The 72,089-nt window shown below is 35.1% G+C and overlaps 1 protein-coding gene and 2 long non-coding RNA genes across 5 annotated transcripts; 1 reads left to right on the forward strand and 2 right to left on the reverse strand.

The window, feature by feature from the left end:
• Positions 1–13,437: 13,437 nt before the first annotated feature.
• LOC121410309 lies at positions 13,438–32,930 on the reverse strand. Of its 2 annotated transcripts, XM_041602346.1 has the most exons (4): positions 31,677–32,930; positions 29,793–29,857; positions 15,109–15,296; positions 13,438–14,205 (listed from the first exon to the last, which is right to left on the reverse strand). In XM_041602346.1, exons 1-2 carry the CDS (start codon positions 32,728–32,730, stop codon positions 29,817–29,819), a joined length of 1,095 nt encoding a protein of 364 aa, XP_041458280.1. In that variant the 5' UTR covers positions 32,731–32,930; the 3' UTR covers positions 13,438–14,205; positions 15,109–15,296; positions 29,793–29,816. The 2 variants fall into 2 exon arrangements, with proteins under 2 accessions (XP_041458280.1, XP_041458362.1); XM_041602428.1 differs by lacking the exon at positions 29,793–29,857.
• A 2,173-nt stretch (positions 32,931–35,103) lies between these two features.
• On the reverse strand, positions 35,104–46,437 carry LOC121410425. The gene is made up of 5 exons (XR_005969336.1): positions 46,152–46,437; positions 39,697–39,796; positions 38,971–39,048; positions 37,549–37,604; positions 35,104–35,510 (listed from the first exon to the last, which is right to left on the reverse strand). It is a non-coding gene; the product is annotated as an uncharacterized LOC121410425 (long non-coding RNA).
• Positions 46,438–48,571: 2,134 nt separating this feature from the next.
• Positions 48,572–53,560, forward strand: LOC121410473. 2 transcript variants are annotated; one of them, XR_005969351.1, is made up of 5 exons: positions 48,572–48,698; positions 49,998–50,096; positions 50,830–50,991; positions 52,047–52,320; positions 52,704–53,560. It is a non-coding gene; the product is annotated as an uncharacterized LOC121410473 (long non-coding RNA). The 2 variants fall into 2 exon arrangements; XR_005969347.1 differs by having other exon boundaries at positions 52,047–53,560.
• Positions 53,561–72,089: the final 18,529 nt, after the last annotated feature.

Below are 72,089 nucleotides of genomic sequence, written 5' to 3' on the forward strand. Positions count from 1 at the left end.
TCTTACGGATGCACACAGCTTGCCTAAGAGTTTAGGTCAAGTGATGAAATCGCTGAAACTCTGAATACATATAAGATATCCAACTCACAAGACCTGCCAATTAAGCGTTGCAAGCTGTTCATTGTTACCTGACAAAGGCACAATTCACTCCAGTGAAAAAAAAGTAAGTCTACTGCATTTGCACTACAACAAGATTTAATTAAAATTAAAACATGAAAAACAACCTCCTAATTATTCAATTTCAAAAAAGTACACTAATGAAAATGCAAATCTGGCTGATATGCAAGTAAGTGACACAACATTCCTAAGTTGGATGCATATTTCATGATGTTTGATCACATCAGTGTTCCAATTTTGGCAGTTTTAATAACATAAAAAATGGCAGCTTACTGTCAGAAGCTTCATCTTTCATGACCTGTTGTATTGTAGCATAATCCTCCTTGGCAGTGGTGATGATGTTCTCCCTGAAGGTAGTCCCCAATTTTTTCAGAAAATTCCCAGACTCCTTAGGAAACATAAGTGCAAATTCAACATTGATCTGGAATAAAATAAAACACAAACTAATTAATACCACCGTTTCATGATTATCTGTGGATTCGCGCAAAACTCCTCTGCGAGAATCCAAATGGATTTACGCAGGGTGCCGCAAACTTATATCCCTGCCTGGCCAAGGTAGAGATTGGGACAATGTGGCATGCTTGCACAACACAGGAGTGTGTTCGAATTGGAGACATGTTTTTAGGCACAGTCTCTGAAAAATGGAGAAGCCATGCCAAAGTCTGACAATGGGAAGACCATGCATGTTTCAGCTAATGGTTAAAGTTTGGATCCTTAGAAATCATGAAGTACCTTTCCAGCAATCGACTGCTGTATTCCTTCACAAGGAATTGCCTAAGTAAAATCCTCCACTCCTTTCACAACTTTTTTGTGATGTGATAGTGCAGTGCATCAAGTTAGCAACTCACACACTACCACGTGATTGGCTGCAAGAGTGCACAGCAAAAAAAGTGAGAGGTTCAATTTTGCATAATAACTTTTAATGAATGCAGTGGCTCTGCCTACTCTGCAAACATTTTGGTACGTTGTAGATTTTTTTAAAGGTGAAATAATGATAAAGAAATTGTAGATGTCCACATTATATGATACAGATTTCTAAAGCACTACATGTACATCGGGGTATAAACTGTATAACTAATTGGCACATTCTACAGAACCATCTATGTTTCTTACCAAGTTGGATTAATCCTTGTATCATGGATACAGGTCTATGAGCTCGGTAACAGAGAGTTCCCCTTTGACCTGTGCCTGCTGATACTCATAAGTTCGCTGAAAGTATTTTCTTATTGTTGGTAAGTTTCCTTTGGTTGGGCTGGCATACTTCATTCATTCAACCTACAAAGTCAAAATACGGTAGATATGAACCAATATAACTATAGGCGGGGAGAGAAGCACTTATAATCTTCAGAATCACAAGGTAGTAAAGCATAATAAAAACTTAATTCTTACAGTTTGATGGATAGCATGGGGTTTAAAAGTTAGAAGGGGAATCAGATTTACCATACAAATTGTATTGATTGGTATTAAACATGAGTTGATTGATTTCCAAGTAACTAGGGTCAGCATATGCTTGGTTAAAATACTAGGTTTTCTGCAGCTGCATCTTTAGTAACTGAGTTACGAGATTTGGCTCTTAAAAAGAAAATCCTGCAAAATGAATTTCCATTGGGCCAGGGTGAATATTCTTCGAGAAAATTGATGTTCCTAAATTGCTTTTGTGATTAGATCAAAATCTTCCACAATCCTATTTCATTAGGTTTCAAAATCTTTAATAGCGAAGTGCAAAATTATCAAGTGATAAAGCAGCTTTTTGGAAGAATATTCACCCCGCTACTGACCCTGTTGTTAATAAGGGCTTACCATTTCCTTTGCATCAGTGTCTTCCAATAGTGCATCATCTATACCTGCTTCATCTTCTTTTTCATCGCTGGTCTTCTTCGGTTTCCTCATTTTCTTCTCCTGTTGCTGTGACATTCTGGAGTTCTTAAGACAAGTTTGGAGGAACCCTTCTCCATCACAATAGAGCACTTCCTGTATTTAGATTTAAAATGAATGTCATTAATTTGTTTAACTACTTTTTTTCCTTTACAAATTACAGATAAAAAAAAACTCCCTTCCTTTCTTTACTAAAAAGGCATTAATGAATAACATTTACGTTTGGGATTGTGTGCCTCATATAGTATTCTAATAAATGATTATTTTAAGTTGTTATTTGATTATAGTAAGGTAAAAAAAAAAGAAAACAGCATGGCATATTTGTTTTAATCTAACCAATGTGTCATGCTGCTCCACAACACACGCAAATCACTTCAATACACACTAGTCTAGAGACATGTCACTCACAAGTCCCGTAATCCACATAAAGGCCATATTTTGATCATTTTGGTTTCATAATTTATGCAAAATAGGCACCATATTTCCAATGTTTCCAAAGCTTATACTGCTAAGAAACATGGTTGCAAAAAATGCGCAAAAAATAAAGAAATCTGCAGTTTGTGACAAGATTTTCATTTATCGCAAGCTCCGAGGGTGATGGTATTGGCGAAAAACAAATAAAAAACCCAAACCCTCCGTATCTGCCGAAGTTAAATGCAAGTCCCCGCTGGCCTGCATTCGACCGCAAGGGGAGTACTGATGGGCGCCGGAACCTCTGCGATGGACAACCATGTATATGGTGCAGCGCATTTAAATATTGCAGAAAAACTTAAGCGGTTGAATTTCGGGTAGTTTACTCTACATGTCAGAAATAGATCTAACTTTATGTACTATCTACAGAAAATCTCATCAAAATGCGAACAAGAATGATGTGATTTTTACCAGAAAAGGCGATGATGTAAATTTGACGCAAAAAAGGACAGTGCCCTTGTCTGCCCACTCATTCACTTTACAATTTACATGCAGTTTGGGATTTTTTCCATGAAAGTGGCATTTTCAAGGCATGCAAGTAAAAAATAAAGTAGTTCTCTTTCCTCATTTTTTCAGTGACATACGTATCGCAAAAATTGATTTAAAGATGATGGTGTCCGTTGCATCTTTATGATGTTACTGTTAGAATTGCAAAGTTACATGTATATGCGCAGACAAGGGGCTTCAGACCATACATGAAGATCTAACGTTAGATCTAGAATCTAGAATAGACTAATCCACTGACTGAAGTGATACCAAAACACTAACAAGTGAGTTCAGCTGATTTCACTACACTAGAGTGACTAGATCTAGTAGATAGGTCTAGTACACACACAGAAAAAAAAATCATACCAATTCCAACAATAACATATTGACCAAGTGCGCATAAAATGAGTGCAATTCCAAGGTCTAGGAGACTGCACGCATGCATGTGTAGCCCCGGGCCGGCCGGGACGCTGCCACGAACGCCAACTACAGTCAAGCGTTCGGGCTGCCGTAGTAGTAGCTCATCATGTAGGAATAGGGGGTGGGTGTCGGGACAGAATAAAATTAAAAAATGAAACTGCCTTCTTGAGTTTGATTAAACAAAAACTACTGTAGTGTAGTCTTTTGTAGATCTAGACTCTATGCGCTGTTTTCAATAACTGTTCTTGGACCTATTTCATAGCTACCAAGTCTCACGCATTATGTGTGAGACTCAAGCATTTTGTACTCTTGTTCATCCCCTCAAATCTCTGTCTCACGCAACTACCACAGCCTATCCCCATAATAGGCCTATATACATTGTACACAATGTCTGTGATCTCACTCAGATTCACAAAAAATCTCACGCATAGCCATAGCATAGGGCCTAGCTGGTCTTTGAACTTGGCATCTCTGCTTAATATTTGTTCTAAAAATTATAAAAGGCATTGCCTGTTACTTTTAAATGACTATTAAAAATTGACTGCCCAGATAAACAACCCGTCCGGACACACAACAAATTAATATACGGTACATCATGTCTAGATCTACAGTAGTCTAACCCAGGGAGCTCCTGCCCGCGAAGCGGGACGGAGCCGCTTCGCGGGCCGGAGCTTCCTGGCCTGGGTTAGGTACCGGTAGAGTCTAACGCTAAGCGGCTAAGTTTAACATCACGTTGTCAATGGTGACACCAAAAACATCTGATTCTAAGAAGTTTTCTACGACGAATCACAATAAAATAAATATCAACATATTCATCATTATACATATATAACTTCGAGCATACCTTTTAATTTTGCAATAATGTCCTCCGGAACGCTTTTGGTCAAATATTCTTCCATCGCAGCCCGGGATCGCAGCCATTATGAGAGAGAAATTATGGCGGCGTTGGAAGTTTTGCTCTGGTCACGTGATTCCAATTCATTGCAATATGATTGGTTAAAGTTTTAAGTCTTTCCAAAAGAATTAAAACATCGATTGTTTTCGCGAAACGTCCGAGAAATTTTAAATCAAGGCATCACTAAAATAAGTCTTTACGACTTAAATAATTACAAGTCTCACATAAGGTTTAAATTTTATAAGTCTCGGGAATTTCATAACCTTTTTACAATATCAATCTGTTTTATATATATATACTGCCTTACCACGACAAAAGGAAGTACTGACCATAGGATAGTTTATGAGTTATAAATCAAAAACTATATTTTGTACGATTCATTCTATTTTGTTGCGAATTCATAGCTCAAATTGGTATATAAACAGATGATGCATAATAAAAAAATATTAGTGGCAAAATATTTCGGTATGTGGAAATTTATGCCAAGTAAAATGGTAAAATTGGTAAAAAATTATGGTCAATACTTCCTTTTGTCGTGGTAATTCAGTAATTGCCCTATCTTATGTGTGTACAAAATGCAAGTAAGCAACAACAGCAATCCAATCAGTGAATGTACATCATTTGGATTTATATCATTTACTAACCTCTAATAATCAGGCCTATATACTAATTCAAGATTTCTTGCCATTTATTTATAAAATATGTTACAGTAAAAGGAGTGATCAATAAGTTTGTGGCAGATGTGTGCAGATCCTCTATTTCATTTAAAGTTAGTGCCATTTCTTGTTTTTTAGGTACAGCTAATTTAAAAAATATATAGTTAGTCATCGGTTTTTAACCTTTTATACCATGAGATTTGGGACAAAATCCCAAAATCTGGCACTGTGTGGTCATCCTCTGCCCTGGTCTTAACACCAACAGAAATCAACAAGAACATGGAGACCATATTTGGAGATACTGCCCCTTCGTACAGAATGGTTAAGAAGTGGACTGGTGAATTCAAACATGGCAGGGAGAGCTCGGAATACGACCCCCGTCTAGGACGGCCAGTCAGAGTCGCCGCACTGGGCACATTTACAACGTTCTCTGAAACCGCTAACTGGCCATGTTAAATTACCTGTAGCTAAAAAACAAAAATTCGAAATAACCTAAAACTTTTGGTGTATTCATGGATTGAGTAGATCTGCACACTTGCCAGATAACAATTTTGTAGTTCATCAGCTTCTATCTCAACCTTATATAACATGGGCTATTTTGAAACTGCATAGCCCAAAGTGGGGGGGGGGGGTGGTGCTTATTCCCCCCCCCCCACTATCTTGGCCATTGATCATGACGAAAATAGGCATGCACGTTTTCCACAACATAATATCAAAAATTGTATAATTACATAATTGTTCAATTTTTTTTCAATTCTGCTAATTTATGCATGACATTATAATTCAGCTGTACATCTGTACATATACAGGTCCAAATCTGCTAAATTATGTCTAAACACTCTTTTAAGGATTCTCATCAAATGTACATCCCAAAAATGGTGGTATCAATTTTTTTGTTCCTATTTATTTTATTAGGTGGTCTGTCTTTGACAGATCACCTCTTAACAGACCACCTCTTAATTTCGTCAGAATTTTCTTTTTATTTCTTTCTTTCTTTCTTTATTTTTACGGATTTTCTTGTCGCCAAGTTATCTCAAAATGGACTTGGTCAATTTCATTGAATTTCATGTCATCTATAGGATCTGTCATGGACACGTCAAAATAAGCTTTTCAAGGTCATCAGGTCATGATGACGTCATCTAGGCGCCATTTTGTAAAATCACATTATCAATCATATCTCCATTATCAATTATCGAAAATCAGTCAAATTAACATCACATCAACTTCAGGTCAAAGGTCATTAGGTCATGTCATCAAAAGTCACCTGGAGGTCACGACGCGCGCGTACGCGCGCGTCAAAATTTCAAAATGCTCAAAATCACTTTTTGACCGAACGAGAGTACGTTTCAGGTCATTTTAAGCATTTCAAAAATTTTGCACACGCGCACGCATGCGCGCGCGTTTCCGCGCGTAACGCCTTAACGCAAAGCAGAAACACCGTTTTTTTACATCATTTCATTGATAATAAAATTCTGAACAATTTGATACCTTGATCAACCTTCTACGACCATTAATAACGAAATTAACACCCGTTAAAGTTTGCAGCACGTGTGCGCGCGAGCTCTCACTATAGGCCATATATGGGCAAAAACATGCCTATTGAAAATTCACTGTAGCTCTTTAAATAATCCGTTGACCCCCAATTTTTTTTCATATATCGATAGAGTATGAGTTGTAGATTTGATTTCATGTCACCATTGTCCCTAAATTATATCGTGACGTCATCAAAATGGCGCCTAAACTAAAAATTTCATTTTTTCAAAAATGACGTCATCAAATTTATGCAAATTTGGTTGTAACTTCTCGAATATAGATCGTTTTCGCCCAGATTTCGATATGTTGTAGTTTAGAATGTATTCTTTCTCCTTAGTATCATGAATTTTCGTTTTGAGAAATGCATCATTGCGTAAAACAGCGATAAAAAGAGGCATGTCATTTTTCCTCATTTTGCGTGTAATCTCTATGGGACATGACTTTTTCTCAAAACTAGATTCGACATTCCGCTATTTCGTAAGCCATATCTCCATTTTTTCTTGTCAGTTTTCCTTAAGCTTTTAGTATGTTGTAGCTGAGATTCTAAGCTTTCGCAATTGTGCCCTTTATTTTTTGATCAGATGCCGGGATCATGCCCGTATTTCACTTGCAAAATTGGACTTGTAATTCTCAAAATTGCTTACGTGTATTCTCTATGGGGAATATCGTGGCTTTGACTGCTTTCTAAAGGGCGCGGGTTCGAGTCCTGGGGTGAACAAGATGATTTTTTTTCACTTTTTTTTCTTTTTGCCACTTCTTACATGATCCTTTATGATAATTAAAAGGTATAAAAGTTTAAATTTAGCAAGATAAAACAGATTATAATTGCTTTTTTCATATCACATGTGTTTTGCGTGTAATCTCTATTGGACATGACTTTTTCTCAAAACTAGATTCGACATTCCTTTTTTCGTAAGCTATATCCCCATTTTTTTCTTGTCAGTTTTCCCAGAGCTTTGAGTATGTTGTAGCTCAGATTCGAAGCTTTGGTTAGTGTTTCCTCCATTTTTTATCAGATGCCGGGATCATGCCCGTATTTCGCTTGCAAAATTGGACTTCAGTTATTCTCAAATTTGCTTACGTGTTATCTCTATGGGGAATATCGTGGCTCAATGGATAACGCTCTTGACTTACGTTCTCGGGCCCGGGGGCGCAGGTACCATCCAATCTCTTTCCTATCATCCCATCTTTTTCCTACCATCCCATCTCTCTCCTACCATCCCATCTCTTTGTCTGTTTTCTATCCATCTGTCTAATCTCTCTATTATATCTATCTGTTTGAATATGTTTGTCTATTTATCCATTTATCTTTCAATCGAATATCTCATCTCCTATCATCTCATCTCTCCCTACCATCTCTTCTTTCTTTTACTATCCCATCTCTCTCCTACCATCCCATCTCTCTCCTAAAATCTCGTCTATCTCCTACCATCCCATCTTTCTCCTACCATCTCATCTCTCTCTTACCATCTCATCTCTTTGTCTGTTTTATATCCGTCTTATCTCATCTCTCCTACCATCCCATCTCTCTCACTTCTACCATCCCACCTCTCTTATCATCCCATCTCTCTCCTATCATCCCATTTCTTCTCTACCATCTCGTCTCCATCCTTCCATCTCATCTCTCTCTTACTATCCCATCTCTCCTACCATCCCATCTCTCTTCTACCATCTCATCTCTCCTACCATCCCATCTCTCTTCTACCGTCCCATCTCTCTCCTAAAATCTTGTCTATCTCCTACCATCCCATCTCTCTCCTACCATCCCATCTCTCTTCTACCATCCCATCTCTCTCTTACCATCCCATCTCTCTCCTACCATTCATCTCTCTCCTACCATCCCATCTCTCTCCTACCATCTCATCTCTCCTACCATCCCATCTCTCTTCTACCATTCATCTCTCTCCTACCATCCCATCTCTCTTCTACCATTCATCTCTCTTCTACCATTCATTTCTCTCCTACCATCCCATCTCTCTCCTACCATCCCATCTCTCTCCTACCATCCCATCTCTCCTACCATCCCATCTCTCTCCTACCATTCATTTCTCTTCTACCATTCATTTCTCTCCTACCATCCCATCTCTCTCCTACCATCCCATCTCTCCTACCATCCCATCTCTCTCCTACCATCCCATCTCTCTCCTACCATTCATTTCTCTCCTACCATCCCATCTCTCTCCTACCATTCATTTCTCTCCTACCATCCCATCTCTCTCCTACCATCCCATCTCTCTCCTACCATCTCATCTCTCTCCTACCATTCATTTCTCTCCTACCATCCCATCTCTCTTCTACCATTCATTTCTCTCCTACCATCCCATCTCTATCCTACCATTCATTTCTCTCCTACCATCCCATCTCTCTTCTACTATCTCATCTCTCCTATCATCTCATCTCTCTTCTACCATCCCATCTCTCTCTTACTATCCCATCTCTCTTCTACTATCCCATCTCTCCTATCATCTCATCTCTCTTCTACCATCCCATCTCTCTCTTACTATCCCATCTCTCTTCTACTATCTCATCTCTCCTATCATCTTATCTCTCTTCTACTATCCCATCTCTCTTCTACTATCTCATCTCTCCGATCATCTCATCTCTCTTCTACCATCCCATCTCTCTTCTACTATCCCATCTCTCTTATCATCTCATCTCTCTCTTACTATCCCATCTCTCCTACCATCCCATCTCTTGTACCATCTCATCTCTCCTACCATGATACCATCTCATCTCTCTCCTATCATCTCATCTCTTTCTACCATCCCATCTATCTTCTACTATCCCATCTCTCCTATCATCTCATCTCTCTCTTACTATCCCATCTCTCTTGTACCATCTCATCTCTTAATTCCATTTCATCTCTTTCCTTCAATCCCATCTTTCTCCCATCATCTCATCTTTCTACTACCATCCTATCTTTCTCCTCTCATTTCATCTCTCTTCTACACTAACATCTCCTACCATCACTAATCACTATTATTGAACAGAAGAAACGATATAGGCAATAATAATATGCAAGTAACATTACAATACTTTAATAATACACAACATTATACCTATCTATTTTGGTTTAATAATTTCATCCATTCTACATATATAAATACTAGTACATGAATATGAACATCATCATGATCAGTATCATTACACAATTAACATTATCATCATTATCATCCATTTTATTTTCATCATCATTTTCTCATTATGATAATTATTGTATAAAGGTTTGAATAAAGAAAAATAAAAATATCAAAATGTTCTCCATGTACTGCAACTCTTCCATATACTCAAAAGAGTTGTTTTTAAAGATTCCTTAAGAAAATTTGGACTATCACACTTTTAGCTAATTGTTTCAAGCATTAGCCAATTATTGAAATTTGCTGAAGCCCACAAAGTGCGATACATCTTTCTTTTTTGCACACAAGTTGACCATTATGCATCAAGTTTTCCACAATTACATTTAGAATAATTGGATTTGTACTTTCCAATTGAAGATGACTTTTTGCCAAAACTAATAATCAAACAAAGGAAAAACATAAACAAAATTAGTAATGAAGCTAAAAAATAAAATTTAAATGACATAATCTCATATCATTAAAACACATGTGTAACATTCTAATTTACTCAAATTACAATGTCTAGCATTACAATTATATAAAAAATACATTTTATTATGAAGTTTAGAGAATTAAATAAATTATGTTACTGTTGGGATGGGGATCTGAATCAGCCCCCCCCCCCTCCCCTTCAAGATTTTTTTGTGTTAAATCTGTAACGCAAAAAGCGTGCAACAAACTATTAAATGACTTTTCCTTTTCAAGACTTCCCCAATTTCTTAGACCAGGGGCCCGTTTCTCAACACCTGGGCAAGTTAGTCATATCTTTATCCACAAACCAAGGAGTTAGTTCCAATCTTACTTAACCCGTTTCACAAAAGGCTTCCTAACTAAAATACCTTGATATCAATACTATCGGTAAAAAGAGCAGACGAGACGTAGCCTTAGTCACAAAATAGCATAATTTTCAAAAAAAAATTATGACGAAATTGCAAATATTGTGATGAATTGGGAATTACATCTTTTAAAAATAATAGCACAGGTAAATTATGCATCATACATACTTAGTCCATGAAGACTGGGGCATTCAATTGCTGAAAAATGGAATTATGAATAATTTATTTCATGACTAAAACATCACATGTGGACGTTGAGATGGGTACCCACGGGATATCCAATTTTAATAGTTTACGAAAGTAAACCATAACGGTTTTATTTGTAAAATTATGATAATTATACAATATTTTACGATTCCAAACATCATCGAAATATAGTTTAACATTTTTCTTTTATAAATCTTTGATACCGATCTTACGATTTGACAGATTCTATGCATAAATTAGAGATTAGAATTTATCCAAATGTCAATAGGGTCTGAAATCAACAAATACAAATCCAGTTATGGATGGCTTGACGTGGTGGAATTTTTATCGATTAAATTATATTACTATTTCAAAATGAATGGTTTTGCTGCGTTTTGCTAACAGTTTTCATAGTTACTTTGTATTACAATGATCATTACAATGATTACAATGATGCATTATCCCACTTATTTTGGGATGTAATTTCAATCTCTATGATTGATTACATAAGATTATAATTTTCAAATTTCTCGGCACTTTTGCATGTCATAATCTACCCACGTGATGCCATTTCATCATTAAGAGAGAAGTTATGACAGGTTCGGAGGTGTCATAATTATTTAGTGAGGTTGTTGTACCCGATGTTGGGAAAGAGGGCTTCGTGAAACGGTTAGCGGACAACTAGCTCACTATCTCCGATTTAGTCAAGAAGTTAGACTTATGACGGTGTTGAGAAACGGGCCCCAAATTTCCAAAGCCTGGATACGCATTTCTGAAATTATAGAATATTTCATAAATGCATATTTGATTTTGATTTGATTTTATTGTTAACTTCTGCAATCACATCATTCGTATATAATACATTTTCCATAACATAACAAGCATAGTATATTGAGAACTTTTTTTGGCATGAATCATAACTAAACGTACTAAAATTATCATAACAAACAAAACTGATCTCATACCAAATTAGTTAACATTTAAAATTTGCAGAAGGATTGCCATCATAAAATTCTCAAAAACATGAATTTGTGTAAAAATCCAATGCAAATCTTGTGTTAAGTCGAAATTCATAAATGCATCATTATTACAATATTACAAATTAAACTCAAATTAATTTGATGTTAGGTCAAAATAAAGTCACAGATAATTTCAACTAAAAAAACAAAAAAAAAAATAGGCAAAAGCAATTTTGTGTCTCACCTACTTATGAAAATAACTAGAAATATCGTGATTTGCGAAGGCATGCAAGAGAATTATATCGAAACTTCATTATGAAATGACTGGGATGGAAAAACACTTGTCATAAGAGCCTTGCACGTACACTTTAATGTTGACCTGAAAATGACCTTTGACCTTACCATGTGACCTCCGTCTGCAGCATTAAATGCGAGTCATCTACATCTACCATCCAAGATTTGTTGAAAAGTAACTTACGGTTGCGGAGTTAGGTGTCATAAGAGAGTCTTGCATGTAAACTTTTAACGTTGACCCGAAAATGACCTTTGACCTTACCATGTGACCTCAGACTGCAGCATAAAATGCAGGTTCCCCAAGTCCATCTACCATCCAAGTTTGGTTGAAAAGTGACTTACTGTTTGGGATATATGTGTCATTACAGGTTTGTGACGGACGGACGCCAAACGAACGCCTGACGGACACCGAACGACATTTGGATCCTTAAGTCTCGCTTTCACCTCTGGTGGGCGAGACAATAAAATACATAAGAATTGTGATACATTTTTTTAATACTTTAAATATTTCACATTTCATATAATAAAATACAAAAGAAATAGTCACAGGGTTTTGTCATCAGCCCCTCATTTGCATACCAACCAGGATGTGTATATAACTGTTTTGTGTAAAATAAACAAAACTTTAGAATTTCATAACTTTCTTATTTTACATCCAATTTTTATGAAATTGTTGATGTTTAACCCTATCTAGGCCGGGGGGGGGGCCTCGGAGGCCCCCCCCCTCAACGAATCGCGCAATATTTTCGCCGCGCGAATTTTTTTGACCGCGCTGCTCGCTGACTATTTACTTTCAAGTCTTGCGCAACTTTTGAGACCAAATTTGCGTCACCCGGGTACGCGGTTCCGAAATTACGCAACATTATGTAAGTGCATGTCAGACCAAAAATTGCTCAAAAACGTGATTTCGTGTACAAAGTCAATGCAAATTGTGTTTTCAACCAAAATTCATAAATGTATGATTATTTTTAGTTTTGCTGGTCTAAATGTATTTATTTTATGCTTTTTATGATCACAGAAGAGTCACCAACAAATTTCATTGAAAAAAACAATGAAAAACAAAAGGTCAAAAAACAAAGAAATACATAAGAAATTACAAAAAACAATAAAATATATAAGAAAATTATTTGATATCGCAATTTTTTTCATTTACACTTGCTAAGAACACCACAAAGAGTTTCTATACAAAAAAAGTAGTACATTTGGAGCTTTATTTAGGGAGTTAGAGGAAAAGTATGATTTCGCATACTAATTACGCATAAATTAGCATAATCACTTAATAGCGATTCGCATGAAAAAAATTACTATACAATCTTGTAGATTATGTCCCAGGCAACCTGCGTGCCAATTTTCGGCGCAATCGCACGGTCGACGGCCGAGATCTTAGGGGGGGGGGGGGCCTGGGAGGCCCCCCCCCCCCCCGGCCATATGAACTCCAAAAATACCCCGGCCTAGATAGGGTTAATATGCTTTTTTGATTTTTCTATTTTTATTAAATCAATTTTTTGCTGGGGTGGACACCGTAGGAGGCACTCGCATATATTGGTGGTACGGGGACGTGACACTTTGATGACCCCCTTTTTCAGACTCAAGTTTCAGTTCTCTAGATACTCCGAATGACAAAAGTTCAGTTCAGAAGCTGCCCAGCCCCGCTCGCAAGACCCCCGTTACGAGAGATCTCAGTTCTCTAGCCCTACCAAAATTGTCCAGCGCGAGCACCGCTTACGAGAGATGCACGTACATCTTTGCAACTCCCTACATAATAACTAGTAACCGCTCTATGCATGGCGAGCGCATGCACAGCGCTATGTATTGTGCAATGTATAGTGCCGCAATCCCATTCCGTAGACCGTTTTTCACACCGTTCGGTATATTTGGTATATTATGGACCCCTAAGAAAAACAGCATGTGCTGATAGGGTGTTCCATCCCACAAGAGGTAAATAAATAAAAAAACTTCCAAGACCCGTATTTTACCCTTTTATTGAATTCCTTAGACCCCCATTTCAGAGTTTCGGGAGGCACACCCCATCAAAAAACAATTTGAGTGACCCCCCCCCCCCGGGGTGGACTTGTCCTTTAATGAATCGTGAACAAAATCTTATCAAGCAGGAGCCCATGATGAAAACTTAGAATGTAATAAGTCTAATTCCCATAGTCCTGTTCGTGGATGTTGATGAATCATGAGGTAGGTCTAATATGAAGCAGGATTCCATGATGAAAACTTCTTCGTGCCTGGGATAAGAGATTCACCTTCCTTTTCAGACAAAGGTTGATTGGTCATCTTTAAGTCCCCTTTTCACTGTTACGCTGGGGATGTTGTCCCTTTACTTTCCAATGAAAGATAAGTTCTACACCAACACTGATAATAAAACCCCCAAAAAGAACAAAACAACTATCAATTATACAGCTAAAAATCATATTTAAATTTCAAAATCTTATATAATTAAAACATGTGTGTAACGTTTAAAGATAATGCCAGTTCTGGTAATGATTTCAAAATGAGTTTGTACAGAATCCAATGAAATGACCACGAAAGTATTCGTTTGCATAAATAATACGTGCCAAAGGATTCTGGAAGAAATCGTGTAATTGCTGAGAAATTAGCAAATAAGCACAGGATTCGGGTCAAGCGTCGTGCCCGACTTTCAAAGCAATGACAATACACTGTCCCACGTGCGCTTATCTGTGTTGGTGATCTTCAGTGTGAACATTTTTCAGTGTAGATTTCAAGATTTCACAAAGTTCAGTTTATGTAACTCTACCAGATCTAGATCCTCGATGATATAGTGACAATTAGGCCTAGTTTTACAGACGTTCTCGTTATATCAGTGTTAACTGCAATTTCCCTCATTTATCTTTAAGATCACTCAAATTTAAATATATACCATAATAATCATTCAAAAAAAAATCAAAGTTGAAAAGATTAAATAAATAATCTACATGTTAGATTTTGATATAAAAATAATGCACAAAATTTCAATATAGAAAATTTTGTAAAGTGAATATTGCTTATAAATAAAGACGGAAAGAAAATAACTATTAATAATGAAGTTGAAAATGAAATTAGAATTACAAACTCTCAAATCATTAAAAATTCTGTTATATATTTTGTGTGAATTAAATTACAATTTAGCACCACAATTATATAACTAAATGTACTAACCTTCAAAAAGTTAAACCTGTGTACAAGATTTTGAACTATAACGTTTTCATAAGTCATATTGTGTTTGTCAATAAAGTCTACCAAAAAAAGTCAACATACCTTTTACAAACTTGGATGCGCTGATGAATTTTGAATGAAATCCTAATGCAGCTGCAGTCCATAATGGAAACTTTTGTGGCCTGGGAAGGGAGACCTGGGAAGTGAGATTCACTTCCCTCAGCAAAGGTTGACCATCTTTGACTCTCTGGATTACAATAGAAGAGAGTCCCTCAGCCAGGAGCCCAGAACTGATAATATAATATCATAATATAGTTGGGTTCTTCACAATAACTGAACAAATGAATATTAATAAAAGAAATTAAAATCATGATATACCCCACCAAAAAATATGGCCACATCAAAATCATCATTAAGCATATCCATGTTTTTATCATGATATGGTCAATAGCACATTAAAAGTGTATAACTCTGTATTTAAAGGTAAATGCTAGTTTTGGTAACGATATCAAAATGAGTTCGTACAGAATCCAATAAAATGACCACTAAAGTGTCTGTTTGTATAAATAAAACGCATGTGCCAAAGGATTCTGGAAGAAATCGTGTAATTGCTGAGAAATCAGCAAATAAGCACGGGATTCGGGTAGGGCGTCGGGCCCGACGCCCTAAGCAATAATTATACATTGTCCCACGTGCGCTTATCTGTGTTGGGGATTTTCGGTGTGAACATTTTTCAGCGTAGATTTCAAGATTTCACAAAGTCCAGTTAATGTAACTGTACCAGATCTAGATCCTCGATGATATACTGGCAATTAACAAACTTTCTCATGAAATCAGTGTTAACTGCAACTACTGGAATTTCTCTTTAACGAATGAATATTAAAACAAGCATCTCAAAATCCTTTTTTGCTTGATATTCCTTAATCCTTCTATTATCATTTACACTAGTCAATATTTAAAAAAAACATAAATCTATATTATTAGCATTCAAAGCTGTTAACTGTTCATGGTAATGTATTAAATCTTGAAAATATCATACAAATGCATATCTATTTTAAATTTCATTTTGTGAATTATTTTCATAAATCTTTTTCAATATTACAAATCATATAAAAAGATGAATAGAAATGTAATTTATGTTACATGTAAGCCATTTTTTCTGAATGCAAACAATGTATATTTCATGAAAATTACATTGTTCTATAATGGAGTACAGTTATAAAAGATGAATAGAAATGTAATTTAACAAATTACTAATACTTAAGTATTGTTAAGCCATTTTCTTTCTGAATACAAACAAAGTATTGTATATTTGATGCAAATTACGTTTTCTTATAATGGAGTACAGTTGTTTCCTAAGATTTTCAAACATGATCATTTAGTACAATACATGAATGTACATGTATGATTACTGTATAAAGAATTCCCTTGCTTTCATTCATTATAATCTATTATTGTGAATATGTGAAAATTTTAGATTGTATCACCTATGATTTGTGTATATTTTTATCAGAAATAAACAAATTGCAATAATTTCAAAAATACAGTTGTATCGATGGATGCCCTAGTGACAATGTTATTTGAATGTCTTTAAAATCATCATTTTTGTGCATCACAGATTACAAATTATTGTTACCAATTAAACAAGGAATATTATTACCCCTTAGTAGATACCCATCAGTCAATTATCTTTCATCTTGTAATATTTATCTTATTTCATATACTAAAACATTACTTTAATTCCTTCATGATAACTATAATATATTGGTATGATTTCCGTTTTCAATGAATCCAATCCTATACTATAAACATGATCTATCAATGTTCCATTTTCTGTTGTAGCATTCCCAACATGTTGTGTGTAACCATGTAAACACATTAACTGGTGTATTTTTGAAGTTCCTTTTAATAGATCTTCATTAAAATCTCCTCCAATAATACATTTTGTGGTTTGTTTACTTAGTTTGTCTAATAAAGTACCTAAACTTTCACAAAACGATGTTATATTGTAAGATGGAGGTCGATATACCACTGAAATAACAATTGAAATTGGATCCGTAAGAACAGTTGCAATAAATTCTAAATTATCTATACATATATCTAATCTACTTGAAGTTTGCTTTTTAGTGTAAATTCCAACACCACCATGTGATTGGTCTTTAAATTTGTGTAATATACCAGATTCATTGTATGAATGATGGCGTGGCTGATGATAAAATTTAAAATCCTGTATATTAACGTCATAGATGTCGTCATCATTAATCCATGTTTCAGTCAAACAAATGATGTCTGCATTCATAAATTGACACTGTGACTGAAGATCAATGAAATGTTGTTTTAATCCTTGTATATTGTGTAAAATCAATGTAAAGTTATAGCTATCATCATTTTCATTCTCAACGTTTTCAAGGAATACTTTCATGTTTTTCATTCTTTCTTTGATTTCAGGATTACAATGTATATTTTGTGGCTTGAAATTCTCCAATGTAAAGTCCAGATAATGAAGAAACACGACTAAGGCCTACATATGCTTGTCCAGAGTCAAATATTTTTTTCAATGATACAACAGCTTTGTCTAACGTCAAACCCTGTACTTTATGTATTGTACATGCGTAAGCAAGTTTAAGTGGAAACTGTTTCCTTGAATATTTTTTACCCAAAAATTCTTCACATCGTTCAATAGAATGAATACCAACATTTTCTTTGTCAAAGTTTACTTTGATGGAAATTGTGTTAGAATTTGATTTGATTATTTCAGTAACATTTCCAAAACACCCATTTGTAAGACCTTTGCTAACATCAATATTTTTAAGTAACATGACCCTTGCATTAACAGCAATCCACAAATAATTAGGTAACTGGCTTTTACAACGTGTCACAGGTTTTTCACGAATTTTACTTCCATTCTTAGCATCTTTCTCAGTGTCTTCTGCTTTTAAACAAATTACATTTGCACATTTTTTATGCAATAATTTCTTATTCCATTCATCTACTTCTTTGTTACATGAATAAATGTGCAAAGCATTTTCACATTCTTCACCTGTTTCACAAGATTTTAGCATTGATAAGTCTTTATCATTAAGAACATCATCACGTTCTTTTATACGTAATCTATTCAATAAAAGTGCAAATTCTGTATCATCCTTTTGTCTCATTATCTGTTGAAGTTTTTTTTTTTTTTAAATTATCATTCCATAATACCCCTTGAAGACTATCTTTATATAAAGGATTTCCAAACACAGGTGGTAACTGATACATATCTCCAACAGCAATTACAGATACACCACCAAAAGGAGTTTCATCTCGAGATTGTTTGATTTGTCGTAGTCGACTATGAATATAATACATTAACTTTTGATCTACCATTGATACCTCATCAATAATAAGAATTTGCAACTGTGCTAGTTTATTACGGAGAGCACTTATTTTCTCTTCACTTAGCGGCTGATAAGGCATTTGAGCTCTAATTGGAATTGACAAGATGCTGTGAATAGTATGACCATTGATATTATAAGCTGCTACACCTGTAGGGGCTATTTTTAACACTGAAATATCGTCAGGATAATGTAGCATTCTGGCCAGTATACGAGTAGATTCGTAATAAAGACATTTGACTAGATGACTCTTTCCTGTTCCAGCACCACCAGTAATAAATACATGAAAAGGTTCTATCAATTTTCCATTAACTTTATTTAAACACCATTCTCGTATTTTATAAAAGACAAGCATTTGTGTTTCATTCAAATTTCTTATCATACCATGTCTTTCTGTTGTAGATATTTTTGATGACCGTAATTCTAAACTGTAAGTTTCTGCTTTAGAATCATTTTTCAAATCAGGAATATCAAGATTTTCGTCACAATCTTCCATATCTATATTTTGCTTTGGATGCTCAAGACGTTCTACTTCACTTTCAGGACATAAAAGACTCCAGGCATCTTCCTGTACACCAAATTCTTCTAAATGTGCTTGAGCTTGATCTATTGATTCAGCATTTATTTCAAATTTCTTTCGATTTGTGCAGACAATCAAACTAACTTTTTGTACTGAGCCATGTATATTCACAACACCTGTTTCATAGAAATTTTGATATGACTCAAAACCTGAAGGCTTTAGATGTTCATCACCATAGCGTGGAAAAAAGAGTTGTAGAATGCTAAGGAAATACTTTTCAGGTGAAACAACAACAGAATATCGAGGGTATCTTACAACTGCATGTTTTCCACGTGTACGTTTTTGAACATATCCCAAATTTTTATCCAATTTAACAATATTTTCTTTACATGTATTTGTAATTTGTGATTTTGTTAAAATTCGATATTGCGAACAAAATGTTGCAAGACACATAGCACTAAATCTTTTGGTTTTAGGCCTGGCTTTATATCTGTCAAGTTTGCTTGGCATCCAGATATTATCTTCATCATCATCACATTCTGGTCTGTTATTAATGACACTTAATGGTAAACTCATTCTAACTGGATCAGGTCCAACAGGTATGAATTCTACTTTTCTAGAGCTCTCTTTTAATCGAAGACTACAAACACGATAGACACTTTCTTGAGCGGACACTTCGCGATTATGCATGTAAGCTTGACCTAGTTTTTTCATACTTTGCTTTGCATCTGTATTTCCTTCTTCCATTTCCGATAAGGTATGACTCAAAAGCATTCCCATTTCACGTTCGGCTTTAGACATATAAGACACAATGTAAGCTACACATGCATATGCATTAGTAACATATTGCAAATCCATATTTGCATTCCAAACTCTAAGTAATTCTGGATTAAATTGATTTACCCATACATCTTGTGGTTCTCTTTGGATGATCACACTTTCCTGTGAAGCAATCTCGTTGTGTGCACTTTCAAACTGGTTTTGTGTTATACCCAATTTTTCAAAAAGATCTCTGACACTGTTATATTCAGTCCCGCCAGATAATGCATCTTTTACACTATTCAATAATTGTTTTGCATCTTCTATCCTCCTTGTTTTTTCAGATTTTTTCCCCTCGGTCTCATTAATATTTTTTTGCTTTGTTTTTTTATCTTTCACTTCTGTATCCTCAACAGGTTTTATGATAAAGGTCTTCTCTGAAGGTGGCCTTGGAAAATTAAACCTACATGTAGTTCCTTTCTTTTTGCATGATTTAGAATGTTTTTTACTATGCTGTTGTACAGAGCTAACTATTTCATAGAGTTCTGGATCTTCTTCCTTATCAGGTTTCCGGCAAGAAATGTATTTATCTATGAATTGTATAACATCATCGTCTTTATCAATTCCTAATTGCGGTGCTTGTTCTACCCACATCAATAAATGTACGTGACTACTTCCGCGACTCTGAAACTCGATTCTTTCAATATAGTCTATGCAACGACCTACTGGTGCAGCTGTAGACATAATCACTTTATTCATAAACATATGAAATCTATGATCAAACATTCGTGCAACGGTTACTGGATTTGATCTTATAAGTTTACACTTATCTGCCCAATCTAATTCACTCAATTTTCTTGAGTCTCCAGTCTGACATAATAAAGTATTTAATAATTCTGGTCATCTCATATCTGCACATGAAAATGAAGCAAACCATGTAGGTTTTCCAAGTTGCCTTACCATTGCCAATACATCTTTTTGCGTCTTTTGCCAGTACGGAGGTGTTCCACGAATTTGCTTTAAAAATTTATATCCTTTGTCTGCTTTTAAAATATTCTGAGTTTTTTCTGCATCTTTCAAATCCTTGGCAGTTATCGGTGAAAAGTTATCTTTGGTATTCTTACTTTGTCTCAATGCAATAGAAACTTGCGACAAAACTTGTTGAATTTCATAAATATACTGTGCATAAAAGATAAAGTCTGTATTTTGTGCAAACCTGTTATCAACATGCATTAGTCGATTGTGTAAATATCGTCCCAATGTTATCTTTTCATTTCTTTTATCATGAAAAGTAGGCTGACCTCGAGGAAACAATACTGGAAAACATTTGGCCTCATTGGTTTCATCTTGCAATACCGATACAGGGCTTTTTCCTTCACATGGAGCACAACATATTATATCGTCAAAATACTGATCTAAAATTTCCTGTCCAATGTCAGCTGGTTGCAGACATGAATTTAAGTGAATCCCATTTAATCTTTCTTCAACATCATCATCATCTTCATCATTTGGTTTATTATTGACTGGGACACTGTTTTCTTTCTTTTTTCCATGTGAACTTTCAATTATATTTTCATCTTTTGAGAAGTATTCATCTAATGAGTCCAAAATTCTTCTCCTAAATTTCTTTAAATTAGATATATCACGCAATGATGATACTTCTTCACTTTCATTTTCTTCTTCATTCTTTTCCATTGAATTTTCCCATTCATCATTAACTACAACATCATAACAATACTTATTATTCATTTTCAAATAACTTAATGCATTCAATAATTTAGATTTATCTACAAACTTATACTCATAATAACTTTTAAAAGACAACTTCCTTTTCAACTTTACACGTATCAGCTGATCTTCTGTCTCAGGTCTAGGCAATATCTGTACAGTTTTAATGGTATTTGAAGGAACACAAACAACTGGGCCATGAACTCCATTTTGACCACCTTTTGGCAATGACATCATTTTCATGAAAGGAATATTAAGTGCAATCAAATGTTGCTCTAGAGTGTTTAAATTAACAAGTTCTTCTGGAATTTCATGTAAATGCAAATTATTAGTAAGTGCTTCTGCTGGGACCTTTCCATATTGTAACTTTCTATGACAAGTGTAACATATCCACAGGGATGATCTCACTGATTGGCCTATCTGGCATTCTAATCGACATGTTGAGTTGCAAACATGCAAATACTTTTCACTGATACATGTCTGTAATTTATATTTACTTTTATTGCATTTCATAACTTGGTTTTCAAAAAGAAGTTTAAGGCACACACAGCAAACATATTCTGGGCCATGACTGATAATCTTCCGAAATTCTTGCAAAACATTGTCAAACTGAGACATTTCCAATTCTTTCTTTACATTTCTCTTAATGTTGTGTTTTTTTACTTGTTCTCTATAACTCTTGTTTTTTGGTACTTACTTTTTAAACTCAGCAATTTCTTTTGTTTAAAACTACCATCTTTCTGATATTTATTTCTTATTTTATTTTTGTGTGACTGCTGGAACTGTTCATCAGACTGATATTTATTTCTCATTATATTTCTGTGTAACTGCTTAAACTGTTCATCCAACTGATATTTAATTCTCCTAGTATTTTTCATCCTACTCTTCTCTGATTGCTTAAACTGTTCATCACACTGATATTTAATTCTCCTAGTATTTTTCATCCTACTCTTCTCTGATTGCTTAAACTGTTCATCACACTGATATTTAATTCTCCTAGTATTTTTCATCCTACTCTTCTGTGATTGCTTAAACTGTTCATCACACTGATATTTAATTCTCCTAGTATTTTTCATCCTACTCTTCTGTGATTGCTTAAACTGTTCATCAGAGTGATATTTACTTCTCATAGTATTTTTCATCCTACTCTTCTCTGATTGCTTAAACTGTTCATCAGAGTGATATTTACTTCTCCTAGTATTTTTCATCCTACTCTTCTCTGATTGCTTAAACTGTTCATCACACTGATATTTAATTCTCCTAGTATTTTTCATCCTACTCTTCTGTGATTGCTTAAACTGTTCATCACACTGATATTTAATTCTCCTAGTATTTTTCATCCTACTCTTCTGTGATTGCTTAAACTGTTCATCAGAGTAATATTTACTTCTCATACTATTTTTCATCCTACTCTTCTCTGATTGCTTAAACTGTTCATCAGAGTGATATTTACTTCTCCTAGTATTTTTCATCCTACTCTTCTCTGATTGCTTACACTGTTCATCACACTGATATTTAATTCTCCTAGTATTTTTCATCCTACTCTTCTGTGATTGCTTAAACTGTTCATCAGAGTAATATTTACTTCTCATAGTATTTTTCATCCTACTCTTCTCTGATTGCTTAACTCTTACTGTGCCAGGTCCAATACCCCTCTAGTGCCAGGGATATTCGAGGAATCCTAAATTGACCGAAACGTAAGCAAAGACTGATTTTAAAACGGTCATAACTCTTTACCCGTACGTTGTATAACGAAACCTTGTGCACATGAAATGATGCATGGTTCATGGACTTTATGATCATGTTATGAACTTTCAAATTTGCGTTTGGAAAAATTGAGAAAAGATGAAATATTTTACACCATTTTTTTCAATAAGTAAAACCTAGAAAATTATGATTTCATGAACATTTCAAAGAGTAAATAACCCAAGGAATTGTAGAGATACCAAGAAATTAAGAAAATGAAATGAAAGTTCAATGTTTACCCTTTCAAATGACGTATCTATTGATGTAACTGAACAAACAAAAATGTGAAAAATAATGCTCAATTGAATGAAATACTATTTTGCTATTCAAGTTATTTCCTCTGAAATACGAGAGGGTTTATACACACACAATTGAAACCATCCTTTTCCAAAAAAGGGCATTGTCGTCGATCAAGTGACCAATCACAGCACAGCTGCGATCCCCACGCAAACACACACAATAATATATTAGAGCCTTGTATCTTCACAGTGCAGCCAACCGTACCCTTACATTCGTGTAGTCTTCAAAACAAGACCCTTGTTTATTTAGAATGCGCGGTATTCCACAACAAAATTATTGGTGCAGAGTAAATTTTATGTCATTTCTATTCTTGCCAATATTGTCGTAATGCAAAACATGCTTTAGAAAAATCGTAACCTGGATACGATTTGTGGTGTTCGATGCACTCAACTATATACTGTTTTGGATAATGTAGGTGATTTCTAATCCAGTGTCGGCAACAAACATTTGCGACCCACTCAACTATCGTTCTATAGCATGAATCAGTGTAAAGTTTGGTGATATTTTGCCAGGGTCTATTCGTCGTACATACGGGCTTTCATACTGTAACAAAGTCATTGCCAATCACAAGGAGACAAAATATAGAAAACTAAAGATGATATATTGAAATATAGATAAAGAGGGATCGGACAGATTCAATACTAATACCCCTTTCATAAACCTATGCGGATAATTCAATAAAAATTGCGTTCATAAACTCCGGAAATAATCCGCATTATTTTTACGAGCGCCCGTCCTGAAAAGGAGGATAATCGTCATGGAAACCGCACACACCCCCTCCGATGCGGTTGCGTTTGAAAAGGGTGACCTTGTGACCGTACCATGGCAATTATCCGCATTATTTGGAAATGCGTTCATAAACTCAAAATCTTGTCCCGATGCTGCTATTATGCGGATAATAGCAGCATCAAAATAATGCGGATAACTCTGGTCCTCTTCCAATTTTACGACCAAATTATGCTGCTATTAGCCGCATAATTGGGTTTATGAAAGGGGTATAAGCCTATTTGTTCTGTATTTCTGGTCTGCCACCCCCCCCCCCCCCCCCGCCTAAAAAAAAATGTGAGGTCAGTGATTTTTAGCCCTTTTTGTGATGACCCAGGTTGAATACAAAATTAAATGTATTTATTACAAAACATAATTCTAGCATAATATTCATACGTTATCATTATTACGTAACTGATCTCACATCTCTGTCTATCCATCTATCTATCTATCCATCTCTCGTCATCTCTGGACTCTCCCTCTCTCCTTTCTTTTTAATCTCGTGTTTTTTTTCACTTTTATTTTACTTTCTCTTCCTGTGACATCTGTCCACATGATTCATTCCTTTTATAGTTACACATCTCCCCATACTAAGATTTCTTATGTACTGCACATAGCTCATTATGTGTTTGTTTTATATCAATATACCTATATGTTTATATATATACTCCATAATCCTGCAGATTGCCAGTGAAGCGGACTTTGCCCCACTATTTCCGGCAAAGGACTTGGGTAATTTGTATATTTGTTATGAAATAAAAATGATTTGTATAGAGAGGATATAAAGATCTCTGGAAAAAAATATTTTTAAATATGATCATATCTGATCTGTGTAGCCTCATCTATGAAAGGATATTAATCTGAGCCAACTATGCATCTCGTACATGCCAAGGAATTGACAATAGATGCCGGATATTATTTTTCTTGCGGAAAATATAATGCAATATAAAATGAAAATATAATGACAATCTTAGACAAGGGCCTCATTGCATATTTTGCCTTTGAATAATTGATTATTTTCAAACTTCATTTCATTCAGCGAGCGAGCATACATAGCAAGCGGTTTGAAAAAAAGGCAACGGTCTTCGTCGACATGCCAGGAAGCCCTATGGGATCACTATTTGATATAAAATCGTAGCTGAACAGTGAAAGAACGATAAACATAACATGTAAAATTCACTCTGTGGACATTTCATGATGGGGGTGAAATATTCATTATATCTGTTTCGGCATTAAAAAGAATAATGTTCGACCAAATTAGCCACCTGTCTGATAGCGACTACACGTCATTGTTCATGCCACCAAGTCATGAACAATAGATGCCCAGACTCCCTTTTATGAGGAATGTCTAATCCGCGCTCCCTCCTGACCTATTATCGAGGAAAGTAATTTAGCACAGGATGTTCATAGAAATCGGGCCACGCGCGCGTCTTTTGATTTGACAATTGAATACTTTCAAAGGTTCCGATACGAACAATAGCTTTTCTCTCCGTTGAGATCAAGATTAAAATTCCTCTGTCGCTTTCCCCAACACCTTCCATTGACTTATTGCCATTAAAATACATAATTTTTATTCAAATATTTGTTTCGACTTTAAGACATTTACCATCAACAATATGCTTCAAATTTCCTGTAATCTAAATGATGATGATGATGATGATAGGGATGATGGTAAAGATGTCATGGATAATGTCGAGAATGATAACAAGAAATCAAGGGGGAAACAGCACACCTCCACCACCACCACAAACACTGGCATCGTTACTTCCACTTATCAAAAGCACAAAGAAAAATAGTTTAAAATAATTAAATCAACTTGTAGCTGAAGCCTATTTTGCATATTTAGAAATAAAGGATAAAGATGAAATTTAAGATTGAAGAAATGTATAGGCTATAATCCTTGACAAATCAAACATACAGAAAATTGAAAGATAAAAGAGGGGAAAAAATAACGAAGCGATGGGGTGTGAAGGTAGAAATTACTAACAATTTGTAGAAAATTAGATCTTTATCATTTGTTGAACCTTTGTTTATTCAAATAATATGTTTGTAATGGATCATCTATCGGAAAAGTAAGATATTGCTTTCGACAATATCAGAGATTATATTTACTACACCTCTTATTTGTGATATCGATAATTACCCCGTCATTGAAACTATCAATGTAGTAAAAATTAATTTTACTTCCCCTTTCCTGAAAAAAATGAAATGGACATCATTTGCTGTTCAAATTATATATAAGTGACACCACTAAACTTCTTTATAACGTGCATTGTCAATATTTTATTCGTGCGGTAGGACTTATGCACAATCAACATACTCGATATGTTAGCACATTTAACATTTTCAATTATCAAATTTGCTTGATATTTTTTTTTTCATTTCGTAGTAATCCAGTTTATGCTACCAGATTTGCCATATGAGCTCAGCGTGTAGGGATATATACCCATTATCTTTTTGCTGGCAAAAAAAGAGAAACAAAAAAAGCGTATCATCGGAAGAAATGATACATTGATTGGTATAAATTATTTCTTGCTAATAAAACAAATGAGGAAGAATAAAAAACGCATTACGGAAAATACATGACATTCACAGAATTTTGTAAATAAAAGATCATGAAAAGTGCGTTTACTCGCTTGATTCGCTCACTCACATTTATCTTTTGTTTTTTTATCTTCCTTACACCCATCATATTTTTAATTTCGCCCTTGCCACATTGACAACATATATTTTGTTGATGATCAAAATAATATTTAGGTTTCTTTCCGTTACCGATGCAAATTTGATGTTTATTTTTTCCACCAAACTTGGTTCGTTATTTGGTGTTGTTATCACATTTGCTTGATTCATTTTTTTTTCATTTAGTAGTATATGATATCAGATTTGAGTCATTGACATATGAGCTCAGCGTGTAGGGGTATTTACCCATCATCTTTTTGCTGGCAAAAAGGGAGAATCAAAAGAAAGCGGATCATCGGAAGAAATGATACATTGATTAATGTGAATTATTTCTCGCTAATAAACAAATGAGGAAGAATGAAAAAAAACGCATTGCGGAAAATGCATGAAATTCACAGAATCTTGTAAATAAAAGATCACACACATCATACTTTTTATTTCGCCCTTGCCGCATTGACAACATATATTTTGTTGATGATCAAAATAATATTTAGGTTTCTTTCCGTAACCGATGCAAATCAAAAGAAAACGGATCATCGGAAGAAATGATACATTGATTAATATGAATTATTTCTCGCTGAAAGACAAATGAGGAAGAACAATTTTGTGAGAATGCAAAAAACAAAGTATAAAACATCCCCCCCAAAAAAATCTAGCCCAAACCGTGCACATTTGCAGGCACAAAAAAGCCTTGACACAAGAATACTACCATACCGGCCTGCAAAAGACCAAATCGATAGCTCATGAATATTCATGTAACAATAGCGAATGGGCGAGTAGTGCTGGGTGAGGAACATCGTACCGCTCTGTCATTGGTCAATTCCGAGCTGAATGCCTTCGCACACTCGCCTTTGCTCTGCCCATAGAAGTACGTGTATTGCTACACACAACCGTTATATCACACGTTTCTATAGGGGAAATCCTGATTCAGATCGCGGCAATATCCAAAATCATCTCTTCAAAATAATGATGCAAAAATACAATTTTACTCAAAAAATGTCTATGTAAACCACTATTTTTTATATGATGAAATGAATTGTGAATTCCTTGCCAGTATAACAACATAAAATACACAGAATATGGTGCTGATTTTCTGGCTGTAAAATTGGTTAAACAAAAGTTACTTGGGCACAAATAGCTGCCACCGGCAAGAGTGGCCTATGGTCACAAATAGCTGCCAATGGCGCTTAAAGAGTTAAACTGTTCATCACACTGATATTTAATTCTCCTAGTATTTTTCATCCTACTCTTCTCTGATTGCTTAAACTGTTCATCAGAGTGATATTTACTTCTCATAGTATTTCTCATCCTACTCTTTTGTGATTGCTTGAATAGTTCATTTGTCTGATAGCATTTTCTTGTTGTTTCTTTCCTATTTTCACGAAATACTTTATTTAATCTATATTTTTCATTCAACGAATTGAGAAGTGCTATTCGATAAGTTGAATCAGTATGATATTTTTTTGTTGCAATCATAAGTCATTTTTCCCCTTTTCCAGCATCCTCATATTTTTTGGTTTTCTTCAAATCCTCAAAATTAACAAGCTTTTCTTTATCCATATCTTTTTTTTTCTTAAAACTCCGCTCTTCTCTTTTTTGTTTCGTTTTTATATCCTTCATTACACTATAACTGCTCTTACTTCTACGTCTTTTCGTTAATGAATCAGATATTTTAACATTGTTTACTCTAGCATATTTTCTTTCTTTGTCATTTGCACAGCTACTTATATTTGTGGTTTCATTACATGAAAAACTAGAATCACATGATTGCACTGACATAACAACATCATAATGGATGCCATGAGTATTTCTTAAATAAACACCATATGTAGTTGTTTCCTTTCCTATTTGAAAATTTTTACCAGAAAATAAACTCCATTTTAACCGGTCTTCATCATATACATAAATGTCAGTTTCAATCAAATTAGCTAAAACCACAATTTCCATTTCAGTTGCCCATGTACCACTTTCCTCAATAATGTTATTTGAGACATAGTGTGAAATACTAGAGTAACCCATTCTCAAGAATCCAACAAACCTATCTTCATTTTCCATGAGATGTGTAAGGATAGCTTGCCTAATGATAAGATGATATTCCTCACTTCCTGTCAATGCAAATGATATAGCACGATAAAAACAGTTTCCATCATCTTCAATATCTTTTACATCTTTTAGTTGCTCTAGAGGTACCCATTTTTCATAAGCATAATTTTCAAAGCTAGCAACAAAATGTGGAATATTCATTATCTTACAACATTTTTTTTTCTGTTTACCAACAAGAGGCTTAAACCACAATATACTATGACTTTCTTCAATTATCATTAAATCATCTATCGTATCATAATCAATTTCTACAATGGTTGATAAATCAGTTTCATTAAGTTTTGCCAATTTTAAATTATGAATTTCTGTGTGAAAATTGTCACTGCATTTCAAGCCACTTTCAGGATTAGTCAATTTGCGTTTTGTACCTAAAATACTATTAGACTTCTCTATTTTAGTCATAATTTTCAACTTTTTATAGTCATTGCTGTTAACACTATCTTTCAAGTTTGGCTCATTTTCATTTACATGCATTTTTTCTTTATCGTGTAAATTATTATTAACTGCTTCATTAGAATCCTCAGTGAAATATACATCATGTTTATGAAATACTTCTTGTGGAAATATACTTCCATCTGATCTTTCGGTTTCATCTAAGCAATTAGATTCCATTTCAGATTCAGATGATCCAAAATTTCTTTGACTATTTGTATTTGAAGGACCTTCATTCAATGAATCTTCTAATTGAAAACGACCATTCAGTGTTTCATTTTTATTTGACAATGCTTTTGCACATGTACTAGTTAACTCATATTGAGTTTGTGAAGAACATTTCAATGTTTTTGCCAACCTCATGCAATGATTATACACACCTTGCCAACTTGGTGTTTGAAGCACTACACTATAGCCATCATCAATGAGTAAGCCTCTTGTGTTTCTTGAATGTGAATCAAATATAAAGAAACAATCATAACTAGATATGACAATAAAAGTATTTCCAGAAAATGTCACAAAACATGCATCAGAGTCACTACTCAATTCTTGTTCAAGTGCCTGTTTCAACGGCATTGAAAAAGATTCTTCCATTGTTTTTTCATCTCCTTCTAACAATCCAGGTATTGATTCACGTCGTTTTATCTCAAACAACTCATCATATGCCTCTAAGTGTTCAAGTAGATCAGAAATTAATAGATATTCTTGTTCACGTGCTACATAATACCTTATGTAACGATAGAGTTCATCACCATTGGCCAGAATTTTATCTAAATCTTTATTGTCCCAATCATTAGCATTTTTCATTTTGCTATACAACAAAGCAGACAATGAATTGGCAACACATTGCTTTCCTGCTGAATCACCAAATCTCGTATCACCTTGATGAAATGTTCCTTGTGCAACTGGTTTTATTTGCATATTTACTGTTGTGCTTATATCTTTCATTGTTGCTATGTTCTTTGATGAATCACTACTGACTGAAGTAACGGATTCAACTACATTAAAATGAACATTTCTTGTGTACTGTATATAAATGCCTTTATGAGATGTAACAACATTTATTCTTCCCGGTTTCCTTGCAGAGTACAGCTGCCAACATGGTACTTGATCATTGTAAGAATAGATATCGGTATCAATCAAATTTGCCAATGCACTCATTTCAGTGTCTGTAGCCCAAGTTCCATTTTCCATTATTCTATTTTTCAAAACATATTCTCTGACAGTTCTGAACTCACTTCTCAATGTACTCTTAAACTTATCATTGGTCTGTAATAAATGGTTCACAGTAAAATTCCTTAGAATTACATGATGACATTCAGTTCCAGAAATAGCATATGAAATTGCACGAAAGAAACAGTTTCCATCATCAGCTATTGCTTTAATGTGTGAAGGAATTCCGATGCACTCATTGCTATTGGACCTTGCATGTAAGCTTGTGTCTGTATAGGTAATATTCAATTTTTTACAGATGGCTTGTTTGTCAGTTATCTCAAGAGGTAAAAATTTAAAAGATTTGTCTGGCCTATCACACATTCCAAGATCTGATACAAACTCTACTTCGTCTCTTGATTCATTGGAAGAAAGATGCATATCATCTTCTTTTCTTTCCTGATCAATTCCTGCTTTCATATGAGATTCCAAGGAATTTTGCGCAAAACAATCGTCAGTAGACTCATCCTCTGCACTCAAAATTGCATTGTCTGTATTTTCATTCAATCCTGCATCTAGGAAAATTTCATCGTGACATGTTTCATCACGTACATGCTGTGTATCAATACACTGACATGACCTTTCACTTTCAAATGAACTGATCAGTATGATGTCACCTTCAACATTTGTGTCTGAATCAGATTCTATACAATTTCTCCCACGATTGCGTTTGATAGGTGTGTCAATGTCGATATCACAATCACTCTCATTTTCTTCAAGATCAATCTGTAATTTAACTTGGCTTACTCTATCTGGAATGTTCATGGTTTCTTTACTAGACATATGTTTACAAATTTCATCTGTTGCACATGCACCCTCATTAGAATGTATGTATAGATGGTGATCTACATTTCTGTTTGTCAACTCTTCTTCAACTTTGCCTACTGTAATTGATTTACCAAAACTGTTCAACTGATGAGCCACTGGGACTTCCTTACAATTTGCATTATTCTCAATCATATCTTTGTTAGATTGTGTTCTGACCTCTTTCTTTGGAATCTTTGAAACATCAGAGCAATTATCATCTCTTTGATTCACTTTCGTGAACTGACCTTTCATGTTCCTTCTTTGACCTCTTCCTCTTCTACCACCTGCATGAACTCTGTATCGTCTCAAATCCTGCATCTTTTCCACAACAATACACGTCTTCGGGTTCAAGTACTTAGTCAAACCTGCTTTTGACAATGAAGACAAACAACTTGTTACATGAGCATAAGATTGATTTTGCATTGTTTCAATTACCACATTGGCTTCATTGTAAAACTTCATGGAACATGGAGATTTCACACTACAAGCATAAATATTCAATAAAGTTTCTACGTAGGATTGCACATTGACATCTATTTCTTTATTTTCCATTTTGTGGGTCACCTTACACTCTTCTTTCTGTTCTTTGATTTTTCTTTCACGACTACCATAAAATCTCTTGAATGCTTTGCCAATGTAGGTTACACCTGGTTCTAACAATACACCATTAACTGATCTTCTCTTTCTTTTGTCCTGTTCGTTTTCTTCATCTGAATGTGTTCTTCCTTCTGTTTTTCTTGCCATCAATTTTGTTCTTTTGCATTCCACTTTTACCCAATTACCGTCAAGTTCTTCATTGAGCAAGTTTTGATCTTTGAAATGAGACAGATTGTCTGTTACACCATTTTCACATCTGCTGCATTGCTCTGCAAACACTGTGCTCTTTTTTACTTTAACATACCTCTTCTTTGCTCTCCTTTTTCGTCTTGTCTCTTTGAAGATTTCCATGTTCTCATTGTCATTGTCATCATCAACATCTGCCAACATGAGAGGCTCATATCTGTTATAATGAGATGGAATACATACTCTGTCAAATATTCGATTACCAATGTTGCTATGGCCACAGCATGGGCAAATCCAAACCAATTTCTGGTCAGCAAGTTTGTCATTGTTCAAGTATCCCTCGCAAGTCACATGAAAATGGTTGTTGCAATATTCACATGTTACATAAGTGTCACTTTCATTGATGTCATTCATGCAATGACAACATTTACCAATATCTGAATTGATCATTGATGTGTAACTGGAAAGCATGTTTAGAATCTCATGAATAATTGAGCCGAATTGAGTGGCAGCCATTTTCAATTTCTTTATTCCAACAGATAAAAAATTAAAAATTTGAGAAGTACGCACACAATGAATTGTCTTTCAAGGTCTTAACGTTTCCTTTAAAATTCACTACCCACACAAAAGTACCTTTAAATGTATTATGTCAATAAAGCTCACTTGTATTTGCAAAATTTGGACCAAATTTATATTTGCTTCTTTGCAATTGAAGTTTTTCTTTGGGGGGGGGGGAGGGTAAAAGTAATCACTGCCTATCAGCTACTCTTTATATTTGCGTATACAATTCAAATTGTAATCAAGCAAGGTTTTTCCCTTGATCAGATTTATATCCCAAGTCAAATTTATAAATGCTAATTGCTTCACTCAAATTTCTCTCTTTTTTTCTCTTTTTTCCTCAATAACACTCTTTCTAACTTTACTTTCAAGTGTATCACTCTTTTCTAAATCAAATCCAAGATACTGTTTTTAGCTCTTACTCTGTATTTTATCTCTTTCAACCTACTCAGGTTTATGACTGGTTGCACTTGTGCAATATCACTCTCTCCACTTTAAACCTCTCAAAAATTTTAGTACCTTTCAGTATCTTATCTGTAAGGAACTCTTTATATTTTCATATATAACTAAACTATATTCAAGCAAGATATTTTTTTCCTCTATCAAACTTTATATCCCTAGTCAAATTTATGAATAACTATTAATTTGCTCAGTCAAGTTCACTCAAATTTCTCTTTTTATCCCAAAATCACTCTTTCTACCTTTATTTTCAAGTGTATCACTCTTTTCTAAATCAAATCCGCAATATTGCTTTTAGCTCTTACTCTATATTTAATCTCTTTCAACGTACTCAGGTTTATGACTGGTTGCACTTGTGAAATATCACTCTTTCCACTTTACACCTCTCAAAAATTTTAGTACCTTTCAGTATCTTATCTGTAAGGAACTCTATATTTTCATATATAACTTTAACTATAATCAAGCGAGATATTTTTTTCCTCTATCAAACTTTACATCCCTAGTCAAATTTATGAATGACTATTAATTTGCTCAGTCAGGTTCACTCAAAATTCTCTTTTTATCAACAAGGTCACTATTTTACCCTTTGAGAAAAAATATCACTATTTTCTCAATCAAATTCTGCAATAACGCTTCTAGCCCTTATTCTGTATTTTAACTCTTTCACTTTACTCAAGTTTATCCCCAGTTGAAGTTATGCATTAGTCTTACCCCTTTTAAAATTTTAGTGCCTTTTTTGTATCTTTTATCTGTATTTTTGTCAATAAATTAAATTTGTATTTGCAAAATTATATAAAGCTCAGCCCAAATCACTTAGTCCTTTGTATTTAAAAGGTTGTTTTATTCTTTGTAATGAAAATCAATTGCCCGTTTCAAACACTATAAAATTTTATCTGTAACCTCGACTTCAATCAAGCTTTTTCCTTTTTTACACTTTATATTCCAAGTCAAATTTACAAAGAGCAATTTTCACTCAATCCAGTTCACTTGATTTTCCAGATACCTCTTTATCACAATGTTACTTTCTCCTTATCTGCTCTATCACTCTTTATCTGCTCTATCAAATCTGGAATATTGCTCTTACCTCTTTTGACAAATTCAGTTATATCACTGTTTGCACTTATTGTGTAAAGTCACTTTTCACTTTTTCACCTTGAAAAAAATTGTATTACTATTTTTAATTTACACTAGGGAATGCAATCAATACACTTTTGAAATCAATTCTCTGCAAGTAATACCTTCCAATTCTTTTTTTTTTTTTTTTGGTTTCTTGGATATGGAACCAAAATAGTAAAATAGATTTGTGGTTTAAAGTACTATATTACACTTGATCTATATTAAGTTTTCTTAGATACTCTATTTCTCAGTCTAGTTAACTTATATTTTCAAAACTCTCTTTCTCTCACTGTTGTGCCACAAACTTCTATTTTTTTTAATCAAATTCACTTTTATATTTAATATACTTTCTCTCTAAGTTATCAATGAAGCTCACTTGTATTCTTTTCTCACAAACAATCAATCACTATTTCCTTTCTTAACCAAATGCTACAAATTCCCAAAGTCAATCAAATAAAAACTCTTGACACAATTTGGGGAAGTCATTCAATGTTTTTAATTCTTTAGTTTAGGTTTTTTGTTTGTTTTGGGTTTGTTTTTTTTTTGTTTTTTTTTAGTTTTTTAAGTCGTTTAAAAGAATTATGTGTTTGAAAGAATTATGTGTTTAAAGTGGTTCTCTCTGTTCGTTGCTATCCCCAATTCCTTGTGACTCACCCAAGCCTCTAAATGCAAGGGTTATTGTCGTGAATTGGTAGACAGTTTAGGTTTTTTTGTTTGTTTTGGGTTTGTTTGTTTGTTTTTAGTTTTTTTTTTAGTTTTTTAAGTTGTTTAAAAGAATTATGTGTTTAAAAAGAATTATGTGTTTAAAAGAATTATGTGTTTAAAAAGTTCTGTTTGTTCGTTGCAATCCCCAATTCCTTGTGACTCACCCAAGCCTCTAAATGCAAGGGTTATTGTCGTGAATTGGTAGACAGACTTCCAGATGAAATTTCGATGAAAGTTTAAAATGAGGTTTCTGAGGTTCTAAATGAGTTCCTTTTGTCTCTCACCTTTACGTCTAAAGGTGAGAGGGTGAAAATGAAATGGTATGGTATATGGTATGAATGAAATGTTTTGAATATGAAGTTTAGGATGAGGTTCTAAATGAGTTTCTTACTTCTCGCACCTTTACGTCTAAAGGATCTGAGGGTGAAGGTGAAATGGTATGAGATGAGTGATATGGACTGATTTGACAACCAACAGAAACACGACAATACAACACACAGAGAGAGAAAATGAAAAAACAAAACAAATTAATACTCTATTGATTCTCCCAAGTATTTTCACTCTTCTCACTCCGGGGGGGGGGGAGGGGGAGGGGATCTCGGCCACAAACTACATGTTTACTTTATAAATGTAACCTTTAGATGTAACCTAAAAAGCTGCATACCTTTATTTGCAAAATATTTGAATTTTATTTTATATGAATCAATTATGCTGCTAATTCATACATGAAATATTGAAAATAGTTTTTAATTATTAAATATAAGCCATGAACTTTTGATTTTTAGTTTGAAGACTCTTTTGAAAGTTATAATCAAAACTATATTTAAAAAATTGGTATGTTTTCTATTGTTTTTATAATTTCTTACATATTTCTCTGGTTTTCTACCTTTTGTTTTTTATTGTTTTTTTCAAACGGGATTGATACTTGAACTATTTCAGGCATATAAAGCAGAAAACAAGTGAATTTTCATAACTTATAGAAGAAATAATTGTATATTTAATCAAGGATTGCCGCATCAACAGTTTTTCACATTACGGAGAATCCCCCTCTCCCCCCAGAAAATTAAAGTTAAGCACTTTCCCCAAAATAATATAACAATAATATTATAATCAAAATATATATAAATATATTATGGTTGACAATGTATTTTTGTTGATTACAATAATCAACCTTGTATTTAACTATTGCATGAACAGATAATCTACTTTTACAGTATTTTATTGAATTTGTGACCTTTGACCTCATCAATCCCAAATTTAAAGGGGAATGAAACCTTTGAAACAAATAGGCCTGTGTAAAAACAGAAAAATCAAGGAATAACAATAAAGAAAGTTTGAGAAAAATAATGACAAAGTTATGATCGTTTCAATATTGCAATCACTAATGCCATGGAGATCCTCCTACTGGCAATGCGACAAGGATGTGTAATGTCACTGATGAACAACTTTCCCTTTGATGGACTATAAAATACCCTCAATATGTCTCTTTTTGCTTTTTGCTATGATGATACGAAGTCTTTATCCATAATGTACTCTTTAAAATATTACATGCCCTCATGTACAAAGAACACATGATCTATGGATAGATGTGATAAAAGAGGCAATTGAAGTGAAATATTTTCTAAAGTAATGAGGGGCGTTGTTCACAAGTGACATCACACATCTTTGTCGCATTGTCAATTTGCTATCTCTATAGCATTAATGATCGCAATATTCAAATGCTCATAACCTTCTAATTATTTGTCTGATTTTTCTCAAACTTTTGTTGATCTGTTTCTTTGATTTTTCTGTTTTCACACAGGCTATCTTCTTCCAATGGTTTCATTTTCCTTTAATCACATCACTGTCATCCTCAATACACATATGACCCAAGTTTGAACTTGATCCATGAAACAGATTTTCACTTATCGTGAGAACATTGTAATATTTACATATTTTATTGATTTCGTTACCTTTGACCTCGTGATCCCAAAAATCTAATCAGATCATTGTTACCTCTCAATTCATACATGAATAAGTTTCAAGTTGTTTGCTGAAACAGTTTACGAGTTATCGCAAATTTTTTCCTTTTTTTGTACTTTATTGAATTAATGACCTTTGATCTTTGACCTCATAAACACCAAAACAAATCAAATCCTTCACACCCTTCAATGCATATATGATCCAAGTTTAGGGTTAATCCGCGAAACCTTTTTTTTTATATTGCAAGAACAATGTATTTTTTATGTATTTTATTTATTTCTTGACCATTGATCTTTGACCCCACAACCCCAAAATCTAATCAGATCATTGCCATCCTTCCATACATATATAAAGTTTTTTTTAGCTTTTAACATTGCTTATTCATATTGGTCTATTTTCATAAAACTAAGTCAATTGTAGTACAAAATGTCTACAAAAATTTTACTTACAAAATTATTTTGTACAAAACTTTGGTACTCTCAAATGAGGGGGAGGGGGTTATTACTTTTTTGTTATATTTATAAATATACTTACGCTGTAATAACAATTTAACTACCTCCAAGAAATGGCCTTCTGCCCTCTGAAATAACCTGTTTTGGAAAATAAAATAAGGTGCTTTCCAGAAACTAAAGTTCCTCTTTGTTATAGATAAATAATTCCAATCATGACAACAGATGAAATTCCAATGAAAGTTTAAAATGAGGTTTCTGAGGTTCTAAATGAGTTCCTTTTGTCTCTCACTTTTACGTCTAAAGGTGAGAGGGTGAAGATGAAATGGTATGGTATATGGTATAAATGAAATGTTTACAATATGAAGTTTGGGATGAGGTTCTTAATGAGTTTCTTACTTCTCGCACCTTTACGTCTAAAGGATCTGAGGGTGAAGGTGAAATGGTATGAGATGAGTGATATGAAACTGATTTAACAACTAACAAAAACAACACAATACAACAGAGAGAGAGAGAAAAAGAAAAAACACAAAAAATTAATACTCAATTGATTCTCCCGGGTATTTCCACACTTCTCACTCTCGAGGGATCTCGGCCACATACTGCATGTTTGCTATATAAATTGGTACATACGTCTTCCGTGATGTAATGTAAAGAGCTGCATAACTTTATTTGAAAAATATTTGAATTTTTACTTTATATGAATCTATTATGCTGCTAATTCATACATGAAATTTTGAAAATGGTTTTCAATCATCAAATTTAAGCAATGAAGTTTATTGACCCATCAAAACAAAACAAATCAAACAAAACGGATGAGCCATGGTCATGATCTTCAAATCTACACAATATTGGGTTCCAACCTTTTTGAATTTGGAAGTTATGAACCTCCAAACGGGCACCCCAAAACATTGACTTGGCCGCTGAAAACCATTTTCAACGACATCGTGCACAATAATAGCTGATTAGATCCGCGCCATAATATACTGCCCATGTAAACACCAAAAAGTTCTTCCAATTTACATAAAATGAGTATTCTATCTCATCAAACTTGGCTGCAGCAATCAATGAAAAATAGCAAATTTTATTTAAACTCAGTTGTTGAACATGCATTGATTACTAAGAGAGGCCAATATTAGCAACCGTTTGACCTTGGGGCAAAATATTTCATATTTTTCAATCAGACACTTCTGGGAACATTTGGTGCAAGTTTAAAGAAAATCAAAGTTGGTCGAGTGACAAATTGTCTGAAAATTGGTTGATTTGATGTCGATTGACCCATAAAAGATAATGAAAAAAGTAGATATGCTATTTTTTCTGTACAATCCTGTACAGTCTCGCTATTGAAAATAGATAGCCCCAAAAAAGGAAAGAGAAAAGCATTTTTTTGCTACATTATGTATACATGTAATAGGATTAATGAAACACTCCCCCACCCCACCCCCCCCAAAAAAAACATAATACATAATGAATCTTAACATGGAAGATGTAATAAAAATATACCTACTGTACACAGAAATAACAATATAAACACCTTCAGCGCAAGCCTTCGCTGAATTGCCTCAAGATGAGACTCTGAAATTACCTGTTTAAAAAAAATAATAATACACACATGTGATATTGAACTAGATCGCTCTTAAAAACATCTTTGAACTCATCACCCCAAAACTTAACCAAACCATTGTTAACCCAAACCAAGTTCGAAGTATATCTGTGAAACAATTTTTATGTTATTGCAAGAATGGTCTGTTTTTTAATGTATTTTATTAAATTTGTGACCTTTCACCTTTCATCTTATAACCTCAATTAGTAATCAGATCATTGCCACATCCCTATGCACATATAATCCACATTTAAAGTAGATCCATAAAATAATTTTTTAAGTTATGTCAAGAATGGTTTATGTTTAAGTATTTTATAGAATTTGTGACCTTTGGTCTCATGAAATAAAAATCTCAATATATTGTCCCTACATGTACATCCCTACATTATACACCAAATTTCACAATCAAATATCTAAAACTGACAGCACACTCAACCAATTCTCCTTTTATTCTATTACCCTTTAAAAGCAACACTGATCAGAGAGCATTATCTGACTGGCACATAACACTGCACAGACAAATCATGTGCATCAAATTATGCTACTTTAATGAACTGCTAAAAAACATATTTAGAAACATTTTGAATCACCAAGTAGGCCTAGATCTACTTATATTAAAAATATACTTACACACAAATGAGGCTGCAAATGCTCCTTGAGTTGACAAAAACTGAAACTTGGCTTTGAAGAAGTCTTCAATTTCAACTGAACTGATGTACATGTAAACTGTCTTGAGAAAAGTAACACATAAAATATAAATTAAAGGGGAATGAAACCTTTCTGTAAAAACAGAAAAATCAAAGAATAAGAATAAAGAAAGTTTGAGAAAAATCGGACAAATAATGAGAAAGTTATGAGCATTTGAATTGGCAATGCGACAAGGATGTGTGATGTCATTAATGAACAACTTTCCCTTTGGTAGACTATAAAATACCCTCAAAATGTCTGTTTTTGCTTTTTGTTATGAGACAAACTCTTTATCCATGATGTATTCTTAAAATATATGTATTACATGCCCTCATGTAGAAAAAACACATGATCTATGGATAGATGTGATAAAAGAGGAAATTCAAATGAAATATGGGTCAATCCACATCAAATCAACCAATTTTCAGACAATTTGTCACCAGACCCTCTTCGATTTTCTTTAAACTCGCACCAAATGTTGCCCCAAGTGTCTGACGGAAAAATCTGAAATATTTTGCCCCAAGGTCAAATGGTTGCTAAGATATGGCCTCCCATAGCAACCAATGCGCACACAACTAAATTATTCAAATACAAGTGGAATGCCTCTGCCCGTCTCACCTGCATCACGCGGTTCAATATAGCAGCAGTGCTGACTTTGAATACTACTATAACTCGCACAAGAGGTTCAGTGATACATGGTTACTCTTATGTCCACTTTTTTATGAACTAGACCAATAAACTTACAGAGATATGATGGTTATTCAACAAAAAACCCCAACATGGCCAAAGTTCATTGACCTTACATGACCTTTGACCTTGATCATGTGACCTGAAACTCGAACAGGATGTTCAGTGATACTTGATTACTCTAATGTCCAAGTTTAACAAACTAGACCAATAAACTTTCAAAGTTATGATGGTAATTCAACAGATACCCCCAATTCGGCCAAAGTTCATTGACCCTAAATGACCTTAGACCTTAATCATGAGACCTGAAACTTGCACAAAATGTTCAGTGATGCTTGATTACTCTAATGTCCAAGTTTAACGAACTAGACCAATAAACTTTCAAAGTTATGATGGTAATTCAACACATACCCCGATTCATCCAAAGTTCATTGACCCTAAATGACCTTTGACCTTAATCATGAGACCTGAAACTTGCACAAAAGGTTCAGTGATGCTTGATTACTTTTATGTCCAAGTTTCATGAATCAGATCCATAAACTTTCAAAGTTATGATGGTAATTCAACAGATACCCCCAATTCGGCCAAAGTTCATTGACCCTAAATGACCTTAGACCTTAATCATGAGACTGGAAACTTGCACAAAATGTTCAGTGATGCTTGATTACTCTAATGTCCAAGTTTAACGAACTAGACCAATAAACTTTCAAAGTTATGATGGTAATTCAACACATACCCCGATTCATCCAAAGTTCATTGACCCTAAATGACCTTTGACCTTAATCATGAGACCTGAAACTTACACAAAAGGTTCAGTGATGCTTGATTACTATTATGTCCAAGTTTCATGAATCAGATCCATAAACTTTTAAGGTTATGATGAAAATTCAACAGATACCCCCAATTCGGCCAAAGTTCATCGACCCTAAATGACCTTTTGACCTTGGTCATGTGACGTGAAACTCATGCAGGATGTTCAGTAATACTTGATCAACCCTATGACCAAGTTTCATGAACTAGGTCCATATACTTTTTAAGTTATGATGTCATTTCAAAAACTTAACCTCAGGTTAAGATTTGATCTTGACGCCGCAGCCGTCGCCGCCGCTGCCACCGGAAAAGTGGCAACTATATTCTCACTCTGCTATGCAGGTGAGACAAAAACCACTTTTGCCACCATGTGTAAATTCTATTTTTAACACTCTTTGTATGCACTATATTTGTACCAAATTAAAACACCACCAAATGGTCCACATTTTCTATATTTCTAAATAGGGTCTAATTAGTTCTAGACTATACCACTTACATATATCAGGCCTACAGGAGAAATGGAGAAAAAAAATCGAGGTTACAAATAACAAGCCCAAAGTTTACACCACTGATCTCACCCTCCCTGCATGCATAACATCTTGTCATCTGTCTAAAGGCAAGGCCAGTCAATGTCAGAAATATTCAAATTTCCCCATAACAAATGGCTTTTTTTGTCTAGATCTAGGCCTACTAACTTATGGGGTGTTGCAAGAAACTTGCACTTGCAATTGATTCCAAGTTAATTTTAGGTTTTAAATTCAATCATACAGCTTGTAGATCTAACTAACTACAAATTCCAGTTGAATGCTAATTATCTTCGGTAATCCTGAGGCTGATTGCACGAAAGAATCTTTCCAAGGACCGTCTTTTGTGTCGCCCATCTTTTATGATGCACTGTATGCAGGATATTTATGAAATGTACTATGATAAACAAATAAAATTTGTTAACTACCATTTAAATCGATTGGTATACAATTTCATTATATATCATATCATTTTATAAACAAAGATTTTGTTTACTTTAACGGATGAATAATATATGTTTGAAGGCAATTTATTTAAAATGCGTTTCACATGATGGCGCATCATAATAAATAAGCAACACGAAAGACGGTTCTTGCAAAGTGCAATCGGCCCCTAGGTTTTAGGGGCCTACATGTAAATCATTTGCTTAGTTTTGGTCTATTTAAAAAGACGATCAAAACATTGTCATCTTTGATCATTTCATTGGTCGACATAAATTGCCATCTTGGATGACGTCATCATCTACAAACGTATATACCAGTCGCTACATATCGCAATTTGTGCCGCTGCTTTGCTCTTGTACATGTAAACGTCCGTGCGTTCGGAACTTGTCGCTTGCATTGATTGGCCAAGATAACAAAAATTTAATCGGAAAGCCTTGATAAAAGCACAACTTGTTGACGGCTTCCATATTTTCCTCTCCGGCAGAAAATTAAAAATTAAGGATTAACCCGGGGAATAACTCGTCGGTAACGTATATTTTCGATATTTTATACATTTTGCATTGTATTAATATAAAGATTAGAGTCTGACAAAAATAGTGGGCCTTCGTTCAAGATAATATGTTATTTAGAATCTAAAAGAAATGAAAAATCGGGACAAAACCCGCTCCCCGAATTGTCATGCCAGATTACACATGCAGGGTCGCACTAACACATTACCGTTGGTGAATGGTCCTATTAGTTCCTATAGTAAAATGTCAGAAATTGTTGATTTGAATAGATCTAAATCCCAGGAACGACGGTTATTCCTCATTTTCCTGTCTACCGTGGGTAGGGAAATGGGTGTTGCAGAATTCAGGTGTAAAAATTAATGTCATTGACTGTGTGATATGCAGCCTGCTTGCAGAGATGAGTTTGGTGAAGTTAGCAGCCATTTAGTATATGACTAGAAATAATATGTGTGCAATACTGCAAATAATTCATTATTTAGATATAGGCCCTAGGCATAATGATGACATCACTAGCAAGGAGAAGGGGTGGTGGCAAGAGGGGATGAACTGCTCCATTATTAAGGGGCGCAGGCACAAGGGGGGTCCAATAGATACATATATATTGCTATATAACACCTCTGTTTGAGGGGATTTTATTAATTGTGGCATTGGGGGTACATTTTAGGGCATAATGATGACATTGGTAGCAAGGGAAGGGGTGGTGGCAAGAGGGGATGAACCTGTCTGATATTAAGGGGGTGCAAGGGGGGCACAAGGGGTTTGGGTGATAGATACATGTATTGCTACGTGTATAAAGCACCCCTTCGGTATACTATGAGATTATTTTATTTATGGCATGGTGTTTAATAACAGCGTATTGTATGTAAAGAGCAAGTGCGTGATCGAGTAAAATTGTGAGTGAATGAGTGATTGCGATCACGTGCATGTCTGTGTGTGTAGTTGTTTGTATGTGTGCATGAGTATGGGTTTGTGTATATGTGTATGTTTGTTGGTAAATGTGTGAGCGTGCATATGTATAGTTATGGGTGATGCTCGTTATTCCGAAGGTTCGTTAATTCCCCAATGCCACAATTAATAAAATCCCCTCAAACAGAGGTGTTATATAGCAATATATATGTCATTCCATCTGGATTCACCCAGTGGTTGCACCCGACCGTCTCAGAATTCGTTGTAAATTGGTATACATAAAATTCAACATGGCCCAAGCACAAAACAGAAAAATTATTCAAATTGGTCCGTCGGTTCTCGCGCTACAGCCCGCCCTTTTCTCCTTGTTTTGACAAAAATGGGCGTGACCTTCAACTTTCAATTGCCATTGCGTCATAACGTGTTGACCAATTTTCACGAAAGTGGTACTATTTAAAAGGAAATTCAGAGAGGAATCCAAAACATGCATGTAATAATGTATTGGAGCGATTTATAAGGTCGTGACCCTTGACCTATTCTTTAACCTTGAAATTGACCCCCGGACAAATAATTTTTTGACTTGATTTTCGTGTATGTTAATTATTTGTATGATATTGACAAAATATGTTATAACCAATGATGACATTTTATTTCTTCACCTTTAAAAACTCTTCCAAAGATACCATGAAATTTCACTCTAGTCCCACATACTGATATTCATGTTAGTAAAGTGTTCAAAAGTTACATGATTTCTTCCAATCTTTAAGTCACAGTATGAAAACACATAAACTAAAAGAAATTAAGCTCATCAGTTTACAAATGAAACATTAAACATTTATGCTCATCAGTATGTATCAGTTTAGGCATTTTTATGTTCAGCAATATATATCATATATGTATATATTCTTCTTAGTAAAGTGTTTACCTGGTCCTTTTATCATCAAATTGTTGAGTATATGCTTATTTAAGGATCCCTAATATACATATATGATATATATTGCTGAAAATAAAAAATGCCTAAACAGATACCTATTCATGAGCATAAATGTTTAATGTTTCATTTGTGAACTGATGAGCTTAATTTCTTATCATGTGTTTGCATACTGTGACTTAAAGACTGGAAGAAATCATGTAACTGGTAAACACTTTACTAACATGAATATCAGTATGTCGGACTAGAGTGAAATTTCATTCATGATATCTTTGGAAGAGTTTTTAAAGGTGAAGAAATAAAATATCATCATTGGTTTTAACATATTTTGTCAATATCATACAAATAATTAACATACACGAAAATCAAGTCAAAAAATTATTTGTCCGGGGGTCAAATTCAAGGTCAAAGAATAGGTCAAGGGTCACGACCTTATAAGTCGCTCCAATACATTATTTGATGCATGTTTTGGATTCCTCTCTGAATTTCCTATTAAATGGTACCAGTTTCGTGAAAATTGGTCAACACGTTACGACACAATGGCCATTGAAAGTTGAAGGTCACACCCACTTTTGTCAAAACAAGGAGAAAAGGGCGGGCTGTAGCGCGAGAACCGATGGACCAATTTGACTAATTTTTTTGTTTTGTGCTTAGGCCATGGTGAATTTTATGTATACAAATTTACAACGAATTCCGAGAGGGTCGCGTGCAAAATTGCACTTTCATTGCGTGAATTGGCATGGAATGACCCCTATGTATCTATTGGACCCCCCTTGTGCCTGTGCCCCTTAATAATGGAGCAGTTCATCCCCTCTTGCCACCACCCCTTCTCCTTGCTACCAATGTCATCATTATGCCCTAAAATGTACCCCCCAATGCCACAATTAATAAAAATCCCCTCAAACAGAGATGTTATATAGCAATATATATGTATCTATTGGACCCCCCCCCTTGTGCCTGTGCCCCTTAATAATGGAGCGGTTCATCCCCTCTTGCCACCACCCCTTCTCCTTGCTGCCAATGTCATCATTTGCATTATGCCCTAAAATGTACCCCAATGCCACAATTAATAAAATCCCCTCAAACAGAGGAGGTGGTATATAGCAATATATATGTATCTATTGCCCCCCCCCCCCACCTTTAGCTTGATTCCCGGGAGTGCAGTCAATTGACCAGCCAGGCCGATAGGCGATCGAGCGCGCTCGTACGTTCACGGCCTTGTAGCTTGCGGACGACTTATTCTCATTGCATTGTAAGTGCATTTGTGACTTTTGCCTGAAGCTATCAACCTAATATAATTTGGACCCCGAAAACAGGATTACCCTACTCCCTAGCTAGGGCCAAGTCCCTTATCATTATTATGTCTGATTATCTTCCATAAACAGATTTGCTAGCTAAGCTAAAGTTAACATCGATATGTCTCTTGTATTTAAATTTACACTTGAAATTTGCAATCAATTGCATATAAGTTTCTTGCAACAAACCACTTGTACAGTATTAATAACAGACGTGTTCTATCATGCAGATGCCCGTGCCATACCGTACGTGCCGTAGGCCTACACATGTGTGACATGAAAGAATTCTTACCAATTAACAGTTAACACACGTACGAATACAGCGAAGGCCGTGACGACGGCTACGGCGTAGCAGTAAGCAAGATCAAGATGTCAAAAGACCCTAATTAGGCCTAATATAATTAACGACTTTAGTCCTCACGCTACAACAGTTTTACTCTCAGTCTCAGAGACAGAGACACAGGCTCCAAGATTTCCGGTATGCAGACAACAAGCTTGAAAGTTAAACAAAACTTCTTTAAAACAATAACTCGTCCAACACGTTGTTTATCATGCGCTCGAGCATGCATATCTGTATCGATAGGGGGCGTCAACCAATATTGCAATTGCTCTGTTTATACTTGACAATATTTTCCCGTACAGCTAGCACGATGAATGCAAACCATCGTCATCATAAAATTGTTGTAATGCCATTTTTATTATGACATCATTAATAGTAAATATTAATTTCAAAAACATATATTATGCAAATCATCAATATTACACAAATGATTAATTTCATCTTGTTCATTGTCATGAACAATTTCAATGATAAAAACTATATATATAGAACCCTATCTTACAATTAAAGAATATCTATGTGTCTGTCTATCCATCTACCTACATGATATATGTATCCATCTATCTATCTATCTATCTGTATGTCTATCTATCTGTCTATCTATCTGTCTATCTATCTGTGTGTCTGTCTGTCAGTCTCTCCATCTATCTATCTATTTTCATTTTCAGTTTAGTTTATTTCACTTCCATTTTCTGATAATAAACATATATATGCATATATGTATACAGTGGCGTAACTAAGGGGGGCATGGGGGGCACGTGCTCCCCCAATTGGCAGACCAAAAAAGGAGGAAAGGAGAAAAAGAGGGACCAAGGAAAATAACGTAGTGGGAAGATATTATTGTTCATTATAATGTTATATTATATCGTAATTATGTTATATTACATAAGAAACATTTTTTCATAAATTTACGAAACATAATTTGCTCAGGTCCTATGTCTTCATTGTTCCTATAGTGCTCGCATTGTTTGTTTAACGAGATATATAACCCTGTAATACTAAATCTTCCAGTTTTCAAGTCAATATACAACATGCTGCCAAATATAATTCGATGCACTTCGAGTGATTATTGTTTTATGTACAATAGTATGCTTCTTTTTCAAGACTACTTAAAGTGATTGCACCATTTTAAAGTCTTAATAAAAACATTTCCTTCGCAGTAGTGGATTGGTGAAATATGTCTGCTCTCCATGAATTCCTAGAATCAGTCCTTAAAATGTCCCTTTTTCTGATCTGAATATCAACATTTTTCAGCTCGCGCTTCGCGCTCGCATCATATGTTAAGTGAACTACGTATGGTCTTCGTGAATTCCTACAAACAATGTCCCTCTTCGGGTCTGAATTTCCTAAATTTCTAGCTCGCGCTTCGCCCTCGCAAGATTTGATCAGTGAGATTGGTATGTTAATCATGATTACAAGTGCATTATGTGCATGTTTAGATGTAATTCTAACAAAATCAGCAAGCGCTTGTTGGCACTCGCATTAGATGACTATGGTGAGATGTGTATACTCTTATGGATTCCTAAATATAGTACTCAATTAAAAATTTTAAAATCTTCCTGTTTGGGGTCAATACTTACAAAAATTTCAGCTCGCGCTTCGCGCTTGCATTATTTAGTGAGACACGTACGTATCATGATTACAAAAGATTAATTGAAGTGTCCCTTTTAAGTCTGAATATAAAAAAAAATGTTTAATGGCACTGACTCTATTAGGTCAGTATACCTGTCAACTGGGCGCGCATCGCGCGCTCACTAGTGACTCAAAATTTTTGCTGGTGCCCCCCCCCCCCCATGTCATGACCGACGGCACGCCACTGTATGTATAAATGTACAAAGCAGAATAAGTGTTGTAAGAATACTTCAAAAATTAATTAACAAATTCATAAGAAATAGATGAAATATAAAGAATTCTTTATATTCCAGATACAATTTGATAAGTAGACAAATTATAGATCACAGTTAGCATGTGAAAATGAAAATGAGGGACTTATTAAAAAGAGAAGCTTGTAATTGTAGGTCCCTTCGAATAAATTTAAAGTTATCTTAATCGTATGTAATTAAAAGTAAAGACAATCTAGACCATATATGAAGAACGGCAGAATAGGGTTGAATAACAACAAAAAAAAGGGCAGAAACTACACAGGTTAAGGGGATAAGGGAATATTAAAAAACTATCCACCTAGGCCCGAATTCACAAAGGTGGACTAAAGTTATACCCGGGGTATAAAACGCGTCATTTGACGTCATTTTAATCCATGGACTAAAGTTAGTACCTAGGTACTAACTTTTGCGATTCACAAAGGTGGACTAAAGTTATACCGGGGTATAAAACGCGTCATTTGACGTCACGATTTAGTCAGCTTGGTTTTAACCAATCAGAGAGCAGCATTGCGGTTGCAGAAAAGTTTGCTGCAAAAAAAAAGTTTTTTGGACGGAGACGAGATTCGGTGTGATCGGCTTATCTAAAGCTTAAAATTTCACGACTTCGACCGAGATTGTAAGTAAATTACATAATTTATTGGAGCTTAAATCATGACGGAGAATTCAGTTCCATCTGTAACTATCATTGATAGCTTTAACTTTCCAAAAAGTGTACTCGAAAACTTGAAATGGTATCTTAATCATTGTTATCGTCGCGTCTCTAAGCTGCTCAGTCCCAGCCATGTATTTTTGTGTGCGTTCTTGGTTATCACTATAGGGAGGACAAAATGAAATCCTAGAATTTTTATTTGAACGTCTTTCAGATGAGCAGTGCAGTGCGAGACGCAATTAGCAGTCACACTCACAGGCGAGGTAGGCGTGATTGAAAGGCCGATACTAGTTATGCCAGGCAGTGATTTTGAGTGATTTTCGATTTTGTGTGATTTTCATGGAATTTTTGTTGTCTACGATACCCCTGCCAACACAATACTGTGCATCGAATTTTGTCTGAAAAGTGAATCAAGACCAAGGAGAGCAGCGATAAAAATAAATAAAAAAAAATTTAAAATTACAAATACAAGAGCCGGTCTAACGTTAGACATTCTACCCTGGGCTGGCTTTGCCTTGGCTTGGATAGATGGCCAGGCTTACCTGGTAGCCATGTTAGAGTTAGTCCTACAACATCGTTGGAGTAAAAAAAAAAAATTAATAAGGGTCAACTCGAGTCTAAGGCTAAGCCCTGATTTAAATATTTTTGGAAAAAAAATGTTTTAAAAAGATTGGGTTCCACTCACCACTGTTTACTCCAACAGCTGTATATGAACTTAATTTTAATATGACTTTGATTTTACTAAAACTAAGTTTTACTTACCTTCGGCATCGCATTTGCGATCACTTCTAGATTTACGGTGTCGTCAAAACAAAAAATAATGGAAATCCTAGGCCTAATTGAATAATTTGAGTAATTCTAACTGAGGTCTAACTTTGAAAATTCTATCTTTTGGGGGTTATTTTCTCTACCCCACTCTCTTTGTTTCAAGTATTTTTTTTCACAAGGTGTCCTTCCAATGTTAAATCCACACGAGACCGCACATAACTACAAGTGCATTTGATCTTTAGTTCTAAACATTTGTAGTAGACCGATAAATAGGTTTATTTCTGTCAGAGATATGCTCCCCTGAGACTTCATGTGGCTCCGCAGCATCCCCTCTCACAAAAAAATCAGAAAATGTTGAAAGACTCCTTTGAAACAGCGGATTTTATCATTCTACAATTGTACCTGCTTTTTATTTTTTTCTTTGATATAAGGCCTAGTACATTGCAGTATGATTGATGAATAAATATTTTTTCATTCTTTTTTTTCCTTCCATATCAGAAACAGACCATACTCGGCAGATTGTGAGATTGTGATCAATCAAGACGACAAACATGGCTCACATTTTTGAACTGCTGTGCCTTCTTGCAACAGAGTGAGGTATGTCTTATCAATTCATATTGAAAAAAATTAGATATCATTAAAATGGCATTTTGCATTTAGTGTTATTTCTGTGATTTGAATTCATCTTGTAATTGTTAATGTATCATGTATGTTACTTTTTCATTCTTGTCATAGTAATTGACAAAAAGGAAGAGGGGGGACCTTGCTTGTATGTTATAAGCATATGTGTACTGGTCACTAGCTTTTTTTTAAAGGCTTGTTGATCTCCAATTAATCCTGACATTTTGTTGAATATTTATTTAAAAGAGAGAAAAAAGCATAGTCTTATGAATGCCGGGGGGGGGGTGGATGTAGAATAAAAAGTTTAATGAGACTTTGATGAAGATTCATGAAAATATGTTATTCGAAAGTCACTCGCAAGCAATACCCTCTTTTTGTGTAAACAATGTTCCATAAAATTAGTGCCTTGCCTTCACTATTCAAGCCAATTGAAAGTGATTCAGCATCTCTTAGACGCGCATGGTTTGATCAATGATGATGATCAGCAACAATTGGCAGTTTTCTTTCTTCACATTTACAAGTACATGTAGGTAAATAGAAAAGCTACTCATGACAATTAGACATTTTTATCCTATCTTTTTTTAGGGATTTCTGTATAATCTTTGACATTCTGTTCCTCACTTTAAACACTTTTGAATTAAATGAAATTCAAAGAGTAAATTGCCCATTCATGATGACTCTTAAAAACAATCTTTCAACTTCCATGCAGATTCAGCAACACATAGGAAGACCACAGCATGGATTAAGAGACAAGAAGAATCCATTTGAATGCTACAAGGATGAACCTTTTAGAGTGGGCTACCAACAGAGAGAAACAACACATTGCCTGACATGTTACATGTTTTGACAGGACTTTGTTTTTATGCCATTGGTGAGTTTGCATATGCGAACTATAAAGCAGAAGGTAATTGGGGGGGGGGGTCAAATTATGTTCTATGAAAGCGATTCTCCAGGCCAAAAATAATGAGATTTTTATAAAGAAAAATTCGGCTCGCAAAAACCATCAATATTGGATGGAGAATTTTGAATTGATTCAATTTTAAAGTTTTACATTACTTGGGGGAAACAGTTCTGTGTATCCTCATGAATATGTAATATTCACATCCCCACTTGTTCTCTAGTGATTTGAAATTATAATCGTTCATTTTTTTCCTCCAGGAATGTAAAAATGTGGTTGACTGCTGATTATATATTTAAGATAGTTATTGCGAGTTCAGAATAATGTAAGGATCAAGGGTTGGAAGTATCTAGTCATGAAAATTAAGTTTTATGTTTTGCATAGCATGCAGATTTTCCATTAAGTAATTGTCGCCAGAGCAAATATCGTGGAACCCTTGTACATTTATGTATGGAAAATGTGTGGATGTGACATCATCAGGCCACTTCTTGCATATTAATGATAACATGCACATGGTTTACAGAAATAATTAATGCAAAACCTAATATAATTCATCATCCAAATTGTATGATTTTTGTTTCTGCTTTCAGTCAGGAGTACAGGGGAGGGGGAGTGTTGGGGTATTTCAGAGAAAGGTTTTTGTGGAAATGAAATATGTAACCCTTTGGGTTGCAAATGGGTGGGGATTTTATTTTTCTCTCATTTTTTTACAATGTAGCAACATTTTTTAATACAAATATGTCATTCAAGTGGGAAATTATCATGAAGGATGGTTTATAATCACCCAAAAAGAAATATTGGTATGTCATTCCAGCTTAAGAGAGATATTCTCCATTTTGCATGGATTGTTATTGCAGTAGATTTTTTTTAGTGAATCTAAGAAAAATCTCTTTAATCAGTTCCAGTGCATCATAAACATCAGCTCATAACAGAAGCACAATGTTTGCAAATGTAAATGGTAAAGTATCAATTGACTTTCATATCAATAAAGTAATTACACAACATCACTTATCATTCATTAACTAAAGGTACCTTTTAGAAGATGCAAGCAGACAAAGCAACTATATCATAGTCATCCGTGTGCAGAATCATCAAAGATTTTTCTGAGGCAATGGCAAGGAGTAACAGTTAATGAAGTGTCCGATGACGAGAAATTCAAACCACCCAGCGACAATTTGATGATTGCTACAGGTTTCCAAGAGTCGTAGGTGCTATCGATTGGGGCCATGTCTACATCAGGAGTCCTGATGGGGAACAAGCCCTGTACTTAGCAGGAAAAACAGGTCTTCTGTAAATGTATAGGTTGGTATACACACTCAGTTTTCAATTTGATATTCTCTGTATTCAACACCTACTAGATGTATGTGATAATGAAGAAAACATATATTGGCCCCTACTACATACTGTATTTAATCAAATTTCAATCTTGTTGGTCAAATTTTCTTGTAATTTTATACTCTTTATATGTGAAATAAGACAATTTTAAAGATTTCACAGAAGAAAAAAATATATAGATAATCTGCTAACTTTTGTATTGCAGGAGAAATGAAAAATAGTAAAAAAAAATGCATTTTGCTCTTCAGGTAAAGGGGGTATTAATTGCTTGATCAATGAAGATATATTTCCAGAAAGAATAACGAAGAGCAAATTTTTTAATATTCATTTTGTTTTGATCCTTATTGCAGGTATCCGTTGCTCCTCTCTTTGATGAATTCCTGCCTGCATTCTGTTGTCAATAGAAAAGGACCATGTGCTTTGGGTATTAAGCATTCCATTGGATTATCTGTGTATGAAAGTGGACACTTGTGATCACAAAATGGTAGCTTAGTTGATAGGATGTATTCATGCATTCCGATTTATCATTAGTGATCAAATGACCATCTTGCTTTTAAAAACCCAAATTCACAACATTTTTCTTGTTTGACAAAAGGTTTGGGATGTGAATTCCAGGAAATAAATGACACACACGATGGGCTAATGTATAAGCAGGGATGTGAGAGGTATAAGCAACATTTTGCTCATGCTTAACTAAGTTTGGCATGAGATGGTCTTGGTCATTCTTATGATTCAAGTCTATTTTTATACCATTTTTTTTAAACAACAATCAATGTTTGAAGCCTCATGATTTCAATATCAAAACCTCTTTGTTAATTAAATGGTCATATTTCTAAGCATATGCAGCTTCCTAATTTATCAAATTTAAATTATATATCATTTTTGCTGAATATCCTTTTTTTCCCACCTATTTTCATAGGCACTAAGATACATTTCTGTAGTAAGCACTATATATACATTGCAAGCTATTATCATTTGTTTGATATTACTATTTTATGATAGAATCATCCTTTAATTTCTTTCAGAAATATAATTGCCTAATTACCTGTGATATTCATGCTTTAGCTGTAGAGTTTAAAATCTTGACTAAACTTTTTTTAATCCATTGTTTATCTGTTTTTATTCAGAGTTTCTGATGCATTGTTAAGAAAATGTAAACAGTCTATTCAATCTTCGTATCATTATGTAAAGAATTTCAATCTACTTTTAAAAAAAATAATGTACAAAATAAACTGCTCTGTCTACTACACATGTACATATAAGCTTTGATTTTAAAGGTCAAGTCCTCCCCAGAAAGAATTCGATTTGAATTAATAGAAAAAAATCAACCTAGCATAATGCCGAATATTTCATCAAAAATGGATGTAAAATAGGAACGTTATGACATTTATAAATTTGGGTTATTTTTCACAACACAGTTATATGTGGAGATCAGTATGTGGAGATCAGTGGCATGCAAATGAGACAGTCAATGATGTCCTTCACTATTTCTTTTGTTTTTGTTGTATGAATTGTACAACATTTCATTTTTTTACAGATTTGACATTGAGGGCCAACTTGACTAAACTAAATGATATTATTAAAATAATGCAAATTCCACATGCTCAGGGAGTGACTAATCTTGGGTTCACTTGACAATGAAGAGAAATTCGAATATTTCATCTAGTAGAATAAAAAGAAATAGTTTGCATACCGACCTGGATGTACATATAAACTGTTATGTGTGGTCAAGCGAAACTTTAAAAATGTCATAATTTAATATCTTTACATCAGATTTTGATGAAATTTTCAGTGTTACACTTGTTTGATTTTTCTCTTTTTATTCAAATCAACTTTGTGGGGGTGGACTTGTCCTTTTATTTTGATATCGTTTTCAAGTAATTGTGTCAGGAGAAAACAAAAATGAAATTCTTTTATCAATTCTGTCCATATGCTGCATGGTTCATCGTTCTTGCAGGAAGCAAAAAATAAATTTATATAAGAAAGACTGCAAAGGAGAGATTAATGTTATGTGTAAAGCAGGGGCGGTTCTAATGGTATGTTGGTTAAGGGTGTGTATGAAGAAAGTCAAGTGATTGCTTGCTTGTGCAGGAGGATATAGACCAATTTCACAACGTGAGAGGGCAGCAGACTGGTCGCCATGCTGCGGTGGGCGAATCAACTTTTATACTACACAAGTCAATAGGGTATTTGGTACATTCGTTCGATTTTTTTTATTTTGAACCAATTGAGCAGATTTCTTGTAAGATTCACAATGAGCATTAATCGGAGAAGTTCAGGTCGCAGCTGTGCTGTGTTCAATTGCCACAACAAGTGGAGAAAGCTTCAGGATTGGAAGCAAAGTGAATGTGAAATTCACTCGCCTTGGACTCATGAAGCCTGTTTGTGTGTGAAGCCGTACTCCCTGCATAGGTTTCCAGGCCGTGATGAAGGAATGCGTCGCCAGTGGATCTCTCTTCCCCTTCCTCCTTTATCCTTCCTCTCAGTTTTATTCTCTTGCCTTGCCCCCTCCTTTTGGATACTTTTTGGCCTGCATAAAATGTGGTGGTGGTGTTTTTTTTGTGGGGGGGGAGGGAGGGGGGATTTGTTTGATCATGCTTAGGTGGAAATATCAGTCCCTCTCTCTCTCTCACACACACACACACACACACTATCCCTCTCTCCCTCTCACTATCCCCTTCTCTGTATTACACTATCCCTCTCTCTCCCTCTCTCACACACTCTCTCGCTAGCCCCCCCCCCCTTCTCTCTCTCTCTCACTATACCCCCCCCCCCCTTTTCTCACTATTCCCCTCTTCCCTCTCACTATCCCCCTCCTCTCACACATACTCTCTCCCCCTTCTCCCCTCTCTCATCCTCTCTCTTATCCTCTTCCTCTCTCACTCTATGTCTCGTTCACTCTCCCGCTACTCTAACACAATACTAGCAACAAGAAGTGAGCTCCCTGATGAAAACCAACAGCGATTCTTGGTCATCATCAACTCACTTTTACTGACAAAACTAAGGGGAAAAGGTAGCCAAAGTGCAATAATTCATCATACCTTCATCGGTCAGATATGGCCATTGTCTTACATCGTCTACCCAGGTGTCCATGCTTCATTTTATTGATTTATGATGAAGTTAATGACACAATATCAGAGTTTATCTGTAATCTTTCATTGAATTTGTACACAGAGCCAATCGCGAGCAGCGCACTTGCACACCGCAGCAATGGCGTCGCCGATAGAGGGCCAAATACATAAACCGGCCGTGAAATTGGTCTATACTTCAAGAAACTTGTTGTAGGGTATACTGCAAAATTATTTATAGTAAAACTTTTGAGAGAAAAGTATTTGGCACGTTAAGATGCACAATAATGTACATGTGATGGAAGCAAATGAGAAATGAAAGGAGTAAAGGTTGCTACATGTGTCACTGAGAGAATGGCCAGTGGTGTTATAGCATAAATCTTTGTTAAAAGTTATTTTCTTTTAAAATTTAGTCCCTTCAGTTTGAAAGTATAGAGGGGGACCACTGACCATGGAAAAAAGCCCCTCCCCAAAAAAATCTTTATTACCAAGAAAAAAAAGAAAGAAGGGTAAAACATATTTTTTGAATATTATGTCAAATCTATCACAAAATTGGATATTTGCAATTAAAATTTTGAATATTTTTCCTTGCAATTTTTATTTTATTTTACCTGATATGCCATATTTAGCCCCCTCAAAATTTTGGGCTTAATACGTACACCACTGTTATTTCCCCAATTTCAAATATATCATTGATTGGGTGGAATACCCTTTACACTTATCCAGGGTTGATAAGTCTTTATTTTTCTGATAAGGAAATTGTGTTTCTTTTAAAGAAAAAAAAATACTGCAAGCATCATGGTGAATAGCTTAACCCCCCCCCCAAAAAAAAAAATACTGCAAGCACAAACTGGAGAATAGGTAAAGGTTGGGAATAATGCGATTGCAAGAGTGACCTGAGTGTGGAGGAGCTACCAATGAGTTTCTCAGCTCCTTTTAGAGATGTTGGTAGAACTGACTTACAGAGTGGGGGGGGGGGGACTTGGGGCTCTTCCCCCCCCCCAAAAAAAAAATAATAATAAATTCATGACCAAGAAAAGAAAGATAAAAGAAATAAGGGTGAAATAGAATTATTCTTTTATATATATCATGTGAAAATCTAACAAAAACTTGGATATTTGTTAATTTAATTGTCAATTAAAAAAAATTGCTCGCTTAAAATTATTTTTTTAAATCCATTTATCGAGATACATATAAAAAGACAAGAATAAATAAATGAATTGAAAAAATACTTCAAATGGGAAAGTCAATTCTGAGGGAAAGGAAAAGGGGCACGCTTGTGGACGCGGGATCAGATCAAGGTCATGTCGCTTGGCCCCACGCGACGCTGGCCCCACCATACCATGTACCAATTAACGTACACAACCTTAACCCGGGACAAAACCCAAACAAAGATTCAATTCCATATTTCCATTTTCAATCAAAGCTAGCTCCGGGCAAAGTTCCACCGGACTTCGATAAGGTAGGTAGGATTATACAATAGTATCAGATTGGTTATGATTTATTTCAAACAAATCATAATGTGCACTCAATCTAACATTTAGATTTAATTGATGTGTAACGTTAGATTTAACTTCCGTAGATCTAACTTCCTCAAGCCTAAAAAAACGCAGTACAGTACTATTAGATAGATTAGGTAGGCCTAGATCCACGTCGTACTGCTGTGTTTAACCGATCGATATGGACTTCATACATAAGACCAAAAAGGCAAAACTAAAAACAACTTTGGTCTCTGTGATTGTTCCGCTGGACTCCGTTGCCTCCACTCACCAATTGAGAAATAAGAAATTGAAAAAAAAAATGTTTACAACCCCCTCGAAACAGCCGGTTGCTGCAGCTGTCTAAAAAAGTTATAACTTGTTCACGTTACCATACGGTGTACCGTATACATTGTGGTGAGCTTGAACTTCTCGATAGAGATACGGTACGATGCTGCTGCAGGCGCAGCCGAGCTAGCTCGCACGCAGGTAGCGCTAGTCCGAACCTAAGTTGGCCAATATTAACAAATAAGTAATGACAATGTTCGTTCTCAACACCGCATTGCTAAGAAATTCAAGTGCATGCTGCTGATACATGATTTTTTGGTTGAGTTCTGCCTCCTAATTCATGTGATGGCGACGTTTCATACGGCCCTAGCAGACTAAACTCTCAAATACGGCTCTGAGCATGCTCAGTACTGCTTTATTACACTGAGCATGCTCAGTGCAGTGCTATAATAGTATGCTAGCTTCAGTTCATGATTTAATCCATGGACTAAAGTTATACCCGGGGTATAACTCAGCCGTGGACTAACTTTAGCACCCGGGTATAAAGTTAGTCCATGGATTAGTAAGTCCACCGTTTGTGAATAGCGCGGTGGACTAACTTTATACCCCGGTATTAGCTAACCCCCGACTAAATTTAACCCCGGTATAACTTTAGTCCACCTTTGTGAATTCGGGCCCTATAGTTTATATACCTTCCAATTCATCTATCTATCTGACTATCTATCTAACTGTTCAGATATGTGTTTCTATCTGTATGTCTATCTTTTTATCTTTCAATCTAATATCTATTTCTATGTTTAAATAGTTATATGTTTATCTATGTATCTCATATCAATCTATCTATCTATATCTTTTCTCCATCTATCCATCTATCTTTAAACTATTTTTTCATCTATTTATCTCATATCTATCCGTTTTAATATGCATGTCTATCTGTATGTCTATCTTTTTATCTTTCATTCTAATATCTATTTCTTTAAAATGATTAAGTCTGTTTATTTGCCACTCTATCTAATGTTTAATCTGTTTCATATCTTTTTTGCTGTTTATTCATCTATATATCTATCCAAAATATATCGATCTATTTTCTGTCTGTCTTTTATTCGATCTATTTATCTATCGGTTTATCTGTGTATGTAGAATGTATCTATCTGACTCTGAATATAATTATGCGTATATCAAATATAATTCTCAAGCTTGCTTACGTGTAATCCCTATGGGGAATATGCTAGCTCCATAGAGATGTATATTATTGACAATATACATCTCTATGGCTAGCTCAATGGATAACGCATTTGACGTGTTCGTCCGTATTGCTGACGTGTAGGTCCGTGCTGCTGACGTGGTGGTCAGTGTAGCTGACGTGAAGGTCCGTGTTGCTGACGTATTGGTCCGTGTTGACGACGTGCTCTGCCGGCATGATCCGTGTAGATCCGTGTGAAGCTGCCGTGTTGATGCCGTGTTCAGTCATCTGGGGCAAAACTATCCCGGACGCGCGTTTCCGTTTTACACCCTGGCGAAGGCATTTTCCGGAAAAGTAGCCAAAAAGCGACTAGTGAAGAGTCTACGTCTACGTTTGTTTACATTATCAGCTTGGCGCGCGATCCAAAGTCCGCACCGAAGTTATCCGCAGAACATACTTGCAAATAATGCAGCTGAGCTTATACTTTCCAGGTTCAATATGAATGTTTGCCTTGATCATTTGCCTTGCCGATTTGCTGATGTCTGTCTTTCTCTCTATCTGTCTATATATCTATCTCTCAAATTCTATCTCTATCTATCTATGTAACTGCAGTATCTATCTATCTAATAATCTTCTCTGTCTCTCTCATTCTTTATCTAACATCTATCTATCTCAAATTCTCTATCTCTCTCTATCTATCCATCCATCTGTCTGTCTTTCTCTATTTCTCTCTACATATGTAACTACATGTATCTGTTAATTTGTCGCTCTTCTCTCTCATTCTTGATCTATCTGACATCTATCTCTCAAATTCTCCAGCTCTCCCTCTCTCTCTCTATCCATCTGTCTGTCTTTCTTCTATCTATTTATCTATCTATCTATGAAACTACAGTATCGGTTAATTTGTCTATCTTCTCTGTTTCTCTCATTCTTTATCTATCTAACATCTATTTATCTCTCAAATTCTCTATCTATCTCTCTATCCATCTATCTATCCATCTGTCTGTCTTTCTCAATTTCTCTCTTTTTATCTATTTTTTAACTAGAGTATCTATCTATCTGTTAATTTGTTAATAATCTTCTCTGTCTCTTTCATTCTTTATCTATTTAATATCTATCTATCTCTCTCTCTCTATCTATCTATCTATCTATCTATCCATCTGTCACGGTCTTTCTCTCATTCTCTCTATCTATCTATTTATCTATCTATTTTTTTAACTAGAGTATCTATCTGTTAATTTGTTAATATTCTTTGTCTCTCTCCCTCTTTATCTATCTCTCATCTATCTCTCAAATCCTCTATCTATCCATCTGTCTGTCTTTCTCTATTTCTCTCTATCTATATATCTATCTATCTGTATCTATCTATCTGTTAATCTTCTCTGTCTCTCTCATTCTTTATCTTTCTATCTATCTGTCTCTCAAATTCTCTATCTCTCTCCTTCTGTAGGATCTGTCTGTCGTTTTTCTCTCTTTCTCTTTGTCCGTCCATATTTCTATCTATAACATCTCTCTCTCTCTCTCTCCCCCTCTCCCTCTATATATCAACCTCTCTGTCTCTCCCCCTCTCTCTATTTATCTATCTATCCATCCATCTCTCCCTCTTTCTCTCTCTTTCTATCTATCTATCCACCTCTCTCTCTGTCTCTCTCTCTCTCTCTATTTCTATCTATCTATCTATCTGTCTATCTTGTCTCTATCTATTTATCAGTCTTCTATATCTATCTTTCGGCAGCTTCTAAGTGTATCAATCCATCAAACTTCAATTTGTCTTTCCATTATAAGTATCTGTTTATTTTGATTTTGTCTGTCATTCTATTCATTTAGTTATTTATTTTTAGAAAAAAAAACTATCATAAACAACGCGACTGCAAAAGCATGTTCGGATTTCACTCGATCCTGACTGCCGCTCTCTCTGTACATGAACAGAACTCTGTGCTCTGATCAGTAACTGTGCAAATTGCATGCGGTGGTGGACTCGCCTGTGTCGCACGCTGCATGCAACCAGCGACGTGTGTAGACTCTTCACTAGTCGCTTTTTGGCTACTTTTCCGGAAAATGCCTTCGCCAGGGTGTAAAACGGAAACGCGCATCCCGGACCTCCCCGGATCATGCCGGCATTGCCGTGTTGATCCGTGAGGTATAATCATCTATCTTGTATGTATCTGTTTGAAGATGTATGTCTGACGATTGTCATCACCACATCAAGAATCACAGTTAGCAATGGTCAAAACTTATACTTAGGATGTCTACGATCAAGATTATCAATGATATCTAAATGATTTATTTCATACATCAGCCGACACTGAATGACAAATCATGACAGACCACCTAATTCGTCCGCATGACGAATTAAATTCTAGTTTTGTTTTAAATTCCTTATTTCTTTTTTCGACATAAAATTAATGATACATTTCTGAATTTTGGCTGTGACGGAGAGGCTTGTTCTGAGGTAGTAACAAATAATATAGCAAAGGGTTCAAGCACATGTAGCCAATAATGAGGGAGTATACAGGTCATGTTTTATTCTTACACAACCTCCAGCCATGCATTTTTTGGGTGCAGCACCATGCATTCTGGATACTTCTAGCATTTAAAAGACAAGTCCTTCCCAACAAAAAGTTGATTTGAATAAAAAGCGAAAAATTCAACAAGCATAACACTGAAAATTTCATCAAAATCAGATGTAAAATAAAAAGTTATGACATTTTAAAGTTTCGTTTCATTTCACAAAACAGTTATATGCACATCTCGGTCGGTATGCAAATGAGGGAACTGATGACATCACTCACTCACTATTTCTTTTTTTATTTTATTATATGAAATATTTTGATTTTCTCGTCATTGTCATGTGAAATGAAGGTTCATTCCTCCCTAAACACATGGAATTCCATTATTTTAACATTTTGTCTTTCAGGCAAGGTCCCAATCATCAAATTCATAAAAATTGAAATATTGTATAATTCAAACAATAAAAAACAAAAGAAATAGTGAGTGAGTGACATCATCGACTCTCTCATTTGGATGTAACTGGCTCGTTCAAGTAACTGTTTTGTTAAAAATAAGCAAAACTTTGAAATGTCATAACTTTCTTATTTTACATCCGATTTTGATGAAATTTTCAGCATTGTGCTTGTCTGATTTTTCTCTATTGATTCAAATGAACATTTTTGTGAGGTGGACTTGATATTTAAAGGGATGGTCCGGGCTGAAAGTATGTAAAGCGTATTAAATAGAGTAGAATTCACTGAGCAAAATGCAGAAAATTTTATCAAAATCGGATAACAAATAACAAAGTTATTGAATTTTAAACTTTAGCAATATTTTGTGAAAACAGTCGTCATGAATATTCATTAGGTGGGCTGATGATATCACATCTCCACTTGTTCTTTTGTATTTTATTACATGAAATCAGGTTTATTCAAATTTTCTTCCACCAAGAACTAGAAAAAGTGGATAACTGATTTTGTGCATTAGATATTTATTGCTGCAACTTATTTCATTATAAGGGAGACATATTCACACAAGTATGAAATAATGAAACACATATGATTTTATTCAATAACATAAGAAAACAGAAAGTGGAGATGTGACATCATCAACCTACCTAATGAATAACCATGACAACTGTTTTCACAAAATATTGCTGAACTTTAAACTTCAATAACTTTATTATTTGTTATCCGATTTTGATGAAATCTTCAGCGTTTTTCTCAATGAATTCTACTCTATGTATTCAGATACATGTATAAATATTTTTAACCCAGACCATCCCTTTAAAACAACAAAATGGGCTTCTAATAGCCTGTCGAATAATTTGACACAGCCATCACCTGTCACTCAACTTTGATTATCACTAAACAGGCAGGAAATGTAAGGCTTTTCTTCATCTGCGCGCAAGGTAATCCCACTCACACGCACATCATAGATACCGATGCGCGTGTCAAAAGTAAGACAGAAGCTGCGTCTGCTGCAGTTGTGCTGTGTTCAGTACTTTTCTATATCAATTCACGATGTGAATTGGCCTGCCTATTTAGTGATGATCAAAGTATAACATTTTGGTCTAACACGAAGAGGGTTCAGTTTGTACGGATTACTGATCAGACATAATAACTGATGCAAGTGAGCGCACTGCAGGTCTCACCTTGGATGGGTGCAACACCCCATATACGTAGGCTGCTAAATATTCATAAAATGGTGCCAAAACTTGGGCAAAGTGGACATCGAAACAGTAATGGGCTTTGAAGAGCCTGTCAAATCTATCAACAAAGGTATATCACCTGCCACAAGGACTTTTTGGTCCAACACCAAGTAGTGTCGCTTGCTCTTCTTCAAAAGGAAAGGTTGGCTGAACATTTTCTCAGATTCCAGTGGTCATCCTCAAATCAGTTCCTTCCTGAAATATTAAAATTTTAAAGAAACCAGTAAAAACCATATCCATCATCTATTTCAGCAAAAAAATATATCAGGCCTTGTCATTTGCAGCAAGCTTTTTATCACTCGGCTTAATTTGGTCTAATAACAGGAGGATAATATTCAGAGATGCCTTTCACTACTGTTCAAAAACCTGAAATGCAAAAAACCCCAACCCTGTACGGTGAATCCTATTGAAGACTGGCATCTCTGAATATTGACATCATTCGCCTAGAGCTCCCCACACAATTTATTTACATATTCTGATCTGAAAACTTGATATTCTGAGCATTTTTGCTACCAATGATTAAGATGGGTATCTAAAAAAAAATAGATGCGAGCGCGAAGCTCGTGCTGAAAATTTTGATATTTCAATCTGAAAAAAATTGAGTTTAATGGAAGTTTTTAATAAAGAACAAGATATATATCCAACAAAAAGACTATTGCCAATCGAAGGAGTTCTTTTGAGGTCTAGAAATGAAAAAGACTGTTACAATCGAAAGCTCAGCTAAGGCCACTAAAAAGGGTGCATTCAGAGTTCGAGTGATTTTGTTGGTCAACATCACACAGCGTTGGTCTCTTATGGATGCACACAGCTTGCCTAAGAGTTTAGGTCAAGCGATGAAATCGCTGAAACTCTGAATACATATAAGATATCCAACTCACAAGACCTGCCAATTAAGTGTTGCAAGCTGTTCATTGTTATCTGACAAAGGCACAATTCACTCCAGTGAAAAAAGTAAGTCTACTGCATTTGCACTACAACAAGATTTAATAAAAATTAAAACATGAAAAACAATCTCCTAATTATTCAATTTCAACAAAGTACACTCATGAAAATGCAAATATGGCTGGAATGAATGTTTGATCACATCAGTGTTCCAATTTTGGCAGTTTTAATAACGTAAAAAATGGCAGCTTACTGTCAGAAACTTCATCTTTCATGACCTGTTGTATTGTAGCATAATCCTCCTTGGCAGTGGTGATGATGTTCTCCCTGAAGGTAGTCCCCCATTTTTTCAGAAAATTCCCAGACTCCTCAGGAAACATAAGTGCAAATTCAACATTGATCTGGAATAAAATAAAACACAAACTAATTAATACCACCGTTTCATGATTATCTGTGGATTCGCGCAAAATTCCTCTGCGAGAATCCAAATTTGATTTACGCAGGGTGCCGCAAACTTATATCCCTGCCTGGCCAAGGTAGAGATCGGGACAATCAGTGTAGTAAAATAACGCGAAATCGTCATTACGGTGTAGCGTTAATTTCGGTGAAAGTTACGTAATCTTCGCACACCGAATTCGCATAGCGGCAGCATGGTCGAGTGATTTTTGTAGCCTGTTATTAGTCGTTTCGCGCGTATTTGACACACAGGGTTGCACCGTGCAATGATGCACACATCACCCGACCGAAGAGACCACCCAACATGCCCAATGAACTTACACACAAACTAATGCCTATACATCGGCTATACATCTTTCTTTGTATGCACACGGTCATGCACACACCAAACCCCATCTCCCTGGTATACACATGATACATGTAATGATAAGCATGATAAGAGAGAATTGAGATGAAGGGAAATTGTTCTCTGACCATCGACGTGATCATTGTGAATGTAGGCCTACAAACATGCATGCTAACTGACCACGGGACCATACAGCCAGTACCAAATTATTCACCGTTTCCCCCTTTTCTGCACTTAACAGTCATAAGCCAAAGGAACAATAAGGGATATTACGATTAATGTGATATTGGACAAGTCATGTAAGTTTTATAATTTCATCATGTTCATCTGTTTTGTAATTGATGATCCTGATCCTTCACTGTGTCGGTGAATTGCATCAAGGACTCATCATTTTTAAATAGTTTTTACTGGTTTTTATTGTACATGTCAATCTTATGTTCCCCGTTGCTATCACCTCTGAATATTAATACTATAACGAACCTTCAAGTACGACGTTGTGTGCATATTGATCAGTACACTACGTGTAGAATGAAAGTTCACATATCGGATACAAAAATTTACGTGAATGACGGCTGTCATACACGCCTATCAGTCGTTTTATTCAGCTCGGCAAAACTGATGTACAGGTTCTTTTGGTAATTTATAACAAAATGCCACGGTAAAAAAAAATTCGGCGCGGATAGATCGAATGCTAATAAAGTTGAAAAACAAAGTATCGTACTTTGCAGAAATCCTTTTGTTTTGGGACAAATCGCCGGGAAGGGAAAGAAGGGGGAAGAGCTCGTGGAATCGTTCGCTCTCGCTTGTTTCTCATAGGTTTGCGTGCAAATCTCCGTGAAGCGCTGGGAATGTGCAGCGCTCTCGCTGTTATCGATTCACTGTGGTGACCTCATTTTATTACGTTTGCGTAATGACGATATCGCGTGATTTTACTACACTGACAATGTGGCATGCTTGCACGTCACAGGAGTGTGTTCGAATTGGAGACATGTTTTGTAGGCACAGTCTCTGAAAAATGGAGAAGCCATGCCATAGTCTGACAATGGGAGGACCATGCATGTTTCAGCTAACGGTTAAAAGTTTGGATCCTTAGGACCATGAAGTACCTTTCCAGCAATCGATTACTGTATATCTTCACAAGGAATCCCCTAAGTAAAATCCTCCACTCCTTTCACAACTTTTTGTGATGTGATAGTGCAGTGCATCAAGTTAGCAACTCACACACTACCACGTGATTGGCTGCAAGAGTGCACAGCAAAAAACAGTGAGAGGTTCAATTTTGCATAATAACTTTTAATGAATGCATTGGCTCTGCCTACTCTGCAAACATTTTGGAATGTGGTATATTTTTTTAAAAGGTGAAATAATGATAAAGAAATTGTAGATGTCCACATTATATGATACAGATTTCTAAAGCACATTTACATCGGGGGGTATAAACTTTATAATAAACTAATTGGCACATTCTACAGAACCATCTATCATGTCTATGTTTCTTACCAAGTTGGATAAATCCTCGTATCATGGATACAGGTCAATGAGCTCGATTACAGAGAGTTCCCCTTTGACCTGTGCCTGCCGATACTCATAAGTTCGCTGAAAGTATTCTCTTATTGCTGGTAAGTTTTCTTTGGTTGGGCTGGCATGCTTCATCCATTCAACCTACCAAGTCAAAATACGGTAGATATGAACCAATATAACTATAGGTGGGGAGAGAAGCACTTATAATCTTCATAATCACAAGGTAGTAAAGCATAATAAAAACTTAATTCTTACAGTTTGATGGATAGCATGGGGTTTATAAGTTAGAAGGGGAATCAGATTTACCATACAAAATTGTAATGATTGGTATTAAACATGAGTTGATTGATTTCCAAGTACCTAGGGTCAGCATATGCTTGGTAAAAATACTAGGTTTTCTGCAGCTGCATCTTTAGTAACTGAGTTACGAGATTTGGCTCTTAAAAAGAAGAATCCTGCAAAATGAATTTCCATTGGGCCAGGGTGAATATTCTTCAAGAAAATTGATGTTCTTAAATTGCTTTTGTGATTAGATCAATATCTTCCACAATCCTATTTCATTAGGTTTCAAAATCTTTAATAGCAAAGTGCAAAATTATCAAGTGATAAAGCAGCTTTTTGGAAGAATATTCACCCCGCTACTGACCCTGTTGTTAAAAGGGGCTTACCATTTCCTTTGCACCAGTCTCTTCCAATAGTGCATCATCTATACCTGCTTCATCTTCTTTTTCATCGCTGGTCTTATTCGGTTTCCTCATTTTCTTCTTCTGTTGCTGTGACATTCTGGAGTTTTTAAGACAAGTTTGGATGAACCCTTCTCCATCACAATAGAGCACTTCCTGTATTTACATTTAAAATGAATAAATGTCATTAATTTGTTTAACTACCTTTTTTCCTTTACAAATTACAGATAAAAAAACTCCCTTCTTTTCTTTACTAAAAAGGCATTAATGAATAACATTTACGTTTGGGCTTTTGTGCCTCATATAGTATTCTAATAAATGGTTATTTTAGGTTCTTATTTGATCATAGTAAGGTAAAAAAAAAAAGAGAACAGCATGGCACATTTGTTTTAATCTAACCAATGTGTCATGCTGCTCCACAACACACACAAATCACTTCATTACACACTAGTCTAGAGACATGTCACTCAAAAGTCCCTTAATCACCTCCCAAAATCCACATAAAAGGCCATATTTTTATTATTCTGGTTTCAAAAATGCAAAATAGGCACCATATTTCCAAAGTTTCCAAAGCTTATACTGCTAAGAAACATGGTTGCAAAAAATGCGCAAAAAATAAAGAAATCCGCAGTTTGTGACAAGATTTTCGTTTATCGCAAGCTCCGAGGGTGATGGTATTGGCGAAAAACAAATAAAAAACCCCAACCCTTCGTATCTGCCGAAGTCATGATCATGTTAGTCCCCGCTGGCCTGCATTAGACCGCAAGGGGAGTACTGATGGGCGCCGGAACCTCTGCAATGGACAACCATGTATATGGTGCAGCGCATTTAAATATTGCAGAAAAGCTTAAGCAGTTGAATTTTGGGCAGTCTGCATTTCAGAAATAGATCTAACTTTATGTAGAATCTACAGAAAATCTCATCAAAATGTGAACAAAAATGATGTGATTTTTACCAGAAAAGGCGATGATGTAAATTTGACGCAAAAAAGAGGACGGTGCCTTTGTCTGCCCACTTATTCACTTTACAATTTACATGCGGTTTGGGATTTTTTGCATGAAAGTGGCAATTTCAAGGCATGCGAGTAAAAAATAAAATAGTCCGCTTTCCTCATTTTTGATATTCGTATCGCAAAAATTGATTTAAAGATGATGGTGTCCGTTGCATCTCCATGATGTTAGAATTGCAAAGTTACACGTATATGCGCAGACAAGGGGCTTCAGACCATACATGAAGATCTAACGTTAGAACTAGAATCTAGAGTACTGTTAGACCTAGAACAACCATTCTAGACTAATGCACTGACAGAATTGATACCAAAACACTAACAAACAAGTGATGTCAGCTGATTTCACTACACTATAGTGACTAGTAGAAAGGTCTAGTACACACAGAAAAAAAAATCAAACCAATTCCAACATATTGACCAAGTGCGCATAAAATGAGTGCAATTCCAAGGTAAATGATACTGCACGCATGCATATGCATGTGTAGCCCCCCCGGGGGGGGGGTGTTACACCCACAAATGTAATAATCGCCCACAAATGTAATAACGCCCACAAATGTAATAACACTTTACCCACAAATGTAATAACGCCCACAAATGTAATAACACTTTACCCACAAATGTAATAATTTCACCCACAAATGTAATAATGCACTTTACCCACAAATGTAATAATTTTTGATCGCCCACAAATGTAATAATGACTTTACCCACAAATGTAATAAATTTGAAGGGATTTTTGGCAAATCCGTTCTAAGCTAAAATCGTATAGTAATGCGTTCATTTAGCACAAACGTGCAAAGTCTCATTTCCTGACCCGGTTAATTAACAAATTATAATAAAAATCCAAAGTCTTTATTCCAGACCCGGTTGTTTCAAAAATAATATTATGACCCCAAAGTCTTTATTCCAGACCCGGTTGTTTCAAAAATTATAATATAAATCCAAAGTCTTTATTCCAGACCCGGTTGTTTCAAAAATTATAATATAAATCCAAAGTCTTTTTCCAGACCCTGTTGTTTCAAAAATTATAATATAAATCAAAAGTCTTTATTCCAGACCCGGTTGCTTAGAAAATAATAATATAAGTCCAAAGTCTTTATTCCAGACCCGGTTGTTTAGAAAATAATAATATAAGTCCAAAGTCTTTATTCCAGACCCGGTTGTTTAAAAAATAATAATATAAGTCCAAAGTCTTTATTCCAGACCCTGTTGTTTCAAAAATAATATTATGAGCCCAAAGTCTCTATTCCAGACCCGGTTGTTTCAAAAATTATAATATAAATCCAAAGTCTTTATTCCAGACCCGGTTGTTTCGAAAATAATAATATGAGCCCAAAGTCTTTATTCCAGACCCGGTTGTTTAAAAAAATCATGATATAAATCCAAAGTCTTTTTTCCAGACCCGGTTATTTCAAAAATTATAATTTTAGTCCCAAATGAGATACATTAATGATATTCCAGTGGAATAAAAATGAGAATCGAGCTTAGTCTTTTCTCCAGACGCTAATGGTAAATTAAAAATCAAGCATAGTCTTTGCTCCAGACCCGGTAACTAAAAGCTGAAACTTTATAGTAATGTGTTTATATGGCACAAAAAATGCGAAATCTTTTTTCCAGACCCGGTTAATTAAAAAATTATAATATAAGTCCAAAGTCTTTTTTCCAGACCCATTTATTTCAAAAATTATAATAATTATAACAAAAACAAAGACCCACGATCCTATTTATGTTGAATAACATTGAAATGTAGCGTAGTCTTTCTGTCAGACCCAGTTATAAAAGTCATTAAGAACACAACAAGAACAACAAAACAAAGACCCTGCAACCATTAAAGGTCAAGTCCACCTCAGAACAATGTTGATTTGAATCAATAGAGAAAAATCAGACAAGCACAATGCTGAAAATTTCATCAAAATCGGATGTAAAATAAGAAAGTTATGACATTTCAAAGTTTTGTTTATTTTTAACAAAATAGTTATATGAACGAGCCAGCTACATCCAAATGAGAGAGTCGATGATGTCACTCACTCACTCTTTCTTTTGGTTTTCATTGTTTGAATTATACATTATTTCAATTTTTACGAATTTGACGATTAGGACCTCCTTGCCTAAAGCACAAAATGTTAAAATAATAAATTTCCACGTGTTGCAGGGAGGAATGAAACTTCATTTCACATGACAATGACGAGAAAATAAAATTATTTCATATTTCATTTAAGAAAATACAAAAGAAATAGTGAGTGAGTGATGTCATCAGTTCCTCATTTGCATACCGACCGAGATGTGCATATAACTGTTTTGCGAAATGAAGCGAAACATTAAAATGCCATAAATTTCTTATTTTACATCCGATTTTGATGAAATTTTCAGTGTTATGCTTGTTGAATTTTTCTCTTTTTATTCATATCAAGTTTTTGTTGGGGTGGACTTGTCCTTTAAAAAAAATAATTTCTTGTATATTCCTTCCTTTTTTCTTTGAAAAAACCTAAATAACAAAACATTAAAATACATATGAAAAAAAACTGAGAAATAAGATATCAGTAAACAATAGGGGATTACTTCCCGAAAACGATAAAGTTGTTGATTGACGATCTATGATATATTATATAAAAAGAAAAACATTCTAACAAGAGGGGATAACCATTCCATTCCATGTTTTTATTTGGCAATAAGTCATGATTGACTATTTTTGCCACCCACTGTATAAAAAGTAGGGTAACAATTTCATTTAGTATTATTTTTATTACTTCTTTTTGTCTCACCTGCATAGCAGAGTGAGACTATAGGCGCTGCTTTTCCGACGGCGACGGCGGCGGCGGCGTCAACATCAAATCTTAACCTAAGGTTAAGTTTTTGAAATGACATCATAACTTAGAAAGTATATAGACATAGTTCATAAGGTTAATCAAGTATTACTTAACATCCTATTAGAGTTTCACGTCACATGACCAAGGTCAAAGGTCATTTAGGGTCAATGAACTTAGACCATGTTGGGGGAATCAACATCAAAATCTTAACCTGAGGTTAAGATTTTGAAATATCATCATAACTTAAGAAATATATAGACCTAGTTCATTAAACTTGGACATAAGGTTAATCAAGTATCACCAAACATCCTGCATGAGTTTTACGTGACATGACCAAGGTCAAAGGTCATTTAGGGTCAATGAACTTTGGCCGATTTGGGGGTATCTGATGAATTACAATCAAAACTTAAAAAGGTTTTGGATCTGATTCATGAAACTTGGACATAATAGTAATCAAGTATCACTGAACATCCTGTGTGCATTTTAGGTCACATGACCAAGGTCAAAGGTCATTTAGGGTCAATGAACTTTGGCCGAATTGTTTTTTTTTTGTTGAATTACCATCATAACTTTGAAAGTATGTTGGTCTAGTTCATAAAACTTGGACATAAGAGTAATCAAGTATCACTGAACATCCTGTGTGCATTTTAGGTCACATGACCAAGGTCAAAGGTCAATGAACTTTGGACATAATGGGGGTATCTGTTGAATTACCATCATAACTTTGCAAGTTTATTTATCTGACTTTTGAAACTTGGACATAAGAGTAATAAAGTATCACTGAATATCCTGTGCAAGTTTCAGGTCACATGATCAAGGTCAAAGGTCATGTGAGGTCAATGAATTTTGGCCACATTGGGGTTTTTGTTGAATTACCATCCTATCTCTGTAAGTGTATTGGTCTAGTTCATAAAACGTGGAAATAAGAGTAACCAAGTATCACTTAACATCTTGTGCGAGTTATAGTAGTTTTCAAAGTCAGCACTGCTGCTATGTTGAATCGCATGATGCAGGTGAGACGGTCAGAGGCATTCCACTTGTTTATTATTATTATTTCTTGTATATTCATTCCTTTTTTATGAAAAAAAACACAAAACCTTTAAATACATATAAAACAAAAAACTGAGGAATAAGATATCAGCACACAATATGGGGATTACTTCCCGTAAACGATAAGGTTGTTGATCGACGATCTATGAGATATTATATAAAAGAAAATCATTCTAGCAAGAGGGGATAAAGTTTTAACAAGTTCTTCGGTACTTTAAATTTTCAGTGTACCAAGCACCATTTGTAATATAGTCAGCATTTTTTTTTTATTAGTTACAATTCCAATAATCTCAGTGGCCTAAGATATATTTTCTGGGGTTATATTGACCCGTTAAGTAAAGAGAGAGAGAGAGAGGATTTATGTGATCAAGAAGTGATAAGATAGGAAAAAAAAACTGATTTGAAATGACTGAGAGAGAGACAGGCAAAGAAAGAAGAGCCCCCTCCCACACCCGTACCAGAGTTACGGAGTTAGGCTGTCCCGTCGGTGGATTCAGGTCCATCAACATCTTGAGGTTTAATCTTTCCAGGGGGCAAACGTGTGTGGGTGTGTGTGTTTGAGTTTTGTCAGACGTGTCTCAATCAGATATGATTATTTACGTCTGGGACCGACCTTTAACGTCACCATCCGAAAGACGTGACAAGGGCTCGAACCTCGAACCTCTGCATCAATTTGTAACTTCCCCACATAGCTTTGATTACAGGCGCACGCCACAACGCCCAGTCTTTAAATATGGTGTAGTCTTTGCTCTAGACCCATGCAG

Source organism: Lytechinus variegatus, chromosome 1 (genome assembly GCF_018143015.1).
Source record: "Lytechinus variegatus isolate NC3 chromosome 1, Lvar_3.0, whole genome shotgun sequence".
Lineage (NCBI taxonomy): Eukaryota > Metazoa > Echinodermata > Echinoidea > Temnopleuroida > Toxopneustidae > Lytechinus > Lytechinus variegatus.

Excerpts from the sequence above, each read along its gene's own strand:
- LOC121410309 (XM_041602346.1), bottom strand. The coding sequence starts at position 32,730 with ATGGCTGCCACTCAATTCGGCTCAATTATTCATGAGATTCTAAACATG. Across the intron at positions 29,858-31,676 it reads TCAAAGAAGGAACATGAAAG|AAACACAAGAGGCTTACTCA; the intron begins GTCAGTTCACGA and ends TTCACATTCAAG.